General features: G+C 33.8%; 4 protein-coding genes and 2 long non-coding RNA genes across 6 annotated transcripts; 2 read left to right on the top strand and 4 right to left on the bottom strand.

The window, feature by feature from the left end:
• Positions 1–8,002: 8,002 nt before the first annotated feature.
• Positions 8,003–8,541, top strand: LOC114419145. The gene is made up of 3 exons (XR_003668178.1): positions 8,003–8,133; positions 8,278–8,322; positions 8,398–8,541. It is a non-coding gene; the product is annotated as an uncharacterized LOC114419145 (long non-coding RNA).
• A 7,886-nt stretch (positions 8,542–16,427) lies between these two features.
• LOC114417721 lies at positions 16,428–17,588 on the top strand. The gene is made up of 3 exons (XR_003667891.1): positions 16,428–16,899; positions 16,971–17,040; positions 17,224–17,588. It is a non-coding gene; the product is annotated as an uncharacterized LOC114417721 (long non-coding RNA).
• Positions 17,589–36,703: 19,115 nt separating this feature from the next.
• Positions 36,704–37,264, bottom strand: LOC114420517 (uncharacterized mitochondrial protein AtMg00810-like). Its single transcript, XM_028386393.1, has one exon. The coding sequence runs from the start codon at positions 37,262–37,264 to the stop codon at positions 36,704–36,706; it is 561 nt and encodes a 186-aa protein (XP_028242194.1).
• A 2,217-nt stretch (positions 37,265–39,481) lies between these two features.
• Positions 39,482–39,841, bottom strand: LOC114420516. The gene has a single exon (XM_028386391.1). It carries the CDS (start codon positions 39,839–39,841, stop codon positions 39,482–39,484), a length of 360 nt encoding a protein of 119 aa, XP_028242192.1.
• A 904-nt stretch (positions 39,842–40,745) lies between these two features.
• LOC114419185 (long chain acyl-CoA synthetase 2-like) lies at positions 40,746–47,294 on the bottom strand. Its single transcript, XM_028384831.1, has 19 exons — positions 46,836–47,294; positions 45,928–45,991; positions 45,529–45,618; positions 45,370–45,426; positions 45,180–45,228; positions 44,959–45,035; positions 44,313–44,352; positions 44,128–44,222; positions 43,834–43,998; positions 43,248–43,358; positions 43,061–43,148; positions 42,875–42,941; positions 42,726–42,801; positions 42,532–42,649; positions 42,072–42,317; positions 41,850–41,989; positions 41,479–41,661; positions 41,262–41,381; positions 40,746–41,059 (listed from the first exon to the last, which is right to left on the bottom strand). The coding sequence occupies exons 1-19, from the start codon at positions 46,982–46,984 to the stop codon at positions 41,012–41,014; spliced, it is 1,983 nt and encodes a 660-aa protein (XP_028240632.1). The 5' UTR covers positions 46,985–47,294; the 3' UTR covers positions 40,746–41,011.
• A 6,195-nt stretch (positions 47,295–53,489) lies between these two features.
• Positions 53,490–54,772, bottom strand: LOC114419184. The gene has a single exon (XM_028384830.1). The coding sequence runs from the start codon at positions 54,561–54,563 to the stop codon at positions 53,784–53,786; it is 780 nt and encodes a 259-aa protein (XP_028240631.1). The 5' UTR covers positions 54,564–54,772; the 3' UTR covers positions 53,490–53,783.
• Positions 54,773–60,948: the final 6,176 nt, after the last annotated feature.

The raw sequence follows: 60,948 nt of genomic DNA, 5'->3' as shown, positions 1-60,948 counted from the left end.
TAAATTAAATTCATCTTAGTTTTTCTATTCTATAATCACTCCCGATTGTTGGAATGGTGAAGGAGTTGCATTAATGCAGAAATTTCCACAGAATCATCAGTGTCAAGATTGCAGTTCTTCAGCACTTTAAAGAAAGATTCTCAGAGCAGAATCCTTGCAGACCAACCTTGGAAGGGATCCAGTTCTCTTCCCTTGATCAAAGGCAGAAGGAAAGCCTTGTTGATAGACTCACTGAGCTGGAAATCAAGTCTGCAGTTTGGGCTTGCAGGGGAGATAAAAGTCCTGGCCTGGATGGTTTGAATTTCAATTTCATCAAACAGTTTTGGGAAACTCTAAAACCTGATTTTATCATATTCTTTGATGAATTCTTCATTAATGGCAGATTCCCCAAAGGAAGTAATGCATCCTTCATAGCCCTCATCCCCAAAACCAATAGCCCCCAATCTCTTAATGACTATAGACCCATCTCTCTCATAGGGTGTGTCTACAAAATAATGTCCAAAGTCCTGGCTAATAGGCTGGCTCTTGTGCTGCCTCACTTAATTGATGAAAGGCAAATTGCTTTCCTCAAAGGCAGACATATCCTCCATGGTGTAATGATAGCTAATGAGGTCTTAGCTAAAGCTAAATTCAAAAATAACCCCTGCATGGTTTTCAAACTTGACTTTGAAAAAGCTTATGACTCAGTTTCTTGGGGATTCCTAAACTATATGATGATGAGGATGGGATTTTGTGAAAGATGGAGAAAATGGATCCATGGATGCCTTTCTAGTGCAACTATATCAATTTTGATCAATGGCAGCACTACTAGAGAATTTGTGCCTGAGAGGGGACTGAGGCAAGGAGATCCCCTTGCACCTTTCCTATTTAATATAGCAGTTGAGGGACTCACTAGTTTGATGAGGACAGCTGTCTCCAAAAACCTTTTCAGCAGCTATAAAGTGGGGAGGCAAAAGGAGGAGATTAACATCTTGCAGTATGCAGATGATACACTGTTTTTTGGAACTGTAACTACAGCTAATGTTAGAGTCATGAAATCTATCCTCAGAATTTTCGAGTTGGTTTCAGGACTCAAGATTAACTATGCTAAAAGCCAATTTGGGTGCTTGGGTAAATCTTTGGACTGGTGCAGGGAAGCAGCTAGCTACCTTAATTGTGGCCAGCTGGAATTTCCTTTTTCTTACCTTGGAATTCCAGTAGGGTCCACCTCTAAAAGCTGGGATGTTTGGCAGCCTCTCATCAGCAAGTTTGAATCTAAGGTAGCCAAATGGAAGCAGAGATGTCTCTCTATGGGAGGCAGGATATTCCTAACAGCCCTTCCTATCTACCTATTGTCATTCTTCAAAATTCCTAAAAAAGTGGTGCATAAGGTAGTATCTATTCCACACTTGGTGTTGGTTAAATGAAATGGAGACAGACTTCCATCTTCAGATTTTTGCAGTGCAAAAAAAAATAAATAAATCATGCAAGCATATTTGAAAACTTAAAATACGAATAACTTAAGTTAAAATCAATTCATTTCTTACAACTGTGAACAAATTAACTAAGGTACAGTAGGCAAATTTGTTTTCACTAATATTAGTAGGTCATCACCACTACAGTAGAATTTAAGTTAAACTTAGATAAGTACCTTATGAAGAGGCCAGCTACCTTGTCACAGCTAACAAGTCAGAACTGAACAAATTTCTGCATGTATAATTCAACAAATTTGTTATCAAACTTGTGTGTGTCTTTGTATGATGAGTGTGTGTGTGTGTGTGTGTCATCAGTGTGTGTCTGTGTGTTTCTATCATACGTGTGTGTGTGTGTGTGTCATTAGGGTTTGTGTGTGTGTGTGTGTTTCATGACCAATTTTTCTTACTGGCAATTCAGTGGTAGTGTATTGCTTAGGCTTCCATCGAAATGAAAGGAAAATCAACGAGTCTGACAGAACAACTTCAGTCTTCACTCTTCACTAGTTGAACACAAATAAAAAAAAAATTAAACTACTTCAAGGATAAATAAAAGGTTCAGAAGCAGCAGACCTAGATTGTCTAAGCTATTTTATAATGGGCAGCTATAGTTACAATGATGATGAAATGAACTATAGAAAAAACAAGTATAAAATACAGAAGAATAAAAAAACAATTAAGGGCAGAAATCAAAAGCTTTTAGCCATGCTGCTTGGAATTTAATCAATGAATCAATCATGTCACTGAAATTTGGAACATAAATGAACTTCTCCCTTGCTATCATTCTCTTTCTCTATTTTTTCTCTCTCTCTAGCTGCCTTGTTATGTTATATATCTATCTGCATATATAAATGACACTCTCTTTTTACTTCATGGTGAATAATTAACCTACCTAGGTCTACAATGAGGGACTGAAAGTTCCAAGAGAAGAGTTTGAATCCAGAGAATATCAGTTGTGGCAGCAACTAAACTTCTATATTTTGCTGCAGGGGCCACTTCTATATCAGTTGTGGCTTTGTATCTATTGATATTGCCATCAGAATTAATAATGATCAAGCAAAAAAGAGAAAAGATGTTATTTCATATACATTGACCTAAACATTGATCTACTAACCCGTGTGCTTAAGGACCATATACACTACATTGGTTAAAAGAAAATGTTGCATAGTGGTTAAAACTTGCTTGTTGTAGCCTAAACCAGTTTAGCATCTTGTTCTCAATTTACTGGTTTCATAACTATGCTACTGGCTTGTGTAGCATAGTGGTTAAAACTTGCTTCTTATAGCCTAAACCAGTTTAAGCATCCTATTTTCAAATTACTGGTTTCAATTTTCTACACAAGCTACATACAAAAATTCTTAGGATCACTTCACAAACAAAAATATGCATAAAAAGCAATCATTGGAACTATCTTAACTTTTAGACCAAAATACTGACATTGTGTTGGATTAAAAGAACAAGCTGATAAAAGAATCCTAACTAAACTGGGAAAGAAGAGCATAAGCAAAACAAATGAAATGACACTCAAACCAAATAATGATTGCATGGGTAGTTTTCTTGAAATAGCACTCAAACTGGGAATGGCAGCTTAATTGGAGAAGACACCTAGCCTTTTCGATTCTGAAATAGCAATGGCGGATAGTTTTCTTGGGGACATATCACAGCAGCAACTTCATCCCCTAAGGGAGGACACTTGGATTTGGAAACCTGAACCTACAGGAGACTACTCAACAAAAAGTGGATATGATTTGATATGGGGAGAGCTGATGGAGGTAAGACAGGAACAGGATTATGGGGCAATATGGAAACTCAAAATACCCACAAAAATAGCAGTGTTCACTTGGAGGCTACTTCGGGATAGATTACCAACAAAGCAAAACCTTAGAAGGAGACAAATACCGATAGACGATATGTTATGTCCTTTATGAAGAAATAAGGAGGAGGAGGATGAACACTTGTTCTTCAATTGTAGCAAAACCCTCACTTTATGGTGGGAATCAATGTCCTGGGTTAATCTTATCACTGTAATGCCACAAAATCATAGGGACCATTTTCTGCAACATGGAATGGAGGTAGCAGATGGAGTCAGGTCCAAAACCTGGAAATGCTGGTGGATTGCTTTAACTTGGACAATATGGCACCATAGAAATAAGGTGGTGTTCCAAGATACAACTTTTCATGGAACCAAACTGTTAGAAGATGCCCTATTCCTACTATGGTCGTGGATCAAAGCAATGGACAAGGATTTTACTCTTCATTTTAACCAATGGTCCTCTAATCTTAAGGAAGGTTTTAGGAACTCGGAGGCGTTAACTCTTAAACTCTTAAACTGTTACAAGAACACAATAAGGGTAAGGGAAACTGTTAAACTCCAATAATAGGCGTTAACTCTTAAACTGTTACAAGAACACAATAAGGGTAAGGGAAACTGTTAAACTCCAATAATAGGCAGTAACTCTTAAACTGTTAGAAGAACACAATAAGGGTAAGGGAAACTTCACTAAGGAGAAGAAGCACAAAGTTGTCACGATGCTCGAGTTAAATATGAGATACCCTAGCCATGTTTAGTTCACTAAGTGTGCGATACATGAATGCAATCAAATATTTATACAGGATTAGACCAAACATACCTACGTGAGGTGGCGAAGGAGAAGAAGCATAGACTTCTGACGATGCTGGAGTGTGACGAACACGATGCTCGACCTTAGACAAAATGATGGTCAGATGGAGAACATACAACTTCAAGGTAGATGGAGAACAAAGAGAGCAAGAAAGCATGGATGGAGAAGAAGACAGAGAGAAGGAGAAGACAACGCGAAGGGGACGAAACATACCTAGGTATGGTGGCGAAGGAGAAGAAGCAGAGACTTGTGACGATGCTCGAGTGCGACGAAGACGATGCTCGAGTGCGACGAACACGATGCTCAGATACAGACAGGGACAGTTTCGCTAGACGGAGATTAAAAGAAGAAGAGAGCGCGAAAGCTTAGATGGAGAAGAAGACAGAGCGCTAGTTTCTTAGGGCTCACCATATTTTTTAAAATATAACTTCAACATCGGTTTTTTAAAAAAACCGATGTTAACATATCAAACGTTAACATCGGTTTTCTAAAAACCCGATGTTAATAAACATATGTTAACATCGGTTATTTAAAAACCGATGTTAAATAATAAATGTTAACATCGGTTCTCCAATAACCGATGTTAATGAACTTTGTTAACATCGGTTTTTCACAAAACCGATGTTAACATATACACGGTATTTACAATTATGCCACCGCGCATATGTTAACATCAGTTTTTTTAACAACCGATGTTAACACACCGATGTTGAATCCGCTTTTTGTAGTAGTGTTAAATAGTGTTAAACATGTTACACTATCGTTTGTGCATAGTGTCCTGCGCGCTTAGCCCATCATGTGCATGCTAAGCCTGCATGCAAAATAAAACTGTTGTAAATGATTATGCACTAAGTCTAACATGTCATGTTGAGCCCAACTAATAGGCCGTAAAACAATTTGTTTAGTCTGACAGTCTCATTGAACGCCTTCAAAGCTTCAATTTTGGCCCTTTCAACCTTGAAATTTTCCTTTAAAAGAGCCTTGAATTGGGTATCAACACCAATTATCTTATTTCTTCATTTATTTCTACACCAAAATAAGCTAAAATTAGATGCAAAATCAAACAATTAAGGCTTAATGTCACTTTTGGTCCATTATGTTTTGTAGTTGTTCTGCTTTGATACATTAAGTTTTGAAAGTTTGATTTTAGTCTTTTATGTTTTCAAAATGTATCATTTTGGTCCTTTTTTCCAATTTTCCTTTAGAAACTTTAGTGTTCTATTAACTTTTAAATTTTAAAATAGTTTAATGTCACTTTTGGTCTGTTATGATTCATAGTTGTTTCGCCTTGGCATATTATGTTTCAAAAGTTTCATTCTAGTCCTTTATATTTTTTAAATGGATATTTTGGTCCATTTTTCAATTTTTTGTTAGAAACTTAGTGTTTTCCTGTGTTTTAAATTTTAGAATAGTTAAGTTAACATAGTGATGACTAAAAAATTTATTTTAAAAAATTAAAAATCACTAAATAAATAAAGAAAAAATGGGTTTGAAACCTAGAACAATAACAACCTTCACTCTCATATTATTATTAGTATTATTCTCTTCATTCAATTTAATAATTTAATACACTACAACAAAAATGACATATGCTTACGGAAGCCTTTTGCCTACACACATAAATTAGTGTAGATAAAAGTCAAAAATACTTATACCTACAATTGTTTGTCATAGGTAAAATTTAAAAATTTATACTTACTATTATTTTGTGTAGGTAAAACTCAAAATAGCTTCTACTTACAAATGCTTAGTGTTGGTAAAATTTCAAAAAACTTATACTTACGATTATTTGGTGTTGGTAAAATCCTATAAAACTTGTACCTACATTTTATGTAGATAAAATTTTAAAAAATTTTACCTATAAATAATAGTGTAATTTCTTGTTAGTCAAATTCACCACACTCCAATAAGAGAAAGAGTAATATATAAATATTTTAAAAGTGGAAAATAGTATAAAAAAATCAAATCCAACTAAAATGAAAAAAATGTGATTTTTAATTTTTTAAATTATCAATTTGATGAACTTTTGATGTCCGAAAGAAAAAAACAAGAAACCTAGAACGTGATTTAACAAGAGCTAGCTAGTTTTTGGTTGCTTTCTTTCACCTAATTTACTGCTAAAGTAGTGCTTGCATGATTTAATCAGCTTAAATTTTTCATTATTAGTTGCAAATATATTTGCTTTTTGAAAGCCCATAAAACGTGACAAGCTACAACTTCGTTTTCATTTCACACAAGTTTGGCTCCAACACAAAGGAAAAGGACCCATAAATTCTGGCAGTCCCACAGTATTCCATATGCGGCATTGTCCAAGACGAAGGTTCATTTGCATTTGAGTTTCATTTCACTCTCATTTAGCTCTCTCTTCACTGAATATAAAAGCTTCCTTCTTCACTAAAGCTCTTTCGCGATTCACTTCCCTTTGCAACTGTTGTTGTTGCTGCTTCTGCCTTTGCTCCACCACTGAACCACTTCCCCTTCAAATAGCGTTTCGTTTGCGCAAGGTGCGTTTTGATCACTGATTCTGCGATTTGTGTGTTTCACCTGATATTTTGGATGAATTTTTGTGCTTACATGCTGTTTTTGGTTACTGGATCCGTAAGCTTCTGTTGTGTTTTATGGATCAAAATTCTTTTGACTTCATTTGCTCTTGCTGATGTGGATCTACTTCGTAGCTGCATCTTGTGTGTTTAGGTTTCGATTTTTGCTTAATATTTTACTTGAATATGCAATAGATCATTTATTCGCTTGGATTGGAATTTTCCTAGCCTCCAATGTTCACCCGAACTCTAGGAATAAGGGTGAACCATATGCCTATTAATTTATATTTAGTTATGTCCTTTTGTTTTATGGAAGTCTTTTTTTCTACTAGGATTGAGTGAAGGGAATGTGCTAGTCTAGTTGTAGCAGTGGATTGTTGGCTCTGTTTCAGGTTTTGCTTCTGTTTTTTTAGTGGCTTACCTCTCTCTGGAGTTTCATTTAGATGGGGTTGCTTTAGTTATTAGTTCGTCTTCTTTGGATTTTAGCCCCTCAATTACAATATTACAGTTAATAAAATTATTTATTCAAAAAATTGCCAACAAAAACTTTTGTAGAAATTTCAGTGGCAGGAATTTTGAACTCATTTCCTCCTCCCTTTTTCTACTTTCGAACTCAAACCTCTCTTCCCAAGCCAATCTTATATTTCCACAAGTGTTTTGTTTTGTTTTATTTTGTTAATTAAATTAAATAAATAAATCAGAGTTTGGATTGCAGTCGTGGACTTATCGTGTACATGTATTGTTGATGTATTTTTTGCAAAAGAAAAGATAGTGTTTTCTTCTTTGTTCTTATCAGCGATGATATTTCATTATAAAATTCGTTGTTGATGTTAATTCCAACCAAGCAGCACATGGGGTTTGTGTCAAATATCTGATAAAGAGTTGAAAGTACTTGGGGGCAGTGGAAATTTGGCAATGCTCTTTAGTTTGTTTAGTGCCCATGTGTGCCACGAAATTTCCTTCGGGGCCATCTATATGCGATGGAGGCAACTTGTAAGTGACACATGTCAGGCAAAGAATCTTAAGCCTCAAATGTTATTATATAATATATATAAAATAAAATTTGGGTGACTAGTCAAATGATTTTAGATCAACAAGGTATTAGCAATTATTTTAGAGATAATATGCAGCCTGTTGGTATATGTTAGCCACGTGTGATTATACAGGCTGCCCACCCTGCCTTCAACAGTAAAATAAAAATCAATAGAAAGTGGAAAATGGAAACAAAAATTTAAAGTTGTTAGACTGGTATTGCCTTTGTGCTGATCTATTCTAGGCTAGCTGAATTGTATGTAAAATGTACCATAAGTAGCTTTTGAGTTTGTTTCTGGTGCTACTAATTCTAAATCCAGCATTCTGATAAAAACTTGCATTTGTTTGGTAGAACTTCCAGGGTTGCCTTTGCTCTCTCCTGTGAAGGTTTAGTTACAGAAGTGCAACAAGTGTTCTTGAGAATTTTGCTCTCCCATTAACTATAGAAGACATATACGCATACAACATCCATTGAAAAAGCTTGATAAGGTTATCTTTATATATTTTAATTAGAAGTGATTATTTACCACATTGATGCTCTTGGTTCATGCTTTTTCCCCTCAAGAGGATTTTTTGGTTTTCTCTTTTCCAAATGTTCCTCATTTTTTGCCTTATGCTTCTTACACATTGTAGGATTCTGATAAAAATAGGGATCTTTTAGGGGCATATTGGGATAAGGTAACCTTTCATCATTGTGAATTTTAGTTATATTCAAAATATATATTGTGTGCTAATATTCTATAATATGTGTAGCTCTCCGTAGAAGAGGCAAAGGAAGTTGTTTCATTCAAGAATGTGATGTTGGAGGTAATATCTCTTTTGCTCCTTATGTGACTAGTTTATTTCTATATGAAGTTATGTTGATGTGATTTGCCTTACTCAAGTACTGGTTAGGTCAATATGTTAGACTATGATTGGTAGAAATGAAAGTGGGGCAGTTAAGTACATTAGCCTCTACATTCCATTTCACACTCTCACTTCAATTAAGATAAGCTTTTGTTAGTTTTCCATATTATAAGGTTTTGTAGATATGAAACCCTTTCATAAATGTGCTCTTCTGTTTATGCTATAGTTCTGTGTGCTGTATTTGTGACTATTAAAGTTCTTTTTCTTTGCCATATTGGATTAGGAAACTTTCCTGTGTTTGATGAAGTATCTTACTTGCTTTGTATAATTTTACTTCACAAAAACTTATATATAATAAAAAGAAAGATAAAAGAAATAATTAATGTGGTAAAAATAGGTAATGTTGTAAAATTATTGTAATTTTTTTATATGAATAGTAGTATAATTTTACGTCATCAGTACGCTTAGTTTAATTTTCTCCTATTTAAGAATTTGCATGCAATGTTGTTCCAATTGTAAATTATGGTACTATCACTAGTCCCCATGTCTGATATTCAAGCTAATGATATATCATGGTAAACTTAGCTAGTAGCTACATCAAGATTGTCAAAAGTGCAAATATTAATAATGCACATATGTTCTTATTACTTGTTGGGATTAGTTTGCATAAGTTATGTTATTTATATTCTACACTACTAAAATATAATCAATCCAATCCACATCTTCAAACAAATTATCAATGAAGTTCCCCTTATTATTATTAGTATTTGGCAAATTAATATTCCCCAGCTATAGCTAGACCTCATCATTAACTATATACATCCCCAAGTCCCTTTCACGATATAGGGTGACCTAAAATTCTTCTTTTAGGCCCGAATGTCTTTCCAAGAAGCTGCTCCAAATTTCATTAAGTGGCCAAACTTGCATTCATTTATATCTTGTCATGTGCACATGCGTACGGTTGCAAATTAATAGGAAGGAGGATAGATATGGATTTGAAAGCTAATCAGAAATGATATTCTTTTTAGTATAGTGGTCGATAAAGAAAAACATAAAGTTGCCAAGTTGGTAGAGCAAGGAGATAAGAATTGAATGGATTTTGAAGAGAACAAAAACATATCCTTTTATAAATTAGTTCTTTCTCTGTTATACAAACTTGTTGTAGTACATATTCTAAAATCCAAATGTTATATAAGGTTAGGAATTAGACAGGGACAAAACCAATCCCGGGTCCGGATTGAATTTCAAATGTCAACTTAGGAGAGAACAAATCAAATCAAAAACACTTACCCAAAAATAATAGTGCTGCATCTTTGTGAGACCAAAATTATCTAATTATCTATAAGCCAGGTGTCTGTATTAAGGGTATCTTACTGGCCCATGCCATTCCATGTGTTTGGCCCCACTTACAACACCAAAGCAAGTACTTTCGATGTATTAAGGGTATCTTGTTCCTTTTCTTGATTGAATGAAAAGTGAAATAATTGTGAGTAGTAGTTGATGTAGTTTTGCATAATTGAGTGATAGTGAAAAATGTCATTCTACTTTGTAGTTGCTAACACGACTGTGATTGACTTATACCTGGATATTTTAGTTATACTAAGCACTAATTTATTATGTCTATTTCATTCTACTTTTTCAGTTTATTTTATCAAATGGATAAGAGTTGGATAAACTACAATTCTCTTAATAAAGAGAAGTATATTAGAGGAGCTTTAAATTTTCTAGATTTTGCATTTGCGAAATCGTCAAAGGATGGAAAAATTTTATGCCCTTGTACCAAATGTGTCAATTGCAAGTGGCGCTCTCGGATGAATGTTTATGAGCACATTTTTGGAAAAATTTTATGCCCTTGTACCAAATGTGTCAAATGACTTCAAAAGAGAAAGAAACATTTTTGGAAGTTCTCAAAACAATAAAAGCTCCTGATGAATATTTGTCTAATATTTCAAGACGTGTGCAAGTGAAGGAACACAAAATATCCGGTCTCAAAAGTTATGATTGTCATCTTTTAATGCAAGAGTTTCTTCCTATAGCTATGAAAGGTTGTTTGCCAGACAAAGTGAGTTTAGCTATATCCGATCTTTGTTGTTTCTTCAAGGAGTTGTGTGGAAAGGTGCTTAATGAGCGTAATTTAGAGCACCTAGAGCATCAAGTAGATCTAACATTATGCCAATTAGAACAGATTTTTCCTCCATCTTTTTTCACCGTAATGGTACATTTGGTAATCCATTTGGCACATGAAGCAAGAGTTGGAGGTCCTGTACATTACCGATGGATGTATCCTATTGAAAGGTATGAATACTTTTTAATCATTTTAAAACATTCTAGAGTTATAAAGTAAAATGATATTATCTTAATTTGTAACCTAAAATTTTCTTTTTAGGTTCCTTTTGACTTTAAAGTCATTTGTTCGTAATCGAGCACATCCAGAAGGATCTATTGCAGAACAATATTTAGCTCATGAATGCTTGATATTTTGTTCAAGATATCTATCTAGGGTGGAGACTCGTTTTAATCAATTTGCTCAAAATGAGGACTCATGTTTTGTGGAAAATGTAAGTGTTTTAAATCCTAGAGGTAGACCATTGGGGAGAAAGAAGCAAGTTGGATTCAATGTGAAGAAGAGAAAAAGAGCTTCTTGAATTTCTCTTGATAAGAAAGCATTGGTTCAAGCACATAGATATGTGCTTTTCAATAGCAACAATGTTGACCACTTTCGAAAGATACAATTTTTTTCATGTTCATTTAGTTGAATATTTGTATAATATATTTCTATCAATGATAATGCTTACTTTTTCTAACCTTTTTTACATAGAGCTCGTACTGATCTTATCAAGAGACAAAATCGTCAATTATCTCCATATGAAGTTGACAAAATTCATAGTAAAGAATTTCCATATTGGTTCCGTGAAAGAGTAAGTTTAGGAAGCATCAATAATATTAAATTTTGCATTCATTAAAAATTTTAACCATTTGACATAAAATTGTGGTAGGTTGTTCGATTGGAAGAGCAAGAAAACACTCTAGTGACAAATGATATCAGGTGGTTAGCTCGTGGTTCACTAGAAATAGTAAGAAGATATAGCGGGTACATTGTTAATGGAGTTAGATTTCATACAAAGACACGTGAAAGGTGCTTGAAGACTCAAAACAGTGGCATTGTTGTAACTGTTAAGACATTAAGTTATGCCAGTTCAAGAGATAAAAACCCAAAGGAGGGAGAAATCCACTACTATGGTGCACTAACATATATAATTCAATTGGATTATTCATGAAAATATAAGGCTATACTTTTCAAGTGTGATTGGGTTGATATAAACAGGGGTTGCAAAATTGATAACTTCGGTATGACATTAGTGAATTTCAATTATTTGCAACATACAGGGAATGATATATGCGATGATCCATTTGTTTTTGCATCTCAAGCTAAGAAAGTATTCTATGTGGAGAATAAAACACAAAATGGTTGGCTTGTTGTTGTGCATGCTAAAATCAGAGATGTATATGATATGGGTGATGAGCAATCCAATGACACAAATCAAGGGAATGAACAAGTCTTACAAGAGATAAATCATAATGATTTGATCAGAGCAGAAGCCGATGATAGTGATGATATCATTGAAGTTACAATACCTATGGAGAACATTTTACCACATGACAAGGATGATAATTATATAGATGATGATGAGAGCGATGAAGACTTCTTATGATTTGTTTTTATTTGTTTTATTTGAACATTAGGTTATATTTTGAGTATACATGTATTGAACATTTTGTCACATTTATATACTCTTATTCCTTTCTTTAGTTTTTTGTTCTTATTATTCATTACTCTTGTGTTTATTTTTTGTTATCTATAAAAATCACTCACAATATAATGATTTTATCCATTTTTTATCAAAAAACATTTCGTTGTTTTCTCAATAGTTTGATTCTTGGTGATTCGAGATTGGTGAAAAAATAGCTTACAAGCAATCTAAATTCGCATTTTAGGTAATTACTTTATTCTTCTTTTATTTTTTGGCATGGTGTTTAAAAAAATCATAGTCAATAATGTAGTTATATCTAATTTTTATTTTATTTTAATTTTTGGATTGGTTTATTCTGCATACTATGGGAAAGCGCAGAAAGTTGAATATCATTCACAATGATGGTCAATCACAAGCAGAAGAGCAATCAATTGAAAGCTCTATTGAAGTGAACCAAAATAACAACTTTATACTTGAAGAAAATGCACAATTTGAAGGAGGTATAAAGATTTTATTAACTTAATTTCTTTATTTTATATTAAATTATTTATAACACATTTGTTTATTAACTAAATCAACAATCAGAAACAGAACAACACATACAAGAAAATAGTCATGTTCAGTCTCATACTTCTCTTGAAAGTGCAAGTGAAAGTTCAACTAAATGTATTTATACACATATGCTTTTTTGGGTTAGAATTATATGTACAATTCTGTTTGAGTTGAATATCTTTTAGAATATGATAAGATTAAATTTACTAGTGAGTTTCTTTTTTCCATATAGTTCAAATCTGTGTGTGTGTGTTTGATAAATGTCATATCCATGAATGATTTAGGTAAAAAGAAAACCATAGGTTATACACATATGCTAGATGTGTGGGACTTTCCAGATGGAGAATTTTTACTTGTTGAAGTAGATCATTGGGGCAATCCTATGGGTTGGGAAAGGAAAACTCTACTAAATGCAATTGGGAGCTTGGTAAGGAGACACGAATGTGCTCCTATCAATTTTCTTAGCTGGAAAGACATGCCTAAGGACTACATTACTGACATGGTTGAATTAATTCAGGTTTGGTATAAAACTTTATAAGTGTTGTTTCTTCTAATGTCTAACAAAATGATCTTTTTTGTTTGTTAATGATACTCATAATAGAGTAAGTTTCGATTTGTTCCTGAATTAACTGAACAAACAAAGAAAATATCGATTGATGACATGAGTCTGAAATGGAGGCAATTTAAATATGAACTGAAATCAAAAGGATATGATGAGAGCAAAACTAAGGAGGAAATGGTTGCTCACATCCCAGATCCAAGGGTTGATCCTTCTCAATATCGTGATTTAGTACATTATTAGTGTTCTGAGAAAGGACAGGTATACATGACAATGTCACCAACCTTTTGCTAACATAAAAATTATATATTATATGTTTATTTTTATTATTGACTTTTTATATTTGTTGGTTATAGAAAATAAGCAACATCAATAAAAGGAGCTGCTCAAAATATGAGGACTTGCATTGCATGGGAACCAATAGTCTTCCAAGACGGATTCATGAGATGGTTTGTCTTTTTTATTATTAAATTGCTTAATACAAATAGGATGATTGATTTTTTTAACTAATGTTAGACAACAAAGGCTAAGGGAGTGCAACCTTCTAGGGCAGAAATTTATATTGACACTCAAACTCGAAAAGATGGAAGCATTGTTACTGAAAAGGCTGCTATTGTAATTGTAAGAATTTTAATTTTTATTTCAATACTTTTTCTTTGTTTTGCTTAATTTTCTAATAGAAGGTTATGGGGTGAGGGGGAGTAACTAATGTGGAGATGAGTTTTGTTTAGTGATATTGAAGTATTCAGGATATTGATGTATGATAATAATTTATAAGGTGTTTTTATGTAAGATGAACTAAAAAAGAAAATGGTTGAATCAGAGAGTTCACAAAATTTACAAAGCACTCAAGATTCTACTAATTGGACAAATGATATATATTCAAAATTCAAAGGACCTGAAAAAAGAGGACGTGTGCATTGTCTTGGCAAGCTTCCACATCAAGCAAGTTCATCTCAAAGCTCTTATGCAAACAATAGAATTCAAAAGTTGGAGAATTTTCTTGGAAACCTTGTAGCTGTGCTTAAAGTACGATTTGCAGAAGATCCACAAATTAATCAAGTCTTAGAAGCTATAGATCAAGAGGTATGAATTTATAATTCTACTTATTCAACGATTTAACTATGATATGATACTTTACAAAGAAAAAACATTCTTTCAATTTAGGTACCTACAAATGGTTCTACCAGTAAAGATCATCAAACTACAAACAATCTTAACTAGAGGTGAGTTGAAATTTAGATGGTAATGAAGATGCGAGCCGGCGACAAAATGTTATTTCAGGAACATGATTTAGATGGTAATGAAGGTGTGAGCCAGCGACAAAATGTTCAAGTGTTTGATTTTTACTTTGACTATTTTTCCAGCAACTCGAATTAACTCTTTTATATATTTAGAAATTTAGAAACTTGTTACATTTTAGTGATGATTCCCTCCATGTAAAGAGGGTCATGGTGCACCAAAAATATACACTTAGGAAGGACTATGCACATGGTATTAAAAAACAAGGCAAAGTGAATTGGAAAATTTTCTATAGCACTACTAATGCTATATCATTTTACAATGACAATGGATCAAGCGTTGCAATATGTTAAAAAGCACACAATCTAGTTACAATAATCACAAATTAGGCTAACAAAAATTTAATTGTATGTAGCAGGTTGTTGTAACTTTTCAAAGGCCATGTTGCAGCAGATCTCTAACTTTGTGCAGCATAATAATAAGCTCATGAATATTTAATTAAAAATTATAATCAACAAAGAGTGTAATTAGGAACTAGTTTTATTATTATTATATGACATTTACCTACAGAAGACCATAGGTACAAGTAAATTGACTTTTACCTATAGTTAGAGATTATAGGTATAAATTAATATTTTTTACCTACACATTTGAAATAGTAGGTGTTACCTATAGTGATAGTTAAATTTGGCTGTAGGTAAAGCCTATAGTGACAGACTATTAGTTGTCACTGTATACCCCTCAAAGTTGATGCAAAAATGTCTGTAGAACAAAGTCCTTTATACATCTACCTACGGATTTTGGACTTCTAGTGATAGATTTCGACTGTAGGTAAAAGTGATTTTCCTTGTAGTAATAATAATAATTTTATTCGCCAATTATTTTCAATCACAATGGTGAGGGCTCATTCTTCTTTCGTGACTTTGCCTCTCGTCATCAACCTAAAAGACCATTGTCACACCCCCATTTGTCTTTGCCACAACATCCTTACGTGGTCAAAATTTTCGATGATTCTAGCAATATTATGTGTTGACATTGTTCGATTATGTGATGTTACATGTTTTACCTTTTCGGATATGGAAGAGATTGAAAGAAATGATAATTTTTTTAATTGTTTACTTTTTAAAAATAAAATAAAGATAGTATGACGATTTTTAGTCGTCACTATTTAAAGTTAATTGTTTTAAAATGTTTAATATCATTTTTTATTCATCATGTTTCATAATTTTTTTATTTTGGTACGTTAAATTTTAAATGTTTCATTATATATGATTTTTTATGTTTTTGAAATGTATCATTATGATTCTTTTTTAAAATTTAAAGTTAACAAATCACTAATGTTTCTAATGAAATATTGATAAAATGACTAAATGATATATTTCAAAAACCTAATATACCAAAAATAACATTAAGTCAACATTTAAACTATTTTGAAGCTATTCTAATTTATTCAAAACTTAATTTACTTTTAGCAACCAAGGATGGCTCACAATGAGTTTTTTACACTAGCTTCCCTCACTGTTCATAATCAGTAGCCAACCATATTGCAGCCATCGTGAAATGCTTAACATACATATGAAATAATTTATAAATATAATAATTTACAAGTAATTGTATACGTGAAGACAATTATTCATTATGGCATGGAAGTGGAAAAAATATAAAGAACACAATTTTGTTGCAGACATTTGAAACGGATATAGCAGAGGAAGGTCACATTTTTTTCGAAACCAACAAAGGTTAATTGAGTGTATATTGCTGTTGTTGACCAATTTTGGTGCTTGTGCAATGTGGTGCAGAAAAAAATTGCTTTACAGTACACAAGTATTTGAATTTTGAATTTGGAGCGTGAATTGTTTCTCCCGATCTGCTAAGCCTGTAAAAGGGGAGATCATTTGCATCAAAATTATGCTTGAACACTGTGTTCCCAAAGTGGTATCATAAACGGATACAGATGTTTACCTCCTCTTCCACTTCTTTCTTCTTCTGCTACCTCTTCTCTTCATTCTATTAGATTCTTCATGCATTTTCATTTTCATCTAAAGAGAAGGAAGTATGAAATTGCTTTGCTGAAGGGATAATTCGAACTCAAAGATACAGAAATTGTGGGAGAGAAGAAAACTCAAGGAGCTAGGTTACTAACGTAGTGGCAACCAAGCTGAGATCTCTCTAGCTATCTCTGCCTCCCATTTTTCTTTGCTCTGCTTCTTTTTCATGGCTTTTCGTAGCTTACAGATCCCAATCTACATCAATGTCTTCTAGAAAACCTGATAACCCTCACTCCGGCGATGGTGTCAATCCCTGGTTTCCCTCTTTTCTCTTTCTTCATTTCCTCCTTTAAGTTTCACTTCTCATTTTCTGACTTCTGCTTGCAGATTCAAATAGAGCATAAATATAATCAACCTTTTTATGTACAAGTCTGTTATACTTATTGCGGTTCCACAGGTGAATATTTATCTCTTATGGTTATGGGCATACATATGATTGTGAAAAATTACCTGCATTATATATATATATATATATATATATATATATATATATATATTAACATAACAGTTGATGGATAAAATTTCTAATTTTCTGTGGATGTACATCCTTCATATCATTTAATATATAATTTTATTGAAGGTATTTGGCTCGCATCCCTTGTTCTTTAGGAAGGTTTTGTTACAAGAAGGGCACCCAATCGTTGCTGCTGCAATGCTGTCTGTTGAGGAAGCTTTGAAAATTGTAAGAACTGCTCAAAGAATTTTTTCCTTCAAATACCTCTTATATTTTCAGTAATAAACATATTTGCTTTAAAAAAAGTAGTTTTGGACGAACATTTTCACGATTATTTGTTGATATTTGAGTCATTGAGAAACAAAGAAAACTTTACTAGACTAGAGGAGCCTTTCTCTCATATTTTTAGTTTCATTTTGTGGATCAATGGCTCAAATAATGGGTTTGACATCTACTTTAGTCCTCAAGGTAGCTTTTTATGAAATTTTACAAAAACACACAAAAAAAACAATTATATACAACATACATATCCTTCCTATTATTTACACAAACATACAATTTTACTATTCCTAGTGTAAGTTTGGATCCTGAATTTATACTATGATTTTGACAAAAAATTGCAAAAGAACATTGAAAATTGGGGTCCTTCCAATCCAAATTCTCGATGTGGTTTTTTTTAAGAAAAACATAATTTTTTTAAAAGAAAAAATAATAAAAAATAAAATTAATTCAAAATAATAAAATTAGATAATATATTAAAGATGATATAAATTGAGAATATCTCTAAAATCAGTCTAGTTAAAGAAAAATAGTTAAAACACTTTTGTTAAAGAATTTTTTTGTAATTTATATATATATAGTAAAATAAATACATTGATAACATAAATAGTAAACAAAAAAAGAAAATTAAATTTCTTGATTAGAACTTTCAAGACGATAAATACACTTATTTTTTGAATGACCTATTAGTCTGTAGATTGAGCAACATTTTGGTTGATCTGTTTCTCTCTCATCCATTTGTCTGTATTCTTGTTGATTTCAGTCGACTTTTTTTTTCCTCATGAATAGATTAGTATATAATTGTGGTCCTTCATATGGTGGTCAATAATTATGATGACACATGTTTGCTAATGGGACTTTGTACACACTTGACACGTAGTCCAATGTGTACACTGGATGCAGATATTACTAGTCATCTATATTGATGTGCTTGCAACAATGACATGTGCATATGATGTGTAACTTTTGAGGCTTCCTATAATCACATGTTCTTTGATCCAGTCTCAGTGAATTTTCCCATGCCAACACCTTTCTCTCGAATTCACTATTTCCTCAACTTGAAACTCAAATATTTAGTGGTCATATTGTTGAACGAAGTGAGTGTTAGACTTAGTTTCTTCTTCATTGATGAACTTGGTTGCAATGAGTGTATAAATTTATCTGGAGGCAATTATTGCATCAACTTAATTCTCACGATCAACAAAATATTTGTTCAACTTCTCATACGTGGCTTTGACCAAGGCAGTGATTGGAAATTTTCTCATTTTTTTAGAATCGAGTTCAGTGACTCATTTCTCATTTTTTTAGAACCGAGTTTAGTGACTCTGCCAAATTAGTGGTCATGTGTCCTCACCGCTTTCCATCACCCCATGCCTAAGTCCATTTCTCCCTTAGAATTTGATCAAGCCAGGCAGTGTAATGCAGGTTGTCTTCTAGTAATAGGTAGTAATGACGAAAAAACTTTGGTTGGGTCATGGCATATCCTATTGTTTGAAAAAAAATGTAAATCTAATTGTTAATATAATTTTAAATAATAAATTAATATAAATTAAAATTTTAAAAAATATCTTATCCATACTTAAGACCATTTACCTTTCGTCCTGACTTGTAAATTATGTTTTTGTAATTTTGTTGAAAGTTTCGAAAGTAGAACATATGCGATGACTTGATTGTTGTCCATCCACTATCTGGTCGTTTGTATGCGCTTTTGATTGACTCATGCCTATCGGATATTAGGCATATACCATGTTGTGGTGTGACATGCATTCTCAAGTTTTGCAAAAAAAAAAAAAATGTGTCAACCATCTGTTGTCTCACCATCAACAATGACAAATACTAATAGAAATTTATTGTTTGCCTCATCTTATGTAATTGCAATTAAGAACGTCCCTTTGTATGGTCCATAAAGCCATGTTCCAGTGATTTGTATCATGGGTTTACAGAATGCAAATGCATCAATGCATGTCTTGAATGACCAAAAAAGTTGATGAAATATCACCTAGTGCAGGTTTTGGTTGAATTCTGACAATTGTGCCAAAGACGAATAGTTGCAATACTTGTAGATATTTGGGAAGTATATTGTATGACTCTTCCTAATTATCACATACCTTCTCGAGAACCCATTGTTTAGCTAGCCATGCTTTTCCATATGTAATGGTGTAGCCGAATTTTTGTCTAATAAATGCGATGAATGTTTGAACGGTCAGTTGTTCATTTTCTTCAGCCATTGCAAGGATATTTTTGCCTGAGTTTGGAATTCATCTTACTATAATCTTGTGAAATAGTGACCATGACACATGTGTGAGGCCCTTCAATCATTCTAATTTCCCAAAGTTTTAAATTTTTGCGTTATGAAGCTCTAAGTTTCCATTGGCAACCCTTATCTCGACAAGACACTCATGCATCCTTCGCACACCTCTTGTGTTTGAATGTGACATGGTTTTTAATGTGCCACATTTTTACTATGTGTTTGAGGTCCTCCAACTGAAAGAATCGCTGGCCAACATATAGCTCGCCATCCTGTGATTCGGATTGTTGTGGTAGGTCCAAAAAATAACTATAGTTAGGGTTTTCAGCCACTTGGTTGTCACCAACATCAACACAATTTGGATATGGATGATAGACATTTTCATTTGTTGATTGAAAAAGAAATTGGATGTTATTATCGTTGTTGTCATTGATGTTGTTGTCATCATTCTCACTGCACTTGTTGAGCGATGGAGACTAGAGACTTATACTTTTCTTCTTCCTGTTAGGGGAATGCATAATTACAATGAAGGATGTAGCACTACAATTACACGCAACTGACGAAGCCTGTGGAAATGATTAAAGTTGTTCTATTATTATTGCTCACTGCACAGACCTTTATCGCATCTCGAGGCCATGTGTTACTCAGCCTCGAATGCCAATTACCAATGCATGTGACCGCATAATTAATGTTTGCATGCAACCAAGAGAAGAAAAAAAAACCTATGATTTTTACCATTAAAACAATGTTTAAGTGACCACGTTATGCGATTTAAGTTCTACATTCTCAAGTGTAATTGTGCATTCCCTAATAGGAAGATGAAAAGTGTGAGTTTCTGGTCTCCATCGCTCAACAAATGCGGTGACTAGATGACCAATTTTGAAGTGTCACAATTTGGCAACATCAACAAAGCTAGTATAACTTAACAACAACTCAATTAAAGGATGAGGAGGGGACACAAAATTACAATAAGAAATGATTATTGGTTGTTGTCCCTGTAAATTCGAAGTTACATTTTTTTAATTGCCACGACAATAAAAATTGTATTATGAAATAAAAGGTTATAATGTAATTTAATTTGTATTTACCATGTTTTTTATCTTTGAAGATTGATGACAGTCTTGTTTCCGTAATAATTTTGTTGGCTCCATTATCCCTTTACACATTGAAAGTTGTTAACAATTTTTTTCCGTCATTCTAAATAAGCTGATGTAGAGTATTTATAGGCATCAAGAAGTGTTATATGCATGAAGAAGTGTCAGTGCAATGGGTGCAAAATACTGTACAAACATTATGTAGAATATTGTGCAAATACTATGCAAAGTACTATGCAAACACCGTGTGCATCAAGAATCCTACATAGACATTGTTCAAACACTGTGCACGTCAAGAATCCTATAGAGACATTGTTCAAACACTGTGAACGTAAGGAATCCTGCAAAGACACTACGTGTTAGGATCCCTGCAGAGACACTGTTCAAACACTGTGCGCGTTAGGAATCCTATAGATACTATGCATGATGAGAATCCTGAAATTGGCCAAATACAGGCTAAAGGCCCAAGTGGAGAAGGATGAAGGCCCAGAGGCAGAGACACTATCAAGACTATTAATTGTTGCTGAAGGCCCATATTAATTTGAAGGCCCAAGTTAAATATGTTTTTTAGTTATAATTTTTATTTATTGTAATTTTGGACCAAACTATTTAGAAGGCCCATGTCTATTTTTATCTTTTTGTTCAGATACACTATAAGTATTGGTTTTTGTTTTGAATAAGAAAACTTTTGGCATTTGATAAAATTTGGTGAGAGTTTCTCTCTGAGTTCCTTGTTGAACCAATCTTAGACTTATCAAGGTAATCCTTGTGGCGTCTACCCTGACATATCTTCCTTCACCGGAAGTTGCGTCATCCAAACCTCCGTAGCCTGTATCAAACGATCCGCTCCTACTCAGGTTCACATCATCTGGTATCAGAGCTTCGGCTCTTGATACAAGTTCTATCCTATCCTATTATTTTTCTTTGTAATTTGTCCAGGTTCGTGTTTTGTCCTTGTTCTGTTAATTGTTTTCTTGTTTGCATCTTGTTGCGTTCTTGTTTGTGTCTTTGTTTCGTTCTTGTTCTTGTTCTTGTCACGTTTTGTTCTTGTTTCTTGTGTCTTTCAGACTTTGTGTAAAAAAAATCTGTTTGAGTTTTATTTCAAGTTAAAAAAAAAGTTGCAGAAATTTCAAAAAAAAAAGAAGAAAACAAGAAAAAAAAAGAAAAGAAAAGAAAGTGTGGTGTTTGATCTTTGAACACGAAATTGAGTAAGTTAGAGGCTTTTTTTGGCAGAAAATCGTGTACCAAATCCCCTTATCTAGATTCTCCTTTGAATTCTGAGCGTTTTGATATATAGTGGGCCTCAAACGGACAACCGTAGCAATAGTTATGAGCATTTGAAGTTTACTGGTCATATCTGTTATCCTATCTAATATCTTATCTATTATCCTATCTAATATCTTATCTGTTATCCTATCTAATATCTTATCTGTTATCCTAGCTAATATCCTATCTAATATCTTATTTGTTATCATATTTGTTACCCAAATTGAAGCTAATCTGTTATCCAAATCCAATCTAATATATTATTATCCAAGTCAAGTCCAAGTTGTTATCCCAAATCAAATCTGTCTGTGATCATTATATTGTCTTTCCTTTTATTTTATATTACCTTGTTTGTCTAATTTGGTCCATCCAAGAACTTAAGAGGAAACACGAGTGGTAAAAGGCAAGAGTGAAAACATCACACAAAAGCCTATATTGAGAACATCAAACACGAGTGAACTACCATCAAAGAGAGAAACACGTGAGTAGAGTGTGGTGAGGTTCGGAATTTTTTTTTAAATTACTGCAAAATTCTTTGTTCCTTAATCATGGCAGGAGCTTGTGACAATGGTGGTGTATATCATCAACTGGACGAATTTCAGCGCTTGTTACTGGACGCGATGACTACACAAATGCAACGTTTGTTGAACCGTAATAATGAAGTGCTCTACAGGCGAATAGAACGACTAGAGCACCAAATGAATCCAAATGCTGGGAGACCTTATGGTGGCAACAGAAGGGTCAATGATGGATCGAACCGAATAGAGGGGCAAGACAGAATTGAGGGAGTAAAACTCAATGTATCCTCTTTTAAAGGCAGGAGTGACCCAGATGCCTACATTGACTAGGAGATGAAGATTCAGCATGCATTCTCATACAATGATTATCCTGAAGAGCAGAAGGTGAAGTTAGCAACAACTACATTCTCATACTATGTCCTTGTTTGGTGGAAGAAAAATCAAAGAGAGATGAAGAGAGAAGAAGGGCGGGAGATAGATACATGGACTGAGATGAGAAGGGTTATGCGAAAGAGGTATGTTCCAACTAGCTATAGTAGAACCATGCGACAAAAACTCCAGAGGTTATCCCAAGGAATTTTGACTGTTGAGGACAAAGAGATGGAGATGGCACTAGTGAGGGCCAACATTGAAGAGGACACCAAAGCAGTGCATGATGGCTTCACCAACAAGATTTCTTTCCAGCACCATGACCAGAAAATTATTCATAAACCTCTATCCCTTAGAGAAATGTGTGATAACCAAATCAGAAGGAGAGAAAAGAGAGAGCAAGAGAGAGACAATAGTGAGGCATCACAGAGGAATAGAAAAAGGAAGAGTGATACACTTGAGAGATGGAGTGATACACAAGAGAGAGAGTAATAATTCTAATCAGTTAACTATTTATGTTTCTTCTAGTGTTCAACCCTTATTGCAGGAATTTAAAGATGTCTTTCCCAAGGAGATTCCTCAGGGACTGCCACCTTCAAGAAGCATAGAACATCAAGTTGATCTCCTTCCAGAAGCTTCATTGCCTAACAAGCTAGCTTACAACAGCAAGCCCCAAGAGACTCAGCATAAGGATGCATAGGTCAAAGTTGAGTATGTGAAAAGATTGTATGACCAACTGAAGGTGCAAATTGCAAAGAAGAATGAAAGTTATACTAAGCAAGCCAACAAGAAAAGGAAGGAAGTGGTACTTGAACCTGGTGATGATCCTGGACATTTGAGGGAAAATGTTTTCCAAGAAGGAGGGAATGATGAGAATCCTGAAATTGGCCAAATATAGGCTAAAGGCCTAAGTGGAGAAGGGCGAAGGCCCAAGTGGAGAAGGATAAAGCCCCCGAGTGGAGAAGGATGAAGGCCCAGAGGCAGAGACACTATCAAGACTATTAATTGTTGTTGAAGGCCCAGATTAATTTGAAGGCCCAAGTTAAATATGTTTTTTAGTTATAATTTTTATTTATTGTAATTTTGGCCCAAACTATTTAGAAGGCCCATGTCTATTTTTATCTTTTTGTTCAGATACACTATAAGTATTGGTTTTCGTTTTGAATAAGAAAACTTTTGGCATTTGATAAAATTTGGTGAGAGTTTCTCTCTGAGTTCCTTGTTGAACCAATCTCAGACTTATCAAGGTAATCCTTGTGGCGTCTACCCTGACTTATCTTCCTTCACTGGATGTGGCGTCATCCAAACCTCCGTAGCTTGTATCAAACAATCCGCTCCTACTCAGGTTCACATCAATGCACGTCAGGATTCGTGCCTAGACACAGTTCAAACACTGTTCATGGTATTGTAGTTGAAGTTGTCGATGCAATCTCAACCGCTAAAAGTGTCGGTGCAATGAATGTCGTTGGATCTATTAGTACAATATTCTCATATCATGACATTATTAATTAGACTCATAACATATTCTTCATAACGCATCAAACCCTTCACGAGATAACTTTCAAGTCACTATCAAATATATAGCTTATTTACATACATTAGTATAACCATGTCAAGCATAAACCAAACAGTCTCTATCGTAATCTACTATGATGCTTATGTAGTTGATTGTAACATTGGCGAACAATTTAAGAGCAAAAAAAATGTATTTGTTTCTATGAAGAGAGACATGACCTTGAATACCTTAAAAAGAAAAATGCATCAAAAGATGGGCCTAAACTGATATCAAAGCATAACGACGGTTATTTGTCGATACCCCATAACTGTTGGATCAGACATGTTCAATTACTAGGCAATTACCATCAAAGACGATGAGGATATTGATGAGATGTTTGATGTCTATAACCGACATGAATGTATAAGTTGCTTTGAGTTGTTCGTACAATACGGACAACCTTTTTCTACCACTAATGTTGAAACAACTAATCCATCACCACAAATTTAGCAAATAGAACACATTGACTACCATAATGAAAGCCAACATGAAGGCCCATCTTCTTATACCCTAAACCCATGCATGCCCATGTTAGACAAGTGGTCTCAGTTATCTTAAGAAGGGGGATTAAATTAAGATACAAAACTATTCCCAATTAAAATTTAATTCTCTTTTCGGATTAACAATACACCCTTAATATGAATTACTCAAAAAAACAATTCAAAATAAGCTTCTTTAAAGCAAAAGATGAACAACAATAAATAAAAGAAGTTTAAGAGAAGAGAGAATGCAAACTCAGATTTTATACTGGTTCAGCCACACCCTGTGCCTACGTCCAGTCCCCAAGCAACCCACTTGAGATTTTCACTATCTTGTAAAAAGCCTTTTACTAAGTCTGAACCACACAGGGACACCCTTCCCTTGTGTTCAGAAATCCTTACAACTTTAAGAGACCCATAGTCTCTTGAACAATTCTCTTTGAATAAGAAGAAGAAATTTTTCTCTTTAAGAGAAGGATATTACAGTGTGAAGATCACTCAAGATTCCTTATTGAATATGCAAGTGTTTGGCTAAGGAATATTTTGAGAGGATACGACAATTTGGTTTTGAGAGGATAAGACAATTTTGTTCAGAAAAACTCTGAGGAATTTCCTACCCCAAGTCACCTATTTATAGGCTTTTGATGGCCATTCAAAAATTTTTTGAACAGTTGTGACTCTTTGAAGTTATTTTGAAAAATTCATTACTGGTAATCGATTACACAATTAGTTTTGAAGAGTTGTGACTCTTCAGACTTGAAATTTGAAATTTTCGTGTCTAGTAATCGATTATACAACTATTGTAATCGATTATAGGCTTTTAAAATTTAAATTCAAATTTCTAAAAGTTGTTACAAACAATTTTAACTTCTAGTAATCGATTACATGCATTGTGTAATCGATTACATTGTTTTAAATTCAAATTCAAAATTTGTAAAACTGTTTCAGAAATCATTTTAGTTACTGGTAATCGATGACATCCTCTGGTAACCGATTACCAGAAAGAAAACATCTTATTTTTGAAAACATAATTTTACGTAAAAGCTTTTGTAAGATATTTTCCTCAGCCAAAGTTGTGCAGCATCATCTAAGGAATTCTTTTCAAGATCCTATGAACTATGTACATCGTTCTTCTTGAATTTCTTGATTCTTGACTTGGATCGTGCTCATCTTTGGCATCATCAAAACTTCATATCATATATGCTTCTACAGCCCACAAATGATTGTTACATTCCCCATTTTCAACCCACTGAATTTGGTGCACACATTAGCTCATACACACAATTGCTTAGTGTATCATTAGACTATTGTGTGACGGCTCCCCAACTTTTGAACCTAGATGAGCCCTCCCACCTAAATGCCCAACCAACTACTCAAATTCATGTTGCTCAATATCATGCTGAAAACGGGTTGCCAAATAAAGTAGTTGGAGACTTCAATGACAATGAATACAAAATTCTAGCGATCAATGATGATAACAACATCAATGACAACGATAATGACGTCTATTTTTTTTTTCAATCGACAACAACTGAAAATGTCTATCGTTCATATACAAATTGCGTTGATGTTTGTGACAACCAAGTGCCTAAGAACTCCGACTATAGGCTTTTTTTGGACCTACCACAACAATCTGAATCGTAGGATGACAAGCCATATGTTGGTCAGCGATTCTATCAGTTGGAGGACCTCAAATATGCAGTAAAAATGTGGTACATTAAGAACTATGTCAATTTCAAACACAAGAGGTGTGTGAATGATACATGGGTCTTGTCTTGTCGAGCTGAGGGGTGCCAATGGAAAGTTAGAGCGTTAGAACTCAAAAATTTAAAACTTTGGGAAATTAGAATGATTGAAAGGTCTCACACATGCGCCATGTCCACCATTTCCCAAGATTACAATAAGATGGATTCCAAACTCATAGGCAAAAATATCCTTGCAATGGTTGAAGAAAATGAGCAACTAACCATTCCAACATTCATCACATTCATTAGACAAGAATTTGGCTACACACACCATTACATATCGAAAAGCATGGCTGGCAAAACAATGAGCCCTCGAGAAGGTACATGATAATTGGGAAGATTCATACAACATACTTTCCAAATATCTACAAGCATTGCAACTATTCGTCCCACCACGAGTCGGGCCAATCAATTCCAAACAAGGTCATATTCTGTCAACTTTTTTTGTCATTCAAGGCATGCATTGATGTGTTTGCATTCTATAAACTCATGGTGCAAATCAATGAAACATGGCTTTATGGACGATACAAAAGGACGCAATTAGTTGCAGTTGCACAAGTTGAGGCAAACAATATATTTCCATTATCACTTTTCATTGTTTAGGGTGAGACAACAGATGGTTGACTCTTTTTTTTGCCAAACTTGAGAAACCACGTCACACTACAACATGGTATATGCCTAATCTCTGATAGACATGAGACCAAACAGTGGGTGGACAACAGAAAAATCATCGCATGTGTTCTGTATTTGACACATTGGACAAAATTACAAAAAATAATTTAAAAGTAAGGACGAAAGGAAAAACGTCTTGAGTATGGGTAAGATATTTTTTAAATTTTTAACTATTTTTCTTTAACTAGATTGCTTTTAGAGATATTCTTAATTTCTTATCTTCTTTAATATATTCTCTAATTTTATTATTTGAATTAATTTCCTTTTTCATTATTTTTTATCTTTTAAAAAAAAATTTCTTAAAAATACCACATTGAGAATTCGGGTTAGGGGAACTTGAATACTCAATGTTCTTTTGTAAGTTTTTTTCGAAATCACAGTGTAAATTTGAAACCCCCAACTCGAATTTACACTGTGAATAGTAAAATTGTATGTTTTCGTAAATAATAGGGGGATATGTATGTTTGTATATATAATTGTTTTTTTTTGTATATTTCTATAAAAATTTCGCTTTTTATACGTTGTGTTGCCTAGAATTTCCCTCCATCTTGCTATGTAATATACAATTGGAGCTTTAAAGGGTAACTAATTCTAGAGATGTTGGAGGTATATTCAAGGTGATGATCGTAAATGGATGACAGAGCTGATAATTGTCTCACATTTTGCTTGATAAATGTTGAGTTAGCACTTGCATTCTTGTTGTACTGCACTTTGATTGGAAGCTTCCGAATGAAATGAAAAGTGAGGACTTAGACATGATTGAGCAATTTGGGTTAACTGTTAGATGAAAATATGACATGTGTACTTCAATCTTGTCACTTCTCGTCCTTTCTTGGTAAGATAAACCATACAAGAGAAAACTGCAACATTTTATTTTGTTATTTCCCCTTTGCTATTGAAAGAAACTTTTCGTCATTGTTGATTTTTGTTGAACTGAAAATTGAAAATTTTGTGGTGCATCCAAGTCCATGGAAATTATGTTGAGAACGGTTGAACTTGTATCAAAGTTGCCTGTTAATTTGTTAGTTTCTATTCATTGTTTGACCAAGTTTTTAGGATTAGTTGATTTATTTTTTGTTTTGTAGTAGTTGTTATGTTAGTGGTTTGTTATTGTTATGTTAGTGGTATGTTAATGGTTTGATATTATTTAGGAAGTCAGTTTATTATTGTTTCTTTTTGTTACAATAAATCTGCATTTAAACAGATGATCATTCAATACAAAAAGTGTGCATTCATCTCCCATGATTTCGTGAGTTATGCTTATTTTACAACAAAAACCTCCATTCAAACAAGGGAAATTTAGCCACAACAGATTGTCACATAGCATTGAATCTAAAATGGGAAACTGACTGGTTCGTGATATAATCATATTAATAATAAAAAAAATAATTGCACCATTGAGTTTTTCTGATTTTCCTTGTCTTGCTGCCATTACAAAGATAAAGAAACTTAAACAATTGTACTATTGTATCTTTTTGTTTCAACTTTCAAGGTCTCAAACTATTTTTGGTGTGCCTATCTTGAAATTTCTCATTCAAAGAAATTATATCCCATCCATCATCTGCTTCACTCCAACCATTGGCTGAGGCCCATTTAGCTGGCTTGTTCTTGGAATTGATGTCTATCTTATTCAGATGTTGGAATCTCCAGAATCCAGATTCATGCTTGAAGAAATATCATCGTATTTACCATATTATCTTAATTGTCTTCAAGAGTAACATTCATAATCTACCACATTATAAGTGTCTTAAGAACACTTAAGATGCATAGATACAATACATGTATCCGATACAATACAACAATACTGTCGCAACCTACCCTTTTGCGGGCGAGCGAGGCGGGGCTCACGGGTGCGTCTTCTGTGACACCCTCTACCCCTCACATATATACTAATAAGGAAAAAAAATTCAAATATTAATTAAAATTATTTTTAAAACATTTTTTTTACAAGTCTTTCGAAGGGGAAAAAGGCTCACATTCATTTTCTTCTACATCATATTCAATCTTGTCCAAATAAATAATAAAGTATTCTCGACTCAAACAAAGTCGTCTAAGCTTCATACAATTAATATAGAACCTATATCCTAATGTCACATCCTACCAGAGCGTTGTGTTCCCGTGTCCTCTAGCATGAGGTTCTTCATAGTCATTCACCTATTCATCTGCTCCCCCGAACACAAGTTCAAGATCATCACAGGATCCAAACACAACAACTCATAGGGAGTGAGTTATCACATTCCTAGCTAATAGAGAAACAAGACAATTAAATATACATATCATATAAATGAAATACCACTTGCTTAAACATAGCTCACGTAACTTCACCACTTTGTCATTCAAAATTCACTTTTCAATCATCAATCACATTACACAAGAATCCCACACTTCGATCAAGATATAATAACACATCAATTAGCAAGCATATGCAACAGTTATGCTAAGACTCAATCCTATATGCAATGTGGTACCATGTCAGTGAAAAACCACCCTGGGGCGCTTAGGAGTACATAACAAGACACACCACACCATGGGTTTGTCAGGTCACTCTCACTAAGTAAGATCATAGGGAGACCAGTCAGGGTCACGATATTTTGCGAGAATGCTCCAACCATATGGGATTAGCATAGGCTTAAAGAAGCACTCAAACCCGGTGACCCCCAAGGCCTACACTCCGAAGAGTCCATCAGGGCCTCTCCCTCCTGATTCAGCTCCAACCCCTAAAATAATTTTTGCATGCAGACACTGCTTATGAATTATACAATACCCCGACCTTACACTCGTGTTTTAAACACGTTCAACACAATTGCGCTACGATTTAACACTGGTTCCTAAATAGGAAACCTACATTTTCTCTTTAACACTGCGCATCAACGCTTTTCTCAAGATAACGCTGGTCGGGTTATTGTACAATTCATAGCTTACAACACAAGTAATTTCACATCAAGTGTTAACTACACACTTATACACAACTAGAACTCATTCACAATTTCACATCTCATAGTGTCACAATCCACCATCACATGTTTACACGTATCTCACAAATTAACACATGTTCAACTTTACACTTATACTCAATCTCAATAACAATAGTATAATCTCAAAGCAACATGTTATTCTACAATTCATCACATACTCACAATTTGAATCATCATTTCATATCCTCAATATAACAATTTATATAAAAGACTATCACAACATGAGGATTAAAACCCCTCAATAATATTACACAATTATATCAAAATCATAGGTCGAAATATACAAATATCAAGAGCACAATTTATCAAGCAATCTTCATTAGGACATCAATATTTTATTTATAATCATAAAGAAAAAATTGCAATTTAACAAACATCCCAAAATAAAACTCCAATTTAATCATCTAAGGATCCCTACACATGTTCTCACTAATCCCCAACTGTGAATAACTCATCCCTTATCTCTAAGCGGACTCACGTGTCTTCCCACAGCGATAGCGTCATCTCTAATGGTTCCCTAAGATTCCTCCAGTTTTTCCTCCGACTGCTCCAATAGAGTTCTCAAACGTCAGAGAAACGGAGAAAGGATTAAAGCCTCCATTTCGACTATCTGCATGCGATTCATTTTCCTCCCTCAAAGAAAATTATCTCGTAAATCCCATCGATCACAGAGTAGGGAACTTAATTTCAAACAACATATCCAAAATTTAGGACAATCCAACGGTTAACGAAACCGGGATCGTAGTTTTACCAAGACAGCTCTGGGTTTCTGCGGGAAATAAAATTGCTACAATTCGAGGGGTATTTCTCTTAGCTCATACGTGATATCGAAATTTCCAACGGTGAGAATGCTCGGAAATGGGTTTCAAACATGCTGTTTAGATTTCATGACGATCCAACGGTGAATAAGTTTGAGATCGTCATTTTTCTGAGACAAGTTTGGTGGCCTGCGGGAAAAAGAGAGAGTTTTGGGAGAGGAAGAGAGAAAAAACGAAATCGGTAGGTAGAGGAGGCTGAGAAGTCAGTCTGAAAACTGACCTAGCATGTCGTTATTTATTACTAGGGGTATTCACAACCTATTATTTACTTTATTTATTTATTTTTATTATTTTATAAAAAAAGAAACTCTATTTTATTCTCCATCAAATGAATAATAAAATACCCTTCTTATTTTCTCTCAAACCATTATTTTATTATAACTATTTTTCTTTATTTATTTAATTATAAAACATTATTATTCTCTAAAATTTTATATACAAAAAAAATGGGATGTTACATCTTCCAAAGGAGGAAAATGCGCGGAGTCGCCACCAACGTTTATTTGTGGAAAACGTCGGGAAAACCGAAGGAAACCGGTCATGAAGAATATTCCAGATTCGGGAGTTGTATTTACGTTTGAGGAAGGTATTAGCACCTCTCACGTTTGTCCTAAAGGACAACAGCCTTAATTTTAGGATTGTGTGAAATTGTGTACCTAATCTTTTATTTCTTTTTTATTTTTGAGGTCGACAAAAGCGGGGCTCTTGCTCCTACGTACCCTCCATCGAAGAGGAAATCAGACCTACGTAGTTCTTTCTAAAAGGCGAATCAAGCGATTCTTTTTACTTAGAAGGAGGTCCTTTTAAGGCGTTGGACCTTAAAATGACCTATTTTACTTGGTGAGAAAAACTGAGGTATAAAACCTTAAAATCCCTTTTAGTGATTTTTTGTGAACGATGAACGTTAGCGAAACGCCTGAAAACGGTTGAAAATCTTCGCGAAATCACCCACGGAAACGTTACGGAAACGCCTCGGCTTGGATTTTCTTCACAGAAAATATTTTGCTCACTAATTTCAAGTGATTACGAAGTACCAAAAGGGTTGAACCCTTTTCTTCTTCACTCTTCCCTCTATTTATAGGAAAATAGGGGAGGAGCTTGCCACCCAGCTCGCCCAGGCGAGCCAGGTTGCTTCCTCCAAAAGCAACCGCCTTTTGGAGGAACAATCTGGAAGGCCCAAGTGGGCCAAGTTGCTATTCGCACCCTTTTTTTACTAAATACACCCCCTTTGCTTTTTTGGTGATTCTTTTTCCGTAACGTTACGAAACTTTACGAATTTCGTAACGATACTTGTTTTCTTTCCGTAAGGTTTCGGAACCTTAAGGGTCATGTAATTACTCCTTTTTTTGCTTTCGGAATGTTACGGAAACTCATGGATTGCGTAACAATACTTCCTTTTGATTTCCGGCATGTTACGGAATTTCACGGATTGCGTAACAATGCTTCCTTTTGATTTCCAGCATGTCTCGGAACTTCACGTATTGTGCAACAAAGGGTGCCAAGTACCTCGAAGCGGTCAAACAAAGGTTACATGCCATGAAACAATGGTCCCCAGACGAAATTAGGGTATGACAAATACGATCATTAAAAAATAATTTAAGTTAGGATACCCGTAAATAAAAATGCTCTCAACACATTATTGACACACTCTTTTGAATACATTTGTTTTATTGGTTAAGATTTCTTGGAAATTATATTGCCTACAAATAGGAATAGAATCAATCTCATTTCCTTCATGCAATAATCCATAAATAAAACTATTTTCATATTTGGTTCATCAAAAAGAAATCTTAGGATATAAAAAGAAGGGAGAGTTAGTTAAGATAGACTATTAATGATTTAGTTAGAAGGATTTATTAGATATAAATAGGGTAATAATGATAGGAGAGAAGGAGATTTGTTGTCATTGTACATTGAGCATTAGCTCTTAGTGAAAAAAGAATCCTTTGTGAAGGGATAATCCTTGGATGAGAGTTTTCTCTCCTTTTTTTTTTATCTTTTCTTACTATTCAATAAAATTTTTCTCATTTCAATTTTTGGTTCCTAACAATTGGTCTAACTTGTCGGATTCATGTTCGTGATGGAAATCCAAGTTAAAGCATTGGAGAAATTGGATAGCGATCAAGAGGAGAAACTAACAGAGTTGCGAGGTGACATTGCTCTCATCAAGGACAATATGCCAAACAGAAACAACTCAAAGAATTGATTTTGGAGTGCATCTTGAAAGAAAGGACCAACATTTTAGAGTTGAAACATATGTTGTGCAAGATATTGAATGAAGAGGTGGAGCCTCATATGACTTACCATGACAAAATTAACATGGAGGGAAATAGGTCAAAATGGAGTGAAGCAGATGCTAGTTCTTGGACAGGAAAGCTAGAACTATAACACCTCAAATTCTAGTATGAAAATGTTGCTTGAAAAGTATTTTTATTTAATTTATTTTTGAAATACATGACACTAATTTTAATTTCTACTTCCAGTTAGTAAAGCAATTTTTTTAAAAAAGCAAACATGCCATTCGAAAAACAATAAATCTTTACGTCGAATTAAATAAGTGTGGATTTAAAATAACTTAATCTCCATACATAAACAAAGTAACATCAGTAGTGTCACAAGAGAAATTATACATATACAATCCATAAGTAAATGAAAGTAATCAAAATAAATTATACATCACTGCTACAACAAAATATACACTCTTGGAGAAAACATCTCTAAAAATACATCAAAATCAGCTAAAGAACCTTAAGACTAGAGCATAACACTATTATACTAGAAGTATTGAACAATATAATACATTTCCTTAGAAAGATCATCACAGTCCTCTTCAGACGATGGTTGTGACTACTATAGAAGTTCTATGTACTCCTCGAATGTCATATGCGGGTGGTCTCCTCGATCCTCGATAACTTCAATTGGGTGCACTGACTCCACATGTGAACGTTGTCCTGTCCATGGTACTCCACCGGAGTCAACATGAACTCCAAGTCATGACGAGGTTCCTTAAGTTGTTGAAGGGATTTTAGTAGCTCAAATCCTCTAACCTTTTTTTTCATGACAGATATAGGTAACACAAGCAAATTATATCATAAAACCAAAAACTAGAAACATAGGATGATGAATTTTATATATATATATATATATATATATATATATATATATATATATATATATATATATATATATATATATACACACACGTTGTTTTTCTGAACAGTGTTGTTGAGATCATCCAAAACGTACTTTCTTGGTTTTAGATTATCACATAAAGATTTGTAAATGCCTGTAGCATATTATATATCATTGTGTGCTATTTGTTGCAAGAACACAAACGGGCACCTGGTGGTATTAGATATTCTCTTAGAAACGGGCATAATATATAATTCTGTTAGTCTATCTTACTTGGATGTTGGTGCTCTACTTTGGCACAATAATATAGATGGAGTAGCAAATTTAGACTTGGTTGATGTAAGTAAACAAAACAGTTTGACGTTGTTCACCTAGTGAGATAAAGCTATTGTTCACGTAATAAGTGAATTAAACAATTTTTTCCTATAATTGATTATTGATGGGGAATAAAATACCCTACCAATGTGACTTGCACATTTATTGACTTTCATTGAACCTTAAAATTAAAAATGATGAGCAATGTGGTGTTTCCGTGCTTGTTGTGTATTCACAAATCGTTTATCATATGTAGAAATCTTTGTACTTCTGTGTTGTGGGACATATTTTTGCTTCTCAAAAGTGCGGTCCTTTCCTACATAGGGTTGGAGGATTCCCACCTATCTTGAAAACTCAAAATGTGTGCTAGAATGTTCATAATTAAGTTTTCTGAATGTTGAGAAGATGTCTGCTAGCGTGCCTGACCTTCATAGGTCTCGCACGGTGCGTAAATATTTTTGAGTCACATGATTAAAATGGAGGGTTAGATAGATGAGGGTATACCATAAGAAGAAAGTAGCATATAATTATTTATTTTTAAAATATAAACTTAAGATTGTCTCGTCCTAACAACCACCATCTTCTCTGATCTCAACAACATAGAAACCAACCACTCCACAGGTTTACACATTTTTATCCGTAACTAATTCAATGGTTACTTCAAAATTCATCTCAAAATGACCCAAAAAATTACTTGGTAAACGAAGAAAAAAATATATATTCACAACTAAAACATCAAATTTTCATTGGGCTACCCTTGTGAAAACTGTTAAAAATAGTATACAATACAAACACACACACACAAAATCCAGATCAAGATTATCATAATAAAAATAACCAATCTTGTGATATAGAACTGAAGATCGACTGAATAATGTATCAATTCCAATGAATCAACTCATAAACTACATTGGAATTCTAATTTTAAGAATACCCTATTTTCAGAACAGAAACGAAGTCTTTCAATCTTGGTTTTTCCGAAGTGGATTTGACAAAGAACACCTTTGTTGACACTGGTACGAGTAAACCCGTCGTGAACACTTTCTGAAGATGGAACTGACATTGAAGACATAGATCCGAAGTGGAACCGTCGTCGACGCTGGTAGGAGCAAACTCACTGTGAACAGACGTGCCTTCGACTTCACGGCGGCGCTATCATCGGAGGCCTTTTGGAAGACGACCCTCTCAGAGTTGGAGTTCGTGCCGCCGGTGAATCGGAAGAGGGAGGTGACACAAGAGAGATTAGAAGGAGAATGAGGCCTATGAACATGGTACTTTTCCCATTCGATGCACCCTCATTCATCTTGACATTCATTTTAATCGCACGGCCCAAACTCACTTTCGCACCGTGCGAGACCTATGAAGTTCATGCACGCTAGAAGTTGTCTGTTGAGAAACATTGTTGGGCCCAAGAGATGAGAGAATTAAAGAAAAAATTGAAGAATTGGCAGTGTAGTTTATTGATAGAATTGAAAGATTATAGAATTAAGCCACAGGTGTGCCTTGTATAATAGTGGGGGATTTTGTTGAAGATTAGATAAAAAAAATAGAGAAGAACAAATATATTTACGAAGGATACATAACTGTTATTCATTTGTTCTTTAAATAGAGTTAGAGTCAAATATACAAAACATAAAATCCCTTATTTTTAGGCATGACTAAAACAGTTTATAGTTTGATAAAAAAAAATAGAATCAGAACTCTTAAAGAATAGATCCTATGCAACAAACAATTTTAAATGTTAAAAATTAGCTAAAACATCCACATATGTAGCTATTGCATGCACAGTTTCAACAAATCTCCTCCTTGCCTCAATAGTTGCAGACACCTAGTTTATTTCTTAAAGCTTCAAATCTAGCTTTTGGAAGAGCTTTTGTTAAGACATCTGCACCTTGATCTTTAGTTCTGTAGTAAATTAGTTTAACTTCACCTTCTCTCTATACTTCCCTTAAAAAAAATAACTTGATCTTGAAATGCTTAGTCCTGCCATGAAAAATAAGATTATTTGAAATGGAAATAGCTGCTAGATTATCAACAAGAATTTATGTAGGCTCCTTTTGTAAATTAGCAAGTATACACCTTAGCCAAATAGCTTGATTCACATCTATAGTGGCTGCCACATATTTTTCCTCAATTGTGCTTTAAGCCACTATGTCTTGCTTTTTTGAACTCCAAGAAAACATACCCGAACCAAAACTAAAACAATAACATGTTGTGCTTTTCATATCATCAATTGAACCACCCCAATCACTGTCAGAATAACCATGAAACTGAAAATTCTGAGAGTGAGTGTACTTGACACCATAGTCTACGGTCCCCTTGACATATCTCACAATCCATTTGACAGCTTGAAGATGCATTTCACTAGCACAACGCTTAAATCTTGAGAGCATACTTACTGCAAACATGATGTCGGACCTGGTTGCAGTAAGATACATTAAACAACCAATTAGGCTTCTGAACTGATGCTCCTCTACCTTATCAGCCCTGTCATCTTTACTGATTTTTTCCCTTTGGTTCATTGGAGTAGCAATGCTTTTGCAATCCTCCATGCGAAACTTTTTGAGTATTTCCCTTTCGTATTTTTTTTGGCATATGAAGACTCCACCATGATCTTGCTTTACCTCCATACCTAAAAAGAAAGACATCAGGCCAAGGTCTGTCATTTCAAACACTCGCAACATTTCAACTTTAAACTCCATTATTAACTTTTCTTCATTTCCTGTTACAAGGAGGTCATCGACATAGATAGAAACTATGATTAAATTAGTACCCATCAATTACATATACAATGTAGCTTCACTTGGACTTTTAATAAACCCAAGGTTTTGAAGATAATCATCAATTCTATTGTATCAGGCCCTAGGGGCCTGTTTAAGACCATACAAGGCCTTTTTTAGTTTGTAGACCTTCTCCTCCTGTCCCTTGACTTGAAATCCCTTTGGTTGCTCCATAAATATTTTCTCCTGCAAATAACCATTTATGAAGGCAGACTTTATATCTAAATGGTAAACTTTCCATCCCTTTTATGCAGTCAAAGCAAGCAGCATTCTAATTGTATTGAGGCGTGCAACCGGAGAAAACATTTATGAAATATCCACTCCGAACACTTGAGCATAGCCCTTCACGACCAACCTAGCCTTGTATTTATTTATGGAACCATATGCATTTAGCTCAGTTCTATTAACCCATTTGACTCCTATAGGTTGCTTGTGTTGAGGTCTATCCATTAGCTCCTAAGTGTCATTCTTTTCGATCATCTTTAGCTCTTCCCTCATTACTTCTATCCACTTATCATCCATCTCAGCTTCTTTAAAATCAGCAGGTTCTGAGATAGCTACATTACTCTTTTCATAAATTTTAGATAAGAGTCTTGTACCTCTAACTGGAAAGTTGTTTATATCATCATCAATGAATTGTGGAATTTCTGGTAGTTGCTTCTTTATTAACTCCTCCCAACTCCATTGCTTTACTTCCATGAACTTGACATCTCTACTTACAAGAATTTTTCCATTTTATGGTTGAAAAATTCAGTAAGCTTTGGAAGTATTGTTGTATCCGATAAAAACTCTTGGTTCTGCCTTCTTGTCCAACTTGTCTCTTTTAACTTGTGGTACAAAAGAAAAACAAAGACAACCAAAAATTCAGCACTCTGGATGGTAACCTATTAAGCAAAAATACTGCAGTGCTTGCAGCCTCTGCCCACAGCTTCTTTGGCAACTCCTTTTCATGCAACATACACCTTATCATCTCCATTATACTTCTATTTTTTCTCTCACTTAAACCATTTTGTTGTGGGGTGTACGGTATAGTGAGTTGGTGCTCTATGCCAGCTTCTTCACAAAATTTGTGAAAGGTGTCATTTGCATATTCCTTCCCATTATCTAATCTTATTGTGCGTAACCTGCAACCACTTTGATTCTCCACCAATGCTTTATGTTTCTAGAATATGTTAGCTACCTCAGTCTTGGATTTAAAGAAATAAATCCAACAAAATATGGAATAATCATCAATAAATGTAATATAATATCTATTATCATTCAAAGATGTTGTTCTCTGAGGTCCTCTGACATCTGTATGTACTAACTACAATTTTTGTGTTGCTCTCCACGTTGTTTGGGAAAATGGTAATCTAATTTGCTTGCCATATTGACAAGCTACACAATCAGCCATTTTGTCTTCAAGCAATGACACACCTTTCACCAAGGCATGTTTCTGCATGTATAGAAGTCCCGCAAGGTGGAAATGTCCGAGCCTTTTGTGCCATAATTCAATGTTGTTGCAGGTGCTTGAAAAAGCTATTTGCTCCTCCTCCATTAGATTTAGAACATAGCTTTTGGCTCTCATTTTCACCTTAAACACATTTCTGCCTTCTGCATCCTTAATCAAGCACCATTTGCCTTCAAATATAACTTTGAAGCCCTTTTCAACTAGTTGCGCCACACTAAGCAAATTTTGGTCAATGTCAGGCACATATAAGACATCAGAGATATGTTTCAAACCTGTTAAACTTTCTATAGTAACAGTTGTTTTTCCTTTGACTGAGATGAAATCACCATTTCCAATTTTTACTTTGGAAACAATGGTTTTGTCAAGCTCTTTTAAAAGCGTTTGGTAGTTCATCATATGATTTGTACAACCGCTATCTATTAACCATGAATCACTGGAACTATTGCTTGTAGCAAAACATATTGTAACAGAGTTGTTCTTCTTCTTGTTGCTCCATGGACACCTTTGCCTCCTCTGGTGACTTGCAAATCTGCTCTACATGCCCCAGCTTACCACATTTTTTGCACTTGATGTCAGGCCTCCACCAACATTTTTTTTAGAGTGGTTTGTTTTTTTGCAATGTGGACAAGGCAGAAAAGTATCATTTTGTTGCTTGTTGGAGCTTTCAGCTGGTTTCTTGTTTTCTTCCATTAGTTGTTCTTCTTATCTTTGCCTCCTCCTATGTTTTGTGCTTTTATATGAAAAGCACCTTGTATTGCCACCCCATGTCTCATCATTCTCCTATGTTCCTGTGCCTGTAAAGCATTTACCAATTCTCCAAGGGTGATATTTGACAATTCTTTTGACTCCTCTAATGCTGATATTTTGGATTCATATTTTTCAGGTATAGTAACAACTATTTTTTGCACTATCCTTTCGTTAGGAAAATCCTTACCGAGGAGACGTACCTTGTTTGCAATGCTCAACTGTTTGTCAGCATAACTTTTGATAGTTTTTGTCTCCTTCATGCTTTGCATCTCAAATTCTGTAGCCAAGTTAAGTGCCTTCATACCTTTAGTTTGCACACTACCCTAATACTCTGATTTGAGGTAGTCCCAAATGTCCTTCGCAGAATTCAAATTCATAATTCTCGTAAATATGATTTTTGAAACAGAAGAGAAAAGACAAGCTTTGGCCTTGGCCTCTCTTATCTTCCTCTCTTTGTGATTCTTTATCCGAGCCACTGTAGGATTTTCAGGCGGTGGACAAACTGCATAGTCTTCTTCTATCGGTTCCCAAAGATCTAGTGCTTCAAGATGGGTAGTCATCCTTGCAGCCCATAGGTCGTACTCCTCACCATCAAAAACTGGTGGTGGTATTATGTGTGTTGTGTCTGCTTCCATTATGGTTTCTCTCAACTCACAGATCCCTCAAGATGATGACTCTGATACCAATTTGTTGAATATTAGATCAAAAACAGAGAAGAGCACATATATTTATGAAGGATACATAGTTGTTATTCATTTGCTCTTGGTTAGAGTTAAATATACAAAACAAAAAATCCCTAGGCATGACTAAAACAGTTTCTAGTCTGATAAAAAACAAAATCAGAACTCCTACAAAATAGATCCTAAGCAACAGACAATTTTAAATTTTAAAAATTGGCTAAAACATCCACATAAGCAGCTATTGCATGCACGATTTCAACAGATTCAACCATAATCTTCTAATCCTAACTTCCTACTTAATGCTAGTAACTGTAAATCTGTAAAGCTTGTAATACTGAATTTGTAAGGGAAGGGGTGTGTTATGCTATGTTTGATTGTGCATTCTTGTATATAGTAACTTTTCACCACAATTTACAAGTTTCCATTCAACTGTACCCCATTCCACCATATTCTTGTGGCTATGATTGTGGATTAGATGATAGTATTCTGAGAAATTACCGTACTTTTGAAATAATACACCTTAACAAAACAAGAAAATGAAAGAATAAAGCATTTTGTGCCAAAAGAAAATACAGATTTTGCATGGGCCACACAATTTATTTACGTGATTTTTTACAAGAATGACATATGGAGCTGCTGTTTCAGCATATGGCCTATTCTATCTATGCTTATGGTTTTGCACTTCAGTCAATACAATAATGAACCAAAATACACAGAAGGCCAAATGGATTTTTCTTAACTAGCAGAAATCCTAAAAATTGTTGCACATAGCATGGCCGCTTGCTGCATGGTTTACGCCATTGCTCCCTTTGCTTCCTTGTATAGTTGATCAATACGATCCTACAAAATAATGTTGGCAAAGAGTAATGTTTATTTATTTAAGTCATGGACACTCAAACATCTTATAGGAATTTATAGAACAGTATTTGGTGCTAATGCATGGAAGCCAAAACTAATGTACATTTGGTACAAATTGTAAATCAAACTACTAATTAAAATAGTCAATAGTTACGAAATTTTTATCACAGCACAAGAAGCAAACCTTGTAGTACTTGAGCAATTGTGGTCTCTTCAATTTGAATGTAGGAGTTATTAAATCTCTCTCCATGTCAAAGGGAATTGGTTCCAGATGAATGGCTTTTAGCAGCTCAAATCCTCTAAGCTGAATGTTTATTTCATGTCAATTGTAGGTAACACGAGCAAAATATATCATAAAACCAAAAACTACATGCATACGATAATGAATTATATAAACGTACTTGGTGTTTCTGACCAGTGCTGTTGAGCTCATCCAAAATGTACTTTCTTGCTTTAAGATTATCACATAAAGATTTAAAATCATCTGTCACATTGTGCTCTTTTGCCCAATCCTCAATGACCGTTCTTTCAGGGATCACAACAGCTACCAAGAATGACTCAAAGCTGTTTCCATACACCCATATCTGCATATGAAAGAATTTCTTTTCTTATCCATTATTGAATTACATAAATTTAATATATTAGGTTCACTGGAATGCTACTTGCTAAATTCTTAGTTAACTTTCCTAGTAAACTTAATATCTGACCAAAAATGAATAATAACTATTGTTTCTCTTTTTTTGCCAACTGTTCTGTAGTTGAAGAAGCATACCGATGCTATAAGTGGGCATTGCAAATACTTGTTTTCAATATTCTCCACAGCAATATATTCTCCTTGGGACAATTTAAAGATATTCTTCTTCCTATCAATAATTTTCATGGCTCCATTTGATTGCCATTCTCCAATATCACCTGTAATGGTTTATATGTATGTGAGTTTTTTGTGGATTAACAAATCACTGTGACTTTTGAATCCAGGACAACCTAGATTTACCTGTATGAAACCAGCCATCAACCATAACTTCTTTGGTAAGATCTTCACGCTTGTGATAACCGGAGAACAAGGTATTTCCTCTCAGACAAATTTCTCCACGGGGTACATTGGAGAGGGCATCATATCCCATCTCTGGCACAGATTCAAGCCTGGCTTCAATGGTTGTCATGGGGACTCCAACTGTTCCTGTCATAGAATACACATCACCAATCGCCGTGAAACACCCGGCACAACTTTCAGTAAGACCTGCCACATCAAAATGATGATAAATTATTATGAACATGCACATGTACACAGTTAACATGTGACCATGACAATAAAATCATACTATAATTGTGTTATAGGATTCAACCATCATATCTATCTTCTCCTAAGAGATTACTTTATCAAAATATAGCCCTTGATTCAAAAACTTTGATAAATTCTCTTTTCTAGGTAGTAGAAGATTCATATATCATACCATATCCTTGTGATAATGTAGATCCACTCGTGACTCTCATGAACTCTTCAACGTGCCTAGGCAAAGGAGCAGCTCCTGATAACAGGATGCGAACTCGTCCACCTAGTGCTAGTTTTGTCTATCAATAAAACCTGTATTTCAGTTTTGAACCAAACTTTATGGAAAGAACTTACAAAGTTAAAGTTGTATTATACCTTATCAAACACAAGCCTATCAAACAGAGGTGCTGCTTTGTGTTGTGGAAGACCCTTCTCCAGAGATTTTAACTTGCTGTCATTGGACTCCAGATTAGTTTACATGCATACAGATAACTTAAACACTTGAGTTTAATGATGAAACATACTAGTTGTAAGCACACTGAAACAATGTACTCTGCAGTCCTCCTGCAGAAGATACTTTGCTTTTGATACCTTCAAGTGAAAAGCTTATAGTTAATGTAGTCAAACAAAGATAAGGATCTTAAAGTCATTGTTTAAGATCATGATTTACATAACCAAAGATGATCATATAAGAAGCATTCTTGTTTTACCAGCATAAATACGGTCAAAAACTCTAGGAACTCCACAAAATATAGTTGGTTTCAGTGCCTGAACATCTTCCAGCAAGAACCTGACATCCTGCATGGATCAACAAGAACAATCCACACAAGTCGTTAAAAACATAACACTTAAAGAATGGACCAAAAACTAATTCCATGACCGCAATCAAAATCTTACGCCTTGCCAAAATCCTATTGATGATCCCTTGTAGATGCAATAGGTCTCCATTATTTGGTCATATACATGAGCAAGAGGAAGAAAGGAAAAGTACACATCGTCTTCTCCTACCTAAAAATATCACAAAATATTTTTTGTCACTGTCAGCACTCAACACTATAGTGTTTAATTTAACAAAGATTAGATTCTCATACCCATCTTCTCAGGGTTTTAATTTTGAGTATGATTAAAATATGTCCCATATTTTTCTGAGAGGAATGATGATAATAGCATTACTTTCCTTAGTCTAATGTGATGAAAGTAATTGTTTACAACCTCCAGGCCATGTGCAGATGTACTATATACATCAAATGAGCATACTTCTGTTCACCTTATTTTATATCAAGATTTCACCATCCATTAATTGAAAAATGATTGGGGTTTGATTTCCCCATTATAGCTTTTAACTATTATGCTGCCAATGTTGCTACATCATAATCATTGTGACATTAATCAACATGGCAGCCAAAGAAAGATTGGCCTGGCAGTGTTTGCAGTAGTATAAGCTATACAACATGAAACTAATCTCAAGAAAAATAGTTCTTACCACTCTATCGGTTAACATAATTATGTGGTCAACAGACAACACTTCAGCCATGAAAGCCTCATTCTTAATAACAACACCTTTGGGATCTCCAGTTGTTCCACTTGTGTACATTATTGTGCAAATGTCATTCTTCTTTTTTGATGGTAGATCCCAATCCAGGCATCCCTATAGGAAGGAAGAAAAGAGAAGATATTAAACTGTTTTACTAATATCTCAAAGTACTCATAAAAAATGGTTCATGATCCTTATTTTGAACATCAAATAGGCATTTGAAAACCAGGTTTAAAATCTTACCAGCTGGAGAAACTCTCCCCATGAGAAGCAGGACGCACCATGCTCCTCAGCTTCCTTCTTTTGTGTGGTTGAAACACTTCCAAAGCTCACAATAGCTACACCAATATTACACAAAGCTTCGTCAGCATAAAATGGAGGTAAGACCCTTAATCTAGGAGTAACTAAGATGACAATGCTTCACCTACTTTTAAGATTTGAAGAACACTGTGCAAGACATGACAGAATCTGTGGGAACAGATATTAGTTCATTAGGGAACTTCAAGAAATTCAATGGATAACTAACTAATTACAACTGTATTCCGTAAATGACAACATTGAAAAGGACTTGCAGCAGGCATGGCATATTTTCAACTTCAAAATATGAACCTGACTTTACATTACTCTTTTAAGCAAGTGGCTTACAGTAGTATCATATAATAACTTGTGCATATAACTCATCTAAGAAGGATGCTAATGGCTTTCTTTTCACAGTTTCTTAGGAGAGTACATTTTTAATAACTTGATAGCTGATGGAGATTGTTAAGTGTTGAAAGTAGCATCCAGAATATGGAAAATTAAATGTTAACCAATGGAATGATGATCCTTCCATGTCATGCATATTTACTGAGGTTTGAGGGAGAGTAAACTGTGAGGAAGAACCAAACAATCCTAGCGTGGTTTGAAGCTTTAAGCAAAGCCATATCACCAAATAATAAAACAGCAAAACTATTTGTTACACTAAATCCAGGATGACTCAGTTAATATGGTCATCTTAATAATTGAACAAGTGAATGATTTAGGTAGTCCAACTTGAAATAGCAAAAAGATTGTGCTCAAAGAACTAGAACATACTGATGGAATCTTTTTCTCCTGTACAAATGCAATTGAAACTTCAGCATGATTTATGATAAACTCCACTGCATTAGGACCTAGAAGGCATAAACCCAAGTCAAACTCATTTCCTAGTTGATGATATATGATCGAATTTGTATCTACAGATTCTTCAGCAGAAATGTTTCAAATAATAAAAGCAAGGACACTGAAACATTTTTGTCTAGTCAGAAAACACATACCAAGGGTGTCATATAATGGAACATATGACGCTGCACAGCTATTGCAAGCCTGCAAAACAGCAAAGTTGAAATCAGGTGAAGTCCAATTGGAATAATTAACAAAGAAAATTAATTTAAAATAAGATATAAGACTTTGTGGTAATGATTAAATGAAGCATAATATATGGTGACATAAAGTGTCATACTATACCTCCATTACAATGATCCATTCAGGACAGTTGGACCCATAAATGCCACAACGATCTCCCTTGTTATTTAAAACCGCTAGTTAGATTACTAATTTCAAAATTTAGTGATTCCAATATGCATTGCAAATATCTTGAAAGAGCAAGGAATGTTGGAAACTCACAGGATTGACACCACGGCTCCTCATGGCAGAACCCATTTTCAGGGCAGCATCATAAACATCTTGATACGTGAGCCATGTATAAGAACCCACCTGTAAATTCACCTCAATGTTCACATGATGTTTTCAAAATTTGAGAGAATTATTTTTTTTCCCCAATAATTTAGACTCTTAATAATGTACATAATAAGAGAACTTGCCTCCATTTCCTATCCTTTTATATGTTCCCTCAAGTTAGTTAAAAAATGACATGTAAGAAGAAAGTCTAACAATAAAGAATGAGAGTATTACTTTTGTTAGTGTGTTGTGTCACTTTTTAATTAGAGGGACCAAAAAAAAAAAAAAATAGGTGATTTTAATCCTTACAAATGGTGCATGGAACCAAAAACATGAAGTTGATACCTTAGATTCGGTTTTTTGACGCCTACCAAGCATTTTGTTGTTGGGGTTCCTCTTAACAGAGTCCCTGCCAAAGGAAGCATCAAAACTGCTAATAAGTGACGTGTACTTTCTTTTTTTATTTACAAAATTATGACATAAATAGCCATTTGCCACATCAAAATTTTATATATATATATATATATATATATATATATATATATATATATATATATATATATATTAGATGAAGAACATTTCATGTAACCGATAAATAGAGAAATTATAATAAAGTGATTAAAAAAAACTAGTTAAACAAAAGCTATAAAGTAAAATCAGTATTTGCACAGTTGGATAAAACAAGAACTAATAATAATGTTACTTCTTAATGCGGTACCAAAAGCAAAACTAAGCTGCACTTAAATATATTTCATTTGGATTTGGCTTGTCTATATTGAGTAAGGATAAAAATGAGTAGTAATTAACTAATTATAGTCGTTGATGTAAAAATTGACACGTCCATGGTTATCTTGTATATGCAAGTAATATTGATTGTTGATTTCTTATTAAAGACTAAGAGTACTCAGTTTTCCCTATAAAGTGAATTACTCAATTTAGAAGAGATTCCCTTCAATGATTAGCATTGTCATGTTCTGGTGTGTCACTAAACACATCAGAAAGGTTAAAATCCTCCTACAAAAATAACATAATGCATTATAGATAAGTTGAGACTTGTTCAATTTACATGATAACAACTTCATTTGATGAAAAAGAAAAGTAAACAAAATCATATATAGTAACCTGCAGGAGTTATAGGGTTGGCTTGTTGAAGAAAGAAGAGAGAAGTAAAAAATCATCGGTTCGAATTCCTTTTAGTAACAAAAATTAATAATTAACATTTACTTGATAAAAAGAAAAAAAAATATACTAACCTGAAGAAATCCCAAGGGGACTCAAAATCAGAAGGAACCTCCAAGAGACCATCTTTAGCATAAATGCTCCTATAGACAGGACCTGCTGATGGCTTTGCATCAGTTGCAGGCCTTCCCTCTTCAACCTTCACAGTGTAAACCTCTGGCATTGTAAGATGGAATGGAATGTTTCAGAACTCTGTCTAGGGGATGATGAATGATGATAATGATTAGTGATCTTAGTCACAAGTGAAGTAGTTATATCTGAGGCTTGTAATAAAGGCTAAAGGGGTATGTATGGATAGATCAACTTCAAAGAAAGATGTGCATGTGAGCCAGCAAGGAAGGGGGGTTGAGCCAGAGCAATAAATTCAGTGTTTACCTTTTTGGTACAGAAATTTCTGAACAATTTTTGTAGCGCTGTTTTATTGCTAGTAGCTATTTGTGGCTTTTGTGTTTGCATATTTTCAGCAACATACCCTCCATGAGCCTTTATATTGGCTGCAAAAGTTTGGTGAAGCTACCCTTCCCATTTTCCTAATAGACAAAACATTTTTCTATTATGCAAAGAAAAATGTTCAACATATACCTATTTTTTCTTTTTCTGTTACATAACTTATCATATCTATCATTTTCCCTCTCTTCCATTTCTTTTTTATTTACACTCATACACCCCAAAATGAAGTATCCTTTATCAAGTTGCTTTAGAAAAGGCAAGCATATGAGTACTACATAGGATAAATTTTAATATTTATATTTATAGTGTTCAATACAACTATAATACAGTACATAAAATTAATATAAAGTATAAATATTAACTAAACTGGGTGTTGTTTAAAAATGAAAATGAGTATTATAAACACAATAAAATACTAGTATATATTATTTTATGACTTTATCCGATTATTATGAATTTTTATTTGTATCAGTGTAAAAGTTTAAAAAATATAAAATACTGAAAAGAGTATTTGAAGTTATGACACATAATTATTATTTTAATAATTTAATTATAAAATATTCGTAGCTGTTGACTTTTATATATATTATTGTTGTTTCAAAATTTATATTTAAGGTGATATTTATTATATTGATATTGTAAAAAGTTTTGCATGCGTTAAAATTAAATTCTTTTTCTAATATGGTTTTGTTTGTATTATTATTATTCTTATTAATTGGAGAGAAACAAAAGCGTCGTCCCATGAATAGAAATCTTAGCACAAAATAATATATTTTTATATGTAATGACAGTGAAGATTTCTTATTAATAAACTTACATTTAATTCTTAATTAAAAAAATTGATAATCAGTACTTTTGTGACATTAATTAAAGAACTAAATAGAAAAGATATTTATCATAAAAATTATAAGAAAATATAAAAATAATTATAAACAAATTAATTTTGTGTATCTCAATAAAAAAATATTTATTTTAATTTCTCAAATAATATTCTAAGTAAATTCGATAGTATTTTCTCTTAAAAAAATCTTATATATAATATCTCTATCTACGTTTAATGCATGCCTATTAATTAATGACCACCATTACTGATGGGGAAGCCATTTGTCTGGCCAATGATGCACCCTGAAATCATGCATTATCTTGATCTTGCTAATTTAAGTCAACATTGAACAGGGATAACGAAGGTGTCTAACACGCGCTTTAATTGAATGCTTAGTTGCTTCTGTATTTTCTCAATGAATGCCGGCTTTTCATTCAGTACTCCAGTTTTGAGAATTTCAGAAGAAAAAAAAAATACATGTACTCAATTTTTTTCATTTATATTTACATCATCCTAATATTTGCTAGCTGTAAAATGTACTTTCTGTCTCTAGCATACTCCACCACGATTTCCCATTTGTCAATTTGTAACTTTATAACAAGTTGGTTAATTTGGATTGAAAAATGAATCTAGAATAGAAATAATCAATGGGGGCAGTAAACCACAGAAGGGAAAAAAAAAGGTTTGCAAGTTAGTTGGGCAAGGCTTAATTAATGGAATAATTGATGCATGCAGTTGGAAATAGGTGTAACGAAACTTATTATTAGGTGCAATACGGAGCCGTGTCTAGGTTAACAATAATATACATAGCTTATCCACCAAAAGAACAAAACAAAGTAGAAACATCTTAATTCAACAGATGGTTGAAGTGATCTTAATTAAACAGACCCGACAAGAGGAAATTTGTTGAAACGACCATGATAAACTCTAATAGAAACATAGTCCAGATAGTTATACCCTTTATCAAAATGACTATGTCAAACTTTCTTTAGTAGCAATATAGAGGCATTTTCCGGATACTAAGAAGAGAAAAAAGAAAAGTGGAACATTAATTTGGTGGCCAATTGAAAGGATGGGCACTTATAACCGATACCTACCTAACTTTTTGTGCTAGTCTTGACGTGTTCCATCATATATATCCATGCAACATTAATTACGAATGGCATGTGGGCACCCCAAATGGGTAATACAAGTAGGTCGTCATATGCGAAATTTGGTAATTTTGAGAGTAAGCATGGCCAAATTAAAAAATTAGGGTTAAATATATTTTTAATTTTTTTTAAAAAAATTAACTTTTTTTAGTCTTTTAAATTCACGGAATGCTTCTTTTGATTCCTCTTATATAATTATCACAAATTATACATTTAAGCATTCAAAAATCAGTCAGAATAAACTAAGGAAACATTATATAAAATTGGGGGATTAAAAATATATATTTAAATTTAAGGGGAAAAAACAAATTTAAGCTATAGAATTATAATTGTTGATTGGAAAACAAAAAAAAACTAATAACAAAATTAAATGGACTTAGATATAAGGAAAATTAGCTAAAATTTGTGGCAATTAAAAAAGTTAGATAATGAAAAATCATTTAATTTTTCTAATCACATTTAAAAATATTTTTTAAAATTTTTTCATTAGGTTTTGATATCAAGAATAAAACAAAGTGATTAGAAATATAATTTTAATTAATTGAAGAATATGTTAGATGTCATCGATCATTAAATAAGATGAAAGTAATTAAACATGTCACCGAAGGTCAAGTTGTTCTCAAATATTCTGACTAATAAATAAAGGCTTGAGATCAAATAGGCAATGAAGATACTATTGACCCCTACACAAATTGCTATTGGCCCTTACTTCCTCTTGAAATTATCCTTCTTGCCCCAACTTCAAGATTCCCTTCCCCAAACCTTCCCCTCCTTTCTTTTCCCAACATAACCTAAACGAACCATTCCCTTCTCCTCCCCAACATTTGATCTCATAATTTTTTTAGGGTTTTGTATTCATTGGAATCACATTTCCATTGTAGACAAATCCCCAATGAATCACGATTTTGTACTCTTTTTACTTTGAAAAAAAATGAGTAACAAAATCGCGATTTCATTACGCTTTTTTTAGTTTTGAACACCACAATGATTTTGTTGTGTGTTTTGACAGAAAACACAATGAAATCATAATTCCGTTATATATTTAAATAAAATATAACGAAATTGTGATTCCGTAAGAAGGATAATTTGGGAATAAAAGAAAAGGAATCAGTCCTTTGATAAAGGCCCATAGCAAATGGAAGAAGTTAATAACAACCTAGGATTAAATTGAGCCTAAGATAACAAGGCCAGCTGATTAAGATAACCAAACGAGGGCCATTGCTTTCTACAGCCCATTCGTTTGCTTCCAGCACCCCATAGGAAAGTTAAAACATCTTGAATGAACAAAAATGTCCTTTAGAACACCTCCTTTCCCTTTTTCATCTGTACACCAAAATCTCCAAAGCACCTCCAACCTTGCTTCTTTTCTTGCAGGTCCTCCACCGTTGTTGTCCAGATTATCCATTTCGGAGGCTTTATTGGTGTCTAGAACAATTGATCCATAAGCATGCAGGTATTTTGGAGAACTATATTTTGGATTCCAGAAAAATGAATTTGGAACAACGTAAAATGAGTTCTGGAATAATGAATCCAGAATATACAACAAGAAAACCCTCCCTTATGCAACACACTATCAAAATTATGAAAACATTAGTCTGGATTAAGTATTCCGGAAGAACAAGTTGTTTCCAGAAAATATAATCCAAAATTATGTAAACATGATTCCAAATCATGTTTTCCACAAACAACTTATTCTCCAAATTACTTAATCCAGAATGGCACAAAAACAAATTTCACTTCTGGATTTATCTATCCAGAACGGCCCAACAGCTTCAACCAAATTATTATTATGGTGAAATCGCTCACACCCAATGTGTTTAACCCAAATAAAAGAAACTTTGTTAACACGTACTGTTTGTGTTATACGTGAAGCACTATATCCACCCTTATTTGTCTCATGGGTATGAAAGGACAATAGAAACTCAGATCTTTATGCACATAATAACTTCTAATATATTCACCAAAATAATGGATGAATATTCACCACAGGATGCCGACAACCACCTCCCCTGTGGCTATTTAGCTATGTAGCTACTAGCTAGATATAAAGATGCCGACAGCATCATCTCAAAGGATGTTGATTCCTTCAGGAGTGCAGAAATCTTTGAGGGAAATGGTGGCCCCACAGAACCATCAAGATGTCATTCTTTGAATAGCTATGGGGGTGAAGAAGCTCAAGGCTGACAAGAGCTTATAAAAAAGGTAAGGTCAATTTTGGAATTTAGAAAATTATGGGGATGCAGGTAGCAAAATATTGCGTGCAGGAAGCAAAGGCCCCAACTGAGCTAGTCAGTTAATCTTAAGCCGAATTGGCCTAGCTAATCAAGGCAAATGCTATGTGCACTCCCCTTTATGACTTATACAGCTATTTTTTTAATGTTATTCCAAAAGTACCCAAGAAATATATACTCTCTTCTTCTCATTCTCCTTAAGTCTCTATCCGATGACATTAACAAATAAGTTTTCTCTTGTTTAAGGATTTTTCACAGACCAAGAAAACAAGTATTTCAAGAGAATTAATATTTATTAGGGAATAATTTTATTAAAATATCATTGTTCTCTATCTTAATTTCAACAAATGTATTATTAAGTCTTTTAAGACAACATTATTTATCACATGACAAAATTAAAATAGATATTTTGATATCTCATTGAAAATTGAGAACATCAATCAATTTAAATTTTTTCTCAAAGACTAAAACTACAGGCATTTTGGAAGAGAAGAAGTGTTATAGGAAGAGCAGATACCAAAAGAGTTCAAATTAATATTTGATTTGTTGTTCTCAACCACTATTCAAGGATCAACAATCACTACTTTCAGGATTTTTGGTGTGTTGATATTGTTGCTTTTTGTTGTTAACCTCAATATGTGAGTTGTTTCAGTTGCCAAAAAAAGAAAAAAGAAAAAGAAGAAACGTGAGTTGTTTCAGGTTATGTAATACGTTTTTTTTAGGTGGGCCTTGTAAAAAGATTTGGTTGGTAGATTTCTTTTTGTGATGATTATGGGGTTTGCTTGTTTACCACTTGTATCCAACTTTATTCTGTTGAGTATTTCTTGTACTCAACTATTCAAACTATATATATTCCCATTTGCTTATAAAGAAAGAAAAAAAAAATCACTGTGCTTTCTCTAGAATATCCCTGGACCATGTATGTAGTTATCAGAAATGCGATACTTGGAGATACAACACAAGTGAGTGCATAATTAATCAATTCTTGCAATTATAATTACAAGACTTTATAACTTCTTAATTCTTTGATTTAATTTGCAGGGATGTTGAGAGAATCCGGCCGGTGAAATCCCTAAATTACCTCTCATATTCATGGTTAATTTCTTACTCTCCTTCGAACTAACAAATCCTTTTATTCACACCCCCAAACTTTTTTCTAAGTCACCCTCCTTCATACATTTGATAGATTCTAGCCATCATACCGTCATATATATGGTCAAGAAAAATTACTTCTCAATTCTTATACCACTTAATTAAGGCGTATAGACCTTGAGAAGCAATAAAGAAAAAATGATAAGTTGTAAGTATGATTCAATAAAAAATATGCAAGAGACACAGAGAGAGAGAGATAAGTATAAAAATTCGAGTGTAAAAAATTATGTTTAATTGTATTATATATTTTCATTGAATATCACTGAGATAATTAGGTGGATAAGATTTGAAAAAGTTTATAAGACTTGAAACTCATGATTTTAAATTTTGATCCTGAGCCTAATGCATGCAAATATATATACATTTGCTTGCATTTTTTTTAATTATTATAATAACACGATGACTATAACAATAATTTTTTTAAAAAAAAAAAAAACTTGAACATGAGATTGCAAAAACCTTTACACACTTAAAACCCAAAACATTCCATAACAGGAATCCAAGATAGAAACTTAATTACACGTGAATATATACATATTCATTAGATAAACCATAATTAGGAATTGGGAAAACACAAAGCCATAATGAAGTTTCCTTCCACTGTTCCACACTATATATATACAACCAACTCACTCACTTACATACACCTCCTGTAACCACACACAGTAACTTAATAAAACTTAGATACATCTCCTGTAACCACACACAGTAACAGAATCAAACTTAGATGTAGTTGTTAGGTACTTTAATTTTGATATTGTTCTCTAATTAAAATTAAAGTTTTAACCTCAATAACATACAAATTTTTATTACATAAATTATGTTGAGATAAAGAACCAATTTTAATCAAAGAACATCACAAAAAACACTTAAGAAATATATCTATTTCTTTTTTCACGGGTGGTTAACCCCTTAACTAATTAATTTGTACATCTCCAACAAATACAACATAAACTGACCATTCTCAATTTCATGACAATCAAGAAATTATTGTATATATGGTTCAGAATCATATGTTCTCAACTAATTTTTATGATATGTTGTCACATTTTTTAATATACAATAAAAAAAATAATAACATGTATGAGTCTTTAGTTTTCTAAATTAGTTTGACATCATAACATCTTCAACTATATAATAATTTCTCTTACTTTATTAAGCCCTTGACATCAAGGACCCCATGATTCCGGCAATAAGAACGGTCGGATCGCCCAGCACCGCGGACACAGCCACCTGCACCGCCATTCCGGCCACCTCACAACACCTCCTCACCCTACTACCGCCACTTCCTTTGCCCCTCCCCTTATGACAACCACTCTCCACAACATTCATCAACCCACCCCCTTCATGCCAACTCTCCACCACCATCTCCCTCACACAGGCCACATGCAAATTGTACCTCTTGCACGATGACCTATAGCTCCACCCACTCCCCTTCCGCCCGCACCTATGGCACGCCGAGCTCACCTTCCTGTACAAAAACAACCTCACGCCGTGCTCGTCGCTTCCGAGCACTGTCGGAAGCTTCGCGCAGCACGGGTGGAGGTCGAAGCCGCACGAGAAGCAGTGGTAGAGGAACCCCTTCACCGGCTTCTCGCACGCGTTGCAGTAGCGCGAAGTGTCGCCGGGGGGCTGGGAGAGGAAGTGGAAGGAGCATTTGGGGTAGAAAGGGTGGAACAAAGAAGGAGAAGGAATGGAACAGTGTGTGTGAAGATCAAAGTCACAGATGGAGCACTTGTAGCGTGACCCTATGCCTAGTTCCTTGCACCCGTCACATTTGAAGGGGGATTCAGAGTAGTCAAACGCTAGCTTGTGTTGTTTGTGGCTGAAGTGTGATATCTCGCTGTATTTGGTGTTGGTTGTTGTGGTTGTTGTTACATTGTGGTCTTTCTGGTATTTGTGATTGTGAGAATTGGGCTTGAATGAAGTATACATAATTGATATATGTTAGGGGATGGTGTTATGGTGAGAATTTTTTTCTTTTTCTTTTTGGGTAGAGTGAAGTGGGAGACTAGAAGATATATATAAGGTTGTTGTTTATGTATGTTTTGATTTAGGCTATGGATGCAACAAATGAGAGGGAAAAGAATGAGAAAAGAAACAAGGAGGAGGGATGTATACTCACACACCATCCTTAACCAAATGAACTTTGTGGTAAAAGAAATTAATTTAAGAGTTTTGATTTTATTTTTTTAGAATCAATAGTTGAATGAAAAGCATGCTAAAGAGAGATTCTATCAAGACTATTAAATTTTGAAGGGTACCACACAGTTTATCAATGAATTATATGGTCTTTAGCATATGAAGGTGATGGTGGTCATGGTGGAAATGGGAAATGTTAAATGGTGAGGTCAAGGGAATCGATGCATGAAGAGAGAAAGAGGGCAGACATAAGGCATATTATTAGATTGTGCCCCACAAGAGAATATATACGAAATTTTTCTTTACTTTGGATGATATATTAAATTTATTCTTAACCTGAAACCTGTTGTGCAAGAGTTTTTTTTTATTTGCATTAGCGATTAGGATTTGGATATTAATAATATGGAAATCATGTATGAAATAAATAGTAATCGAGGAACTCCACGGGAGGTCGAGGTTATATTGTTATGATTTTCTTTAATAGGGGTTATTTCAATTCGAAAATGGGATACTTCTAACAAGGATTAGTTATCAGTCTATATTGTTTGTTCACATTTGGCTTTTTACACTTGTATGTCATTTAAAATGTCAATTAAATCATTAGACACGAAGAAAGCAAAAAGAAAACAAATAATGAAGAAGTTGATTTTGTCGTTATCAGAAAAAGAAGTGTAATAAAAATTAATGTGAAAAAAAAATTAAGATTCATATACATATATATCTTGAGAATACGTTATTATAGAGTCGTCCATAAAATTAAAAAGTTATTGAGGTATATATGAATTTTATGATGCAAATTTAGCTAGGAATTCTGTTATAGAAAAATAACGTCTTGGCACCTCTGAACCGAACTAATTGAGTTGAAATTGAATTAATTATTTGAAAATATTATATTCTTGGAAAGATTATCACAATAAATTCAGTGTGATTTATTCTAATCTTTTGACAAAGGGGTGTTTTATAATGACGCAAAGAATGTAATCCTCGGGATATATGTTTAATCCTACGAGGCATGACATGCACGCAACCTAAAGTTTTAAAAGAAGGAAAGAACGAACGCATAAATTCTTTATCCCAATAATTTAACTTTTCTATCTTCTAACTATAAATACAATTGAATATTGGCTCCAGAAGAGAATTTTTAAAGACTTACATCTTCATCCAGAATGCATATTAAATAATCAATTTGATGAAATTTCAGAAAACGGTTTTTTGAAAATTGATGAAATTTCAGAAACTAATTCTAAAATTATTGGATAGTATATTTGATCATTTATTATTATTTATTATAAGGAACATAATAAGGTGGATTAAACTTATGTGTTACGGGCTAATGGGGATATCGTGAGCATAGTTTTACGATAATAATAATAATAATAATAATAATAATAATAATAATAATAATAATAATAATAATAATAATAATAATAATAATAATAATAATGTTAAATTATCCTACATAAGTTAATCTGTGAATTTGATTTTTTTAATGTTTTTCTTGTGATTTTTGTTTTATATTTTATAAAATCTATAATTTTGATTCAATCCTTAATTATACATACGTTCTTATCTTTTATTTTAGTCTAACTTAACTCTAAACCTAAAATATTCAGGCAAGATATCATAAAAAATAATTTAATTAATTAAAATATAAAAAAAATATGTGTAAAATTAAAGATTAAATTAATTTTTTTTTAAATTGAGAAACCAAAATCGGAAAAAAGGAACAACGATTACATATTAAGAATTACAAGGACGGAAATTATAATTTAAGCTAATAATAAAATGCATAACCAAAAATGTACTATAGTTGCCTCGTGTCACAAGGAGAATGGTGTTTCAATAGTAGGCTAGATGAATGATTGGGGAGAATCTATATATGCTACACAACTTCTTTAAGAACAAAGTGAGAAGAATAAAGCAAGCAACCTAGCTAGCTGAGCTAGAATAAGGGTACCCTTTTTTCTTCCTCCCTCTTTTATCTGTATTCATATTTTGACCATTTGTTTTCTTTTACCATTAAATCAAAACAAGCATTATGAATCTTCCAGAAAGTGCTAGTCATTTTGTTCTGATACATACTTGATCCAATTTTTCTGAAACAACTTGTTGGAGATTACAGTGTAAGTGAATGCGGATTCTCTTTTCTTATGAGAGTGATTTATACTTGTTTCAATCTCTTTTATCTCTGTCAAGAACAATAATAAAATATAATCAAAGGAAAGATTAGTGCAATGGTATAAGATCCCGCTTTACACAAGTGATGTCAGACCCTAATTCTATTCGGGTCCGAACAAGGAATAAAAAAAATTGAGAAAAAAAAGAGAAAGAAAAGAAAAAAGGAAAGAAAACGAGCAAAAAAAAGATAAAAAGAAAAACAAGAAAACAAAAAAAGAAACAAAATGTAATAAAAAAGAAAAAAGAAAAAAAAAGGGGAAAGAAAAAAAGAATACTAAGCAAAAAAAAAAGTGATTGTGTGACCTATTGGACTCTCAAAGAGAGCCCATTAGGTCAAGAAAAGCACAACATAAAAGCCGAAAAAGGAAGGTTTCTAAGAGGGAATGCACAGAGGAAGCACGGGAAGCATGGATCCCAAGGGGAGAAAACGGACCAACTTGATGGTGCTATTTGACATTTCTAACAAAAAGGGAAAAGGGGTATGAAGGTAACCCGTCATTCCCTCATTCTCTCACGATTTCCTCTTCCCCTTTCCTCTCCCATTCTTCTCTTTTCCTATTTTTCTTCCTCCTATTTTTTTTTTCCGTGATGTTGCTTCATTCTGTGATATCTCGCCGGTGGGCACCTTGGTCGCCGATGAGTTTCCTACAGGTTGAATCGCGTTTTTCACTTGTTATTGCGTTTTGTTTAGTTTTTTCACACGTTTCGCATTCACCTGCATTTCTTCTTTCTTCTTGTTTTGTTTGCGCCACCGTGCCTCTGGTAGTGCCTCTGCCGCTATCGCGTTGCCATCGCCCCTAAGGCGGCCTCGCATCGCCGGCCAATGGCACCGGGGGGAGGGCGCATCACCCTCTGTGGTGGTTCCCTAGTTATTGTGTCGTTTGGAGGCTAGGTCATTAGGGTTTTTTCAACCTTGATGCTTAAATGTGGGTTGGATCGGGTCGCCCTGACCCGGTTACAAACCAATCATAAAAAAACAGCAATTGTTGTTTACATCGGATTTTTAATACATGCACCCTTTTTTCATTTTGGGCCTCGCCCATTTTGGCAGTTTGTAATAAGACAAAATAACTATTCATACCATATTTTTTTTCATACATGCACCTTTTATTTCTCTTTGGGGCCTAGCCCATTGGTGCAGTTTGAATAAAATGAAAACAACTATTTACACCTCTTTTTCAATTTGGGCCCAACTCGTTTTATGTTTTGTGAAGTTTGAAATAAAATAAAATTGATGGTTTTATCCCTTTCTTTATATGCGCACCCCTGTCACTTAGGATGGTGACTAGGTCCGCCATGTCAACACTCTGTCAATGTTGACTAAGTCCAAGTCAATCATTTGACTTTTTAAAAAATATAAAAAAATATACATATTAGTAAATATTTCTTTATTTTATTGTATTTCTTTATTGTCTCTATCGTTTATTCTTCAATGTGATTTTATTTTTATCATTGTCTAATTAATTAGTTTAATTAATATATTGTAAATATCTCGTTATTTCTTTTATTACTGAGTGTACTCCCCACTTCTATTCTATCACTTTCTATTCTCATTCTATTTATTCTATTTTCTAACACTATGTCAATTATTTATTTATTTTTACAAATTCACATTAACATTCTTTAGTACACACTTTACACTATGTGCACTCCATGCTGGGTCTCTGACTTGCTTGGTGGTGTTTCAATAGCATGTGAGTAAACTTAGTGAATGACATGTTGTGTCTCTGACTTGCTTGAGTTCATAAAGTTTATCAGAAAACTAAAGTCTTTTCCAAAAAGGTAACATTCTCAAATAAATGATCCCTTAATTTTTTTTTCTTGTACTTCATGTTGGGTCTCCTACTTGTTTGACAATGTTTCAATAAAGTGAGTAAATTTTGTGAATGTCATGCTGGGTCTTCGATTTGCTTGACTTCACAAAGTTTATCACAAAATCAAAACCTTTCAAAATAAAATAAAATCAACCTAATGCGCAATCACTTTTTTTTTCCTACAAAGAATTACGTAAGTCTGATTTCCTCATTGCACTTAAGGATATGTAGGAGCGAGGGCAAATCCCTCGTTAACCCAAAAAAAATAATAAAAATAAATAAAAGTCCCCGTTTGTTTCTAAAAATAAAATTTGTTTTTATTTTCTAAAAAAATATAACAAAATATAATTCATGTTTTCAAGGGAAGATAAATGATTAAAAGTCACTTTATTTTATCGCACTTGATTAAAAGCTGTCATTTTTATGACGGACACACGGGTGCTAATACCTTCCCTGCAAGTAAACGAATCCTGAATCCTTTTTCTCAAACTGTAGACCATTCCTTATCCTTTTTGGTTTTTCCAACGTTTTTCTTAAATAAACATTGGTGGTGACTCCCCAAGTAAGTTTTCCATTTTTTTTTGGAAAACTATTTATCTATTTAATTATCTAAATATATTTTATTTCGCCATCCTGTCGTGACCCATGTTGCAACAAATGGTGACTTCGCTGGGGACTCGTTAGAGAGTTAAGCCATTTGATCGAGTGTGTAATTTTATCGTGAATTTTTCTTTATCTATTTTCCCTTTTCTCTTTTATCCTTACGTTGTGCTCCCGTTCATAATCATTTCATTCCACTACCATTCTTTTTATGGTTTTGCTTTGATCTTGTTTCTTTTATTCTTTGTTTCGCTCATGCTTTTATATAACCTTTGTCACGTTGTTACTTCTTCGTGTATCCTTGTATCTATTACCTTCGTAGTTAGAAATAAATCATGTCATTGAATCCTAGGGTAGACGACATGTGCTATACTTGTTGTATCTGCTTGGGAATTTTTTGGTTGTTTTGCAGGTGGGATTGGGTAATTCTTAGGTTGCTCTGTTCACACATGACACCAAAACTTTTCACACACACTTTGAGATATTGGGCCCTATACCCGGGTCTGTGTGAGCCATAGGGAGTGGAGGTCGATCTGTGGTCATGCTAGGTCTCCGACTCGCTTGATGACAGCGAAGCCTCATCTAGAGTTTTCCTCTTTTAGTGAGGCATTGTCGTTGGTAGTCCCTATCGCAACAGTGTTGTTACCTATGGGGATGATATCTCTAGAGGACGATGAGGTTACATGAAATTACCCTTGGAAGTTGTCACTAGATAGTGAACTTTAGACCCTTTTTTGTTAGGTTCCAGAATTAGGGACATGGAGCAGACTTGCCCTATCTTGTTCCTTGATTGCATCATGTATTTCTTCATGGCATGATGAGGGACATACCATTTTGCATGCATCATTTATCATATTCATACACCGCATTTACATAAGTCATTGCATTTTCATACATATTCATTTAGCATGTTTTATTTTTGTTCAGAGAGTTACATACATTTTGTTGTCATCATTCACATGTTATGCACCGTATGTGCATAAGTCATTGCATTTCCATACATATTCATTTAGCATGTTTTTTTCCAGACAATTACATACATTTTGTTGTCATTATTCACATGTTATGTTCACTCATGCATGATCCTATCATATAGTTTCTCATGCCTCGTGTTTTCCTCTACATCGCAAAAAAAAGTTAGAATGAAGCGTGAAAGTTCACACTGCGTTCTTAGTTGTATATGTTGAGTACCATGATGATAGCTATGAACAAACCATGTTGGGGTTATACACTCTTTTTTCCTGAAAATGATTGAAAATCATGTGAACATGGTACCTAATGCATTGTTAACAAGACAGGGTGGTCTTTCTAGCATCTCATGTCAATCTCATAAATACATTTGTCATGCATAACATAAGTATGCCCAAATCATTCATCTCTATGATAGGTTGCTGAAGTATTGACGATCAAAATTTCTATTCCTTAGATCATGGGGTTGAACCAAACATAGTCTTTTAAGAAATGATTTTACCAAGTCAAGGTCAAAGTATTGAAGTAGCCAGCTTGTGAAAGTTGGGGCAGAAGATGGATCGGGTTTACATAGCTTCTTTGACTACTGCCAACACATGATTGAGATAATAACTTAC

The sequence above is a fragment of the Glycine soja genome, chromosome 7 (genome assembly GCF_004193775.1).
Source record: "Glycine soja cultivar W05 chromosome 7, ASM419377v2, whole genome shotgun sequence".
Taxonomy (NCBI): domain Eukaryota; kingdom Viridiplantae; phylum Streptophyta; class Magnoliopsida; order Fabales; family Fabaceae; genus Glycine; species Glycine soja.
The sequence above is the reverse complement of the archived record's forward strand: the minus strand, read 5'-3'. Positions and strand labels throughout refer to the sequence as shown.

Coding starts and splice junctions, on each gene's coding strand:
- LOC114420517 (XM_028386393.1), bottom strand. CDS start 37,264: ATGGAGTTTAAAGTTGAAATGTTGCGAGTGTTTGAAATGACAGACCTT.
- LOC114420516 (XM_028386391.1), bottom strand. CDS start 39,841: ATGAAGGCACTTAACTTGGCTACAGAATTTGAGATGCAAAGCATGAAG.
- LOC114419185 (XM_028384831.1), bottom strand. CDS start 46,984: ATGCCAGAGGTTTACACTGTGAAGGTTGAAGAGGGAAGGCCTGCAACT. Junction 42,942..43,060: donor TTTTGACCGTATTTATGCTG/GTAAAACAAGAA, acceptor TTTCACTTGAAG/GTATCAAAAGCAAAGTATCT. Junction 42,802..42,874: donor TTTCAGTGTGCTTACAACTA/GTATGTTTCATC, acceptor GTCCAATGACAG/CAAGTTAAAATCTCTGGAGA.
- LOC114419184 (XM_028384830.1), bottom strand. CDS start 54,563: ATGTATACTTCATTCAAGCCCAATTCTCACAATCACAAATACCAGAAA.